Source organism: Mytilus trossulus, chromosome 4 (genome assembly GCF_036588685.1).
Source record: "Mytilus trossulus isolate FHL-02 chromosome 4, PNRI_Mtr1.1.1.hap1, whole genome shotgun sequence".
In the NCBI taxonomy this organism is placed as follows: Eukaryota; Metazoa; Mollusca; class Bivalvia; order Mytilida; family Mytilidae; genus Mytilus; species Mytilus trossulus.
In genome coordinates this window covers 95,166,654-95,238,742 of record NC_086376.1, presented here as the reverse complement: position 1 = coordinate 95,238,742, position 72,089 = coordinate 95,166,654, and the positions used below count along the sequence as shown (strand labels likewise).

The window sequence follows — 72,089 nt, the reverse complement described above, 5'->3', positions numbered from 1 at the left end:
GTTATGTTAGTTTTGAATGGATAACATCATCAATATTCATGGCATCAATTCACAGCTAATGATATGAAAACGTACGCACAAACGTACACGACGTATGACATAGTTTAAATGTATCATTTGACGATATTTTCTCTCAGTTTCATTACAATGGAGATCAAAATCAATTGAGAATGGAATGGAAAACATGTCAAAGAGACAACTATCCGACCAAAGAGCAGTTAGCAGTAGAAACGCGAGGCCAGTAAGCTTAAATGTTTATCATCAAATCATCATTAAATTTTGATGCCGTCAGAGCTTAAAATACAATACCGTTTTCTCCTAACCATAGATCAATAACACAATGGCTTGATGACTACGGAGCAAAGCAAAAAGAAAATGACAAAAAAACAAAGTAAAGGTTAATACTATACATCGCTCCGTGTTGAAGGCCGTCTTTTAACCTATAATGGTTTACTTTTTAAATTGTTATTTGGATGGAGAGTTGTCTCATTGGCACTCACACCACATCTTCCTATATCTATAGACAAATAATGGAACACCATAACACGTGACTACGATGATTAACAACGTCAGCACCTATTATTTATACTTCAAGACCATATTGTATTGTTTGCGAATTTGATACAGAATATTTATTAACAGGATCTTGGTATGTTCCTATGAACTACTTTAAAATAAAGAAGATACCTTTTATTTAAATCCGTCTGAATCATGAAGCATATTCAATAATATAAATTTTTTGAATATAGTTTTGTTTATATCAATTATCCTTAAACATTTACAATGTGTGTTGCAATACAAATTTAAACAAACAATACACAACAAAATAATAGACGGGAGGTAATCCAATGGACACACAACATAGGTGATAAACTTATAATATTACAATATAATATTCAATATCCATGTTACAATAAGACCTCTGTCCTCAGTTATAATAGCCTTTTGATAAAAGAGGGACGAAAGATACCAAAGGTACAGTTAAAGTCAAACTCATAAATCTAAATCAAACTGACAACGCCTGTGAACAGATCCTGCTCTACATGTGGCACCCTGTGGAACCCGTCGTTTTGCGTTTAATTAAAGCGAAGTCTACGTAATTGCACGTCCCTACCGGAATACGGGATTAATAAGGTTTAGCTAGCGATAACACTAGGTTTAATTAACCATTTTCTACATCAAAGAATGCCTGTACTATGTCAGGAATATGACAGTTGTTATCCATCTATACATATACCCATACCGCCCATAGAAAGCTCTTTAATTGTTCAGGTATATTTTTATTCTTGTCTCTCATTTTTGATTTGTTATGATTTTCCATGTTGATAGTTTTTCTAGAAACTATTAATAATTTTGTGTGATTGTTTAGGCGTGTATTTTCGTATGAATTTGTATTATTATTATAATGTTATTTAGTTTCAAATGTATTTTCAACATTATAAAAATTTGAACAAATGCATATCATATTTATAGTTTTATTTACAAAAGTAAAAAATCTACGGATGATTTATGTAATGTTCAGATGTTGTAATGTTCTTCTTTTATCCTCCTCTTTTCTCAATATCCTGTAAAATAAAAGTTCTTTTAGTTAATTCGAAGAGAAATTGGTTTTTTGATAATGTACGCATAAAATTAATGTAACTGCTGATTATATTCGATATGGTCTAAAGCTACTTCATATCTGAATTAAATTGAAATAAATTGTGAATGGCTACGTAAGACAAAATTGGATTATAACTGGGTTTTTTTCTCTCTCTCAAAATTGCAACCTTATTTTATATTTTATCAATTCGAACCAGTAATATTGACGTATCATCTGGTAGTTAGTTTCTTTTATTGTTAATTCGTAATCAAGTCAATGTAAACGAGTTTTATTTGTAAAATGCCTGTACTAAGTCAGGAAAAAGAGAGGATCAAAGTTATATATAAGATATTAAAACTCATAAGTCGAAAACAGAACGTAATATATAAATTAGAAAACTAAAATTTGGGGAAAACAATCCAAGCAAAAGTTTGTGGATATTTATCAGACATATCCTGCACAAAAGGAATGTGAGAGATGATTTCTTTTTTTACTTGTTCCGTTGTTGAACTACGTCACAAGTTTTCGGTTTTTATGTACTTCTTCTTTTTTTAATTTACCTAGGATTTCGGTCTTTAGATTATTTTTTTTACATTTCGGATAGGTTTTCTTATATTTCCCTGAGGTATATTATATTTAAATAAATGAACTGTGTATAACTTATAAAAAGTTAATGAAATGTGACAAAATCAAATTACTAGTATGGCAACGTTCCCTTATTATATTTTTATACTCAGTGTAACATCTATGGCAACGTTCCCTTATTATATGTATATACTCAATGTTACATCTATGTCTTAATATGTCATCAAGCAATCGTTGAATTTTGATCATTATTCAACAAAATGAGAGATATGAAATACGGGATACATTTGATAGGATAAAAATCAAAACCTACCTCGCTGACTCCATCTTGAACCAGATCTCCAACCTAAATTAGATCTCCTTCCTGAATTAATACCCCATGTGTTCAAACGTCCTAATCCACTGTTAAGATGACTGTTTCTGTATGGATCAACTGAACCGTATGCACCTGCGGCTCTTCTGTATCCTAGAAAATTAATAACTATTGGTATATTTGGTCTATTATTATTCTATATCTCCAGGATATATTTTATAGTATTTTGATGCTATGAAAAAAGACGTTAAAATGTACAATGTCTTTGATTCTAAAAGGCAGTGGAATCTTTACATTCTCAACGTTTAGAAAAAAACAAAATTCGACGAACAGTATATAGAAGTGAAAACTCGTTGCTTGATTGATTGATTGTAAAGTGCCTAACGTTCAAAAAGCTACTCTTTTTTTTAGTATGAGTGTAAGTAAACTCATCATAGATACCAGGACTAAATTTATTATACACCAGACGTAATATATACAATGAAACACCTCATTTGATAATAGTAACCAACATTGAACTGTGAATGTCCAACCCTAACAATAGTTATTCAAGGAAAACTTAACGATATTTTCATTTTTTGTCAAGTATATTTGGTAATTAGACATATCGTTTGTAAAATCTTACTTCTGTGTCCGCCAATTAATCCACCTCCTAGATGTCCACTATTCCAACCACCGATCAAACGTCCACTATTCCATCTATTAGTCAGACGTCCACTATTCCAGCCATTATTCAGACCATCCCATGATCCTTGACTGGAACTATAACTGCGAGCAGTGGCTAAAGTAACCAACATAGCAATCCCGATAACTATTGCTAATGTATTCATGGTTTCTGTAAACAAAAGAAAATACTTCAGCGTTATTACATCAAATAAACTATGATAAAGAAATCTTGTATGTTTAACGTAATTTGAATATTATAAAAGTGAGGCGTTCTCTTTGCTATCACTTTATTTCAAAAGAGAATTATATATCTGCTATAATATCTGAATATTTTTAAACGCGTTTTCTATTATAATAGATATAAGAAGATAGAAATGATAGCCAATGAGAAAAAGAAGTTCATTTATGAATCAAGTAAAAGACGTATATGCTTAGTATGAAAGGCTTTATGTATGTTTCCAAATTCAAAAACTGACAACAGTTGTTCCTATTGGCTTTGGTGCCTCCAATTGTTTTATATGCACAGTGTTATGACAACATTCTTGATCATCCTGGAGAGGTATTTGAAACACAAAAGAAAGTTTTCTTGTGATCAAGTACAATATATAATCAGATTTAAGAACTGAATACAAAAGAGTTATAGATAAATATGAAAGACACAAAACAATATACTACTTACATGGTAGTCTTTTAGTCTTTGATGTACTTGATTGGCTTGTAATACAAAAATGGATAGAGAGCTCTGATAGAATTCCTCTTTTATACTATATTGTTACAAGGAAATATAAATTGGGGAATAATAAAACCTAAAATTAGACAACTGAACTACGTAGGTTTTTTTATTACACCATCACAGGTTGTGAAGGTTATGACCATTATGTCAACGTCACTCGCTTCAGAAATTTTATGGTCACATATGTCATTTACAAATAATACTTTCATTATAACGCATTCACTTTACTAATTATACATCATAGTAAACCATTACCAGTAGATAAAATTTAATGTTAGAAATTAATAAAAAAAAATAAAAAAAAAAATATAAATAATTTGTAGAGTATGACAGTATCTGTAGGTAAATGAAGGATTTTTATAAAAGAAAATAGTTTCACATCAAGTTTAATATTTTTTGTTTTATTTTACGGGGGTAGACCTAGTATATGGGAGACAACTCTTACACATGTATTTAAAGTCATTTGTGCGTTTTACCATAGCAAAAAGATTTAAAAAGTGATAAAGCACTTTTGAACACATTTGGATGTGAGAATGATGCAAACAGATCTAGTAAACAGTACATGTTAGACACCACCAAGTATTACATTAAGGAACTTCTCATTTTATAAAGGATTAATAAGCAAGATACTAAAAATTACCATTTATACATAAAGTACTGTAAAAAGCATCAATGGTATAAGGCGTTTAAGAACGACTATACTTACTATTATGTCTTCTGGAATACCTAAGAAATAAATCTTAGAAGGTTTGGGAATTAAGCTTTGAACATATGAATCCGAGTCATGAAGTAATATAGTTTTATTGCTTAGCTATTGCTTCAGACTTTGTACTTATTAACTGTATATCTTTGAAATTTTCTAATATAAAAGACACTATTCTAGAAGATAGGATCTGAACATCCTAGTACAAGCTTAAGCTTATATTTAATTTACATTAACCCAAAAAGAGTACTTTGATAGTGACAGACTGTCAGAACAATGAATTCTGATAGCGTTTGCTATTATTTACAGGGGCTTTTGTAGTTTGAGGAGAGACACCAGTACATTTTTATTTGACTTAATTGTAATTTCGTACATAATAGCAGCATATGAAGGTAGATGACATGAGTGGTTATACAATAAATTAATAGTTATCATACTTTGACTTATCAGAAACGCAAAATAACGAGATTTTCCCTTTGACGTCACTGGATCTATTTTTAAAAATCAAAAGTTTGTTTAATATAGCTCAAGGATATATCTTTCTTATGTTTACAAAGTATATTGCTTAAAATAATCATATCAACTTTGTGTATTTGACAATTACATACAATCTTAGATTTTCTATGTTGGCATCAAAATATTCAAAAAGATTCATTTAAATTCATGATAGTGTTACGGCCAGAAATCGCCTTTAAATTGTAGCCAACAAAAGACACAAATCAATAGTAAAATTTAACAATATTTATTATACAAAAGTTTACAAGAAGTATTTTACACATATAAATGTTAACTTAACTGTCAAAATATGAGTCCACTCTTTTATCTGTATCCGGAAATCTTTCGGAATCCAATCTGAATATTATGTTCACTACTAAGGTCACAATCTAGTATGATGTTGTTTGTAGAATAAAAGTGTCAATCCAAATGCTGTGAATACTAATGTCTATCAATGTCTATGTCCAAGTTTAATTATGAGAGTTTAACTTTAGTGTCTGTATATATATAGTTGTGACGGATTATTCTAGAACACGCTAGAACGGAACATTGTGGAAAATCCTGGAAAGTTACAACGAAAGTTTCTGGAATAACGTAGAAGTTTAAATTACGCATCTTTTATAAGGATTATTCTAGAAAGTTCTAATCATTCTGTGATTGTTCCAGTGATTCCTAAACTGCACAGTTATAAGATTATTTGGTAAACAACTATCAGGCCATACAACACAAATTAGGCCAACATAAATAAACATAATAATTACCATATCATAACACCTCCCCCCTTAAAAGAAGTTTTAGTGTAACAAAAACTTATCATGAATAATATGAACAAAAATACATAATATATACAAAGTGATTTAATAAGCTCTAGATAAAGCATCAGCTATTACATTATCTTTACCCTTAATATGTTTTACAATTACATCATATTCCTGTAACAATAAACTCCACCTAGTCAACCTCTGATTCTTGTTTCTCATTCTATGCATGAAGGTGAGAGGATTATGATCAGTATAAACAAGAATAGGATATACAGTGGGATTCAAATATACATCAAAATGTTGAAGTGCTGACAACATTGCAAAACACTCTTTTTCAATAGTTGAATAATTTTTCTGATGTTTATCTAATTTCTTAGAAAAATATGATATAGGTTTTTCAACATTATCATCTGTCTCTTGATATAAAACAGCTCCTACTCCTACATCGCTTGCATCAACGGCAAGTTTAAATTGTTTTTCAAAGTCTGGAGTAAACAGAACTGGACTATTAATTAAAAGTGATTTGCTATTTTCAAAAGCTTTTTGACCATTTTCGCTCCAGATAAATTTAGAATCTTTCCGTAAAAGATGAGTCAATGGTTGAACAACAGTAGCAAAATTTGAACAAAATTTTCTGTAAAATCCAATCGTGCCTAAATATCTCATAAGTTGTTTTCTATTTGTAGGAGGTGGAAATTTGGAAATAGCTTCCACTTTTGCCATTATAGGTTTTACTTGACCTTGGCCAACTGCATGCCCTAAATAATCAACAGTGGCCTGACAAAATTCACTTTTACCAAGATTAACAGTCAAATTTGATTTTGACAATCTATCAAAAGTATCATACAAATGTGTTAAATGCTGTTCCCAGCTATCACTACATACAATTAGATCATCAATATAAGCATAACAACAGTCTAAATCTTTTATAACATTATTGATCATTCTTTGAAATGTAGCTGGAGCACTTTTCATGCCAAACGGCATTACAGTATATTGAAATAAGCCATCTGGTGTAACAAAAGCTGATATTTCACGAGCTCTCTGTGTCAATGGAACTTGCCAATAACCTTTCAATAAATCAAATTTGCTCACAAATTTTGCTTGACCAATATTGTCAATACAATCGTCTATCCTTGGAATCGGATAGGAATCAGATTTTGAGACTGAATTTACTTTTCTGAAATCAGTCACGAAACGAAAGGTTTTATCTGGTTTTGGCACAAGGAGACAAGGAGAGCTCCATTCACTGTTACTCGGCTCAATAATATTATTGTCAAGCATATATTTAATTTCTTTTCTCATAACTTCAAGTTTGAGTGGATTGAGTAAGGATGTTGCTTAATTGGAGAAGCATCTCCGACATCAACATCATGACAAACAGCAGTGGTTTTGTTTGGCACATCTGGAAAAAGATTTTTAAAAGAAAATACCAAAGTTTTTATTTCTTCTCTACGATCAAAAGACAGATGTGCAAGTTTTGAATCTAAATTTGACAAAATTTCTGAATTTTTCAATCTAACTGTCTCTTCCATAGATTTACAACTAAAAGTTGGTTCAATTACATCTGGTTTGTCATGATTGTTCTCAAATTTAACCATGCCTAAAGTGGCAACTGGTTTACTATCACATAGTACATTAGTACGCTCAAAATATTGTTTTAACATATTAATATGACACACTCTATTTTGTTTGGGCCGACCAGGAGTTTTTACAATATAATTCAAATCATTAATTTTACTCTCTATTGTATAAGGACCACAATATTTAGCCTGTAAAGGATGTCCAGGGACTGGCAAAAACACAAGTACCTTATCACCAGGCTCAAAAACTCTGTCCCTGGCATCTTTATCATACCATATTTTCATCTTGTTTTGTACATTTTTCAAGTTTTTCTGAGCAATTTGACAAGCAGTATACAGTTTTTCTTTAAATCTAGATACATAGTCTAAAAGATTCAAGTCAGTATGTTCAGTAAGCCACTTGTCCTTAATCAATTTTAACGGTCCTCTTACAGTATGACCAAATACCAATTCAAAGGGACTAAATCCAAGGGATTCTTGAACAGCCTCTCGGACCGCAAAAAGTAGAAAATGAACTCCATCATCCCAGTCTCTGTCAAATTGAAGACAAAAAGTTCTAATCATGTTCTTCAATGTTTGATGAAAACGTTCTAAGGCACCTTGAGATTCTGGATGGTAAGCACTTGATCTGTACTGAGCAATCCCTAACTGGTACACGACTTGCTGAAATAAACCTGACATGAAATTTGATCCCTGGTCGGACTGTATAGACTTAGGAAGTCCTACTAATGTGAAAAATTTGATCAAAGCTTTGACGATAGTAGGTGTCTTGATATTTCTGAGCGGAATAGCTTCAGGAAAGCGGGTAGATGTACACATGATTGTCAATAAATATGCATTTCCAGTCTTGGTCTTTGGTAAAGGTCCAACACAGTCTATTAGAACTCTGCTGAAAGGTTCGTCAAAGGCTGGAATAGGCAGAAGTGGTGCTGGTGGTATTTTCTGGTTAGGTTTACCAACAACCTGGCATATATGACATGATTTGCAGTATTCTGCAACATCATTTCTAAGTTTAGGCCAGTAAAAATGCTGCAAGATCTTAAGGCAAGTCTTCCTTATACCTAAGTGTCCAGCCAAGGGGGTGTCATGGGCAAGACCAATAATTTCTTGTCTATAAACTTTAGGCACCACCACTTGGTATAGCACTCTCCATTCCTCCTCTGGTGTAGCATCAGGAGGCCTCCACTTCCTCATTAAAATACTGTCCTGATGGTAATAGCATTCGGCCACTTTGTCTGCTTCCTCCTGTGGTTGAGCCCTCTGGCTGAGCTGAAGAACCTCAGGGTCTTTATGTTGTTCTTCGAGTAAATTCTTTCGGTCTAATGAATGGCTGTTTACATCTGGCCATGGCATAATAACATTTTTGTTAACACTAGGTGGTTTTATAATGGCCTTTTCTGAGTTACCCGGATCTTCAATATCAGCTATAAAAGTGTCAGAAAGGTCCATGTAATCAAATTTGTCTTCTTGCAAATTCTCATTTTGTTGTTTTCTAGACATCGCCCTAGTAACAACACAAGCTGGATACAATTCAGCATCATCTTCAGGTGATTTAACATCCACCACCGGTTCACTGGTAACAATTGGTTCAGCAACCACTTTGTTTCTAGCTAGATCATTTCCTAGCAATAAGGTAACACCCTCAACAGGGAGATTAGGACGAACACCTACAACAACTGGTCCAGTTATTAAATCTGACTTCAGATAAATACGATGGAGAGGAACATCTATACAACCTAACTCTACACCTTGTAACAAAACGGAGGCACCAACAGAAGTATTCTCGGACAAAGGCAACACACCTTCTAACAATAAAGTCTGAGAAGCTCCAGTGTCCCGTAAAATCTTAATAGGCTGAAGAGTGGTATCATCAACAATAGAAACAAACCCATCAGACATAAAGGGTTTGTATTCCTCCATGTAATCACAAAAACTGGACTTAAAAGCCTGACGCGCAGGGCATTCCAATGTACTGGTAATATAAGGTGTCGTACAAGCACTGGTCTTCGGCTTATTATCTCGTTCATTCTTCTTCTGGAGTCTAAAACAATCAGCCATCAGGTGACCAATCTTCTTACAATAAGCACAAGTCAGTGACTTCTTCTTAAAAGTATCAAATTTTGGACTAGACATATTATAACTGGACTGACTCTTATTCTGTGGAACAGGCTTACTATCAGTATGCTCAGTGCTTTGATTTTTGTAATTTCCACTGGAAGTATTAACATTTTGACCCTTGAAACTTCTTTTATGTGAAAGAGTATAATTATCTGAAATAACAGCTGCATCATGTATTGACTCAACAGTTTTGTCGTCTAAATGTGTTTTTAAGTCTAAATGAACACATTGTTTGAACTCTTCTAATAACATCAATTGTCTTAGGTTATCAAAATTGTTATCTGTTTTCTTTGACGTAAGCCATTTATCAAATAGATCTTCTTTTTCCCGAGCAAATTCCACATATGTTTGTGAATCAAACTTTTTATAAGATCTAAATTTCTGTCTATATGCTTCTGGTACTAGTTCATAAGCTTTCAAAACTTCCTGTTTTACCATATCATAATCAGAACTTTTTTCTGATGGAAGTGCGGAATAAATTTCAGCGGCCTTACCCTCAAAAACACTTTGTAGCATTGTAGTCCAATACGGCTTTGGCCATTTCAAATTGTTAGCAATTTTCTCAAACTGTGGAAAATATTTATCAACTGTTTTTTCACAAAATTTCGGAACCAAACGTATATTTTTTGCTGCATCAAAATAATCTGATTTCGAGTGAACTTTAGTGTTGCTTTCTTCTTTGACCATTTAAATTTTCAGTTTTTCCATCTCTAGCCTTTCTCTCATTTCAAGTTCTTTTAATTTAAATTCATCTTCTTTTTCTTTTTTCTCCATTTCTAACCTTTCCTTCATTTCCAATTCTGCTTGCAATTGTTTTAATTTAAATTCATGGTCTAATTCAAGCTGTTTTAATTTAAAGGCATCAACATGTTCGACCTTAAGATCAAAAGCCTCTTCACCTAAAATTTCTTCGTCAACTAATTTGTCTATAACCAAATTTTTTATAATTTGTTTTCTCATAGATACTTTAAAAACTAATTTCAGTTGTTTAGCAAGCAACACTAATTCCTCTTTCTTTAAATTATCAAAACTCTCCAGGTCTGGCGTTTTCAAAAATTTACCAGCATCAAATGCCATTTTGTAGAATTTTGTTGGCTAGTTTTAATAAAAATACTAAACAAATTTTGAATAAAATATTTTTAAGCTCCCGGACGAGCCCCCAATTTCTGTTACGGCCAGAAATCGCCTTTAAATTGTAGCCAACAAAAGACACAAATCAATAGTAAAATTTAACAATATTTATTATACAAAAGTTTACAAGAAGTATTTTACAAATATAAATGTTAACTTAACTGTCAAAATATGAGTCCACTCTTTTATCTGTATCCGGAAATCTTTCGGAATCCAATCTGAATATTATGTTCACTACTAAGGTCACAATCTAGTATGATGTTGTTTGTAGAATAAAAGTGTCAATCCAAATGCTGTGAATACTAATGTCTATCAATGTCTATGTCCAAGTTTAATTATGAGAGTTTAACTTTAGTGTCTGTATATATATAGTTGTGACGGATTATTCTAGAACACGCTAGAACGGAACATTGTGGAAAATCCTGGAAAGTTACAACGGAAGTTTCTGGAATAACGTAGAAGTTTAAATTACGCATCTTTTATAAGGATTATTCTAGAAAGTTCTAATCATTCTGTGATTGTTCCAGTGATTCCTAAACTGCACAGTTATAAGATTATTTGGTAAACAACTATCAGGCCATACAACACAAATTAGGCCAACATAAATAAACATAATAATTACCATATCATAACAATAGATACAAGGATTAGATCATGATTTAAGCCAGACGCGCGTTTCGTCTACAAATGACTCACAATTAACTCACCAGTGACGCTCGAAATTCATAAAATCGATTGAGAAAAAAACAAATCGGGATTACAAACTAAAACTGAAGGATACACATTACATACAAAAGTATGACACAACAGAAACACAACACTAAAATGTGCATTTGTAACACGCACAGCCGAGAACTATAATATAACTATGGCAATTTTACTGACTTGGTACATGATTTTTTTAAGCAAAAATAAACTGTGTGCCATATAAACACTCTAACGACTTAGCACATACGGAAACAATTGAAGACGAAAATAAAAGATAATTCTTATGCAACATTGTTAAATTTGTAACGATCATTTTGATGTCATAACATCACCAATACTCATGACATCAATTCACAAATGATGCTATGAAAACGTATCGGAAAACGGAGACGACGTTGGACAGATACAAAATGTTTGATCTGGCGATGTTTTCTGTCAGTTTCATTATATTGAGAAGATAAAATTGAAAATGAATTTCGGAAATATGCCAAAGAGACAACAACCAGACCAAAGAGCAGATAACAGCTGTTTTCTCCTTTCCATATACCAATAGCAGCATTGCTCGATGTATGAGTACCGAGCCATGTAAATAAAATTTACAAAAAATGGACCAATCAGTAAGGTTAATAATTTACATACACAAATATAAAAGAACACTATAACAAATTATTAGGATGATAAACAACAGCAGTGCCTAGTTCTATAACTCTAGACAATCACGTATCGTGAAGTTGATCAAGAATATATTTCTACAGAGTCTTGGTATCTTTCGATGAACTGTGTAAGCAGTATATTTAACTTTGCCATAAAGCGAGAGGATAGCCTAACCTCAAAACCAGGTTTAACTCACCATTTTCTCTTAAATTGTCCTGTACCAGATCAGGAATATGGCATGTATTAACTGATAGTGTGTTTCTGTGTAATTTGCATTGTCGTTTGTTGTTGTTGCAGTTCAGTGTTACTGTTGTGTCGTTGTTTTTCACTCATAACGTTGACACGTTTCCCTCGTTTTTAGTTTGTTACCCAAATTCGCTTTCTCTTAATCGATTTATGACTTTAGAATAGCGTTATACTATTGTTGCCTTTATAAGACTTCTTTCAGATAACCCTGAAACCTTAAAACATTTGTAACGTTTGATTAAATCTTAGTTACAGTTACGGGCTCTTCTGCTGAATGAGTTAAGAAACGTTAATCTCATTTGAAAGGGAAATTGGATTACTGCTGCTAAAGTAGGGAAAATTGATAATTTTTAAATTGAATTTCAGGTATAAGGCTTAAAATTATTTAATGAAAACAAGGTATGTTGGTTATTTCATTTCCTTTTGTTCATTTTAACAAAATATGCTGATTGGTATCCCATAATAATGAACTTTAAAGTGCATGCTTCAATTTTGTGCTTGAAAAGCATGTTGAACAATTAGGTGTAGCGAATTATGTATAAAATTGAGAATGGAAATTTGGAATGTGTCAAAGAGACAACAACCCGACCGTAGAAAACAATAGCACAAGGTCACCAACAGGTGTTAAATGAAGCGAGAAATTCCCGCACCCGGAGGCGTCCTTCAGCTGGCCCCTTAACGAATATATACTAGTTCAGTGATAATGAACGCCATACTAATTTCCAAATTGTACACAAAAAACTAAAATTAAAATAATACAAGAAAGTATGCATTCTTAATAAAAACAACACTATAAATATATCGTATGATTGCCAATAAAGTACATTTTCCGTTAAAAACCAAATAAAGTAAATTTAGCAACTGTAACTCATGGCCCTCAGTAATGAACAAAATAATAAACACAAACCAAATATGATATAATGCATCAAAACAACAATAACTGAAGTACAGGTTCTCATCTTTCGTTAGTCATCAATAGAATGTGGCTTGGTTTGAAAATTAACCCATTACCTAGGACTGTGTTCTACCTGAAGAACATAAACAAAAACAGTACGTATCACTTGAAAAATGCTCGATTGATCAGATCGAAACAAAGGAAATGAAACACAACTAAAACTGAAATTTCACAGCTAGTGTGCCGTTTATAGTAGAGTTATTCTTACGGTTTCGATTAACTTCATCAACGAGTTAAAGACACACATGCAACTTGCAAATTACCAGGTATCTTAAAAATACGGTTTTGAAATCACAAAGATTATGAAAATGCATATTTTTCTCAAATCGCAAGAATTGCAAGAAGTGTTTGATCAGATCGAAACAAAGGAAACGAAACACAAAAAAAAAAGAACTGAAGACGCTAAATAAAAATATTAGAGAACCAAAATTAAGTCAAATCTAAATCATGAAAGATAGAAACTGAAAAAAATGTTGTTTCCAAGACTAGAAAAGCTAGCAGTACAAATCCCGAATATTTCCGTTTTGATTTTCCATGGAGTTTATTAGTTTTTTCCTGATTTTACTTTTTCTCAGCGTCTTCAGAGCACTGGGCAAAAATTTGGTTACAGCCCTATCTTCCGGTTTTTTTTTTAGATTTTTTTTTTCGGATTTAAAAAGAGGAAATTAAATGTTTTTTACTCCAAAACTGTTTTGGCTTTAGAAAGTTAATTTTTTGGGGCCAACACATGTGTTGTTGCTTTACATCTGTTGTCAGATAATTACTTTATTAGATTTTCTTTGTAAAAAGTGTCACTCAGGTTTCATTTCTGAGAGGTTATGCTATATGTACGGTAGCCTTTTACCTTTAAATGGTGAATTACTGCAAAATTACTGTTTGCGCAAACATTTTATTTTCCTACAATTTTACAACTAGCGTTTTCCCATATATATCGGGTCAAAGATAGGTATATAAGAATTCCAAAACAGCTTTTAGAATTTGGATAGCTTTATATATAACGAAATAACGAGTGAATGAAGCTGACAACCTATTTTTCAACTTTTAACTTTTTGTCAAATTTCACTAATCAATTGAGCAGAAGCGGGGTTTAATATATAACATAATTTTTTATCATCAGGTAAATGAATAAAATGTTCATCATCTAACTGTGTATCATTTCATAAATTTTGTCTGATATTTTCGTTTACCTTGCAATGGAGACTAAAATGAAATTCATCTTCGATGACTTTGCAGGTTTTACATAGTCTTTGTTCTTGAGGAATAGTAAAGTAATAATGCGAACTAGAATTCTAGATATAGAGATATAAATATGTGTAATGATTGTCAATAAGACGACTTTCCATATAAAATAAAATAACGTCAACCTAGCACTTAAAGACCTTCAACAACGTCAACCTAGCACTTAATGACCTTCAACAATAAACAAATTTCATCAGGCGAATGAAGCTCTAATCAATTCAATCAATTCAAATGACAAAAATTGACATTCTTCTTAATGTGCAAAACAATAAACCCAAAGCAAATATGATTAACTGCATAAAACTATAATATCTTAAGAACAGGCTCCTATCTTGACTTCGGCACATATAGAATGTGGTTTAGTTTTAGAAATAATTGCGAGGGCCCCAACCTTTTCATGATTTCTGACTTTGTCTAACAGCACACCATACGAACAAACAATAAAAATCACTTGAATAATGCTCAATTTATCAGACCGAACCAAACGATTACACAAAACAACTTACAAAACATCTGAAGACACAAAGTATAGATATTTGAGAACTCAAATCTAATAAAATTTAAAGCAAATAGCAAATAATAAGATTTAGTTTACAAGAATATAATTGCTATCAGTATAAATCATTTAAATTCACTCGTATATACTTGAGAAATAACCATATGTGGATTTGGATAAGATTTAAAGAACTTTTAAGCAGCATGTACCAAGTCAGGAATTTGAAAGTTGGTATCCATTCGTTTGAGCTTTTGATTTTGAAATTTGATGAAGGACTCTCCGATTTGAATTTTTCTCAGAGTTTGGTATTTTTTTGTTATCTTACTTTTTAAAACTAAAAAAATCTAAGTCTGTTTCTGCAATTAATTTTCTCATAACTTTTTTAACCCTTTACACCACTATTCCAAATCTCTAATTTAGAAATTGTCTGAAAGAAAAAATCTAAAATGTTTTTAAATATAAAATTGCACAACGCTATAAATATACTAGTCAACAAAAGAAACGATACAAGACTTTAAATTAAAGATAAAGTTTACCGTTCATTGGACCAATATTGAAGGTAGTAATTCTAAAGGTAGTATGGGTGTCTTTCGCAATCTTGGATTGTAAAAAATAGAGAATCTAAGGTCCATATCTTCTATCAAGTTAGCAAAATTTGAAGGCGGAATGCAGAATTTAATGTGAAGTTTCATTTAAAAGAACCAATTTTTAGAATATAACTTAGAAATATAAATATTTTTACAAGTGTAGATTAATTTTGGTTGTTTTTGAATTTTTTTCAAATTGGCATTTTAAGGGGAGGTAACTCTATAACAGTGCATTTTCTGAAGGACTCTTCATGAAATTTTCCTATTTTGTCTTTTAGTCGGAAAAAACGTACGGTGACCCTCTCTTTTCTTTTGATATTCTCAAAGCATTGTCTGAAAGCAATCTTTTCCTAATTTATTTTACAATTCTATCATTTTGTTTAGTTTTTATTTACAAAAAGGTGTTTTTTCCTGTATAATCCATACAAAATTTGTCATTTTGTCACAACCTGTAGCTTGAGAAAATGCACGGTGACCTATCATTTTTATAATATTTTTGATCATGTATCAATGGATACTACATTTTGACAAATTATGAACAAATTCTATCATATTTATTTTAGACTCCCATACCACCTTAATCATTATTGAAATATGAATCCGTTAAAAACAAATTTATTTTTGCTTCCATGACGTTTTTTTTTTTTTTTTACAAAATTTACATTAAACGACAAATTTAAAAATAGAAGTTCCAACTAATGATGCCAACCTCTCATTTAACGGTAAAGACAGTGTTTGCCATCAATTTTTTTAGAAATCATACAGTTTCTTTGTTTATTTGTTAGGCAAAGTTAGGTCCCACGAAAAATCGTTAAAAAGTATACACTGTCAACTGATTTACCATAGACAGTATGTGTAAAGTGATATTCAAAAAGCGGTATCAATCTTAAAACTTATCCGAAACGTTCAAAATTTACTGTGTGTTGTTTTTACATCTAAAGCATTGATTTGAGAGAAAATACAAATTTTTTTTTGCATTTTTTGAGAAGGCAACAAATGGATCTTCAATGCAGCATCCTTCAGCTGACCCCTTAAAAATAAGTATATAAGTACAGTAATAATGGTCGTCAAACTAAACTCTGAATTATACACAAGAAACTAAAATTAAAAATCATACAAGACTAATAAAGGCCAGAGGCTCCTGACGTGGGACAGGCGTACAATTGAGGCGGGGTTAAACATGTTTGTGAGATCCCAACCCTACCCCTATACCTCTAGCCAATGTAGAACAGTAAACGCATAACACTACACACATTAGATTTCAGTTCAAGAGAAGTCTGAGTCCGATGTCAGAAGATGAAACAAAAGAAAATAAATAAAATGACAATTATGTCTACATCATATAAAAATCAGGCACAATCCCTCCATTTAGTGGTTTAGTATCAAACTTTCATACCCGTGTCATGCCAACAAATACGTTTTTTTTTTAAATAAATGTGTTTAGATCCGATACAAAGACCCCTTTAAAGTGAATCAATATTAAAGTTTATACTTAACCATTATATCAAAACTGAAAATATATTGTTTAGAGTAGATTTCTTATTGTATGTTGGATAAACTTCTTTAACTAATTAAATACACACATACAGGGAAAACTGTAAATACCAGGTATCATTAAATATATAAGATTCCAATCACTTACAAACTTATCATAAAAATGCGTATTATTTTAAAATCGCAAAACTAAGAGCTTTTGCACAAGCAAAACAAAATACAAGAAAATGTGTGTTCAGTTTTATTTTCACAAAATAAAAAGGAAACACAGTATAAATAGGAACATATTCTTTCGATTTTTTGTTGATAATTTATGGAAATATTAGACAGGGAAAAAGTAGTAGGCATTAAATAAAATATCTATATTTTTGATACTGATCTTTAAAATTTAACTGTTTGTACTTAACTATTATATTAAACTGAATGCTTAATGATTGATATGTAATTTGTATATGACAGATTTGCTCATAAACTTAACATAAAAGACATAAGATATACTAGCCAATGACATTGACATCTTGGTCAAAGTGGTAACCTTTATAACATATAACTGTTTGTAAACCTACGTAGTTTACTTGTGTGGTATGGGTTTTAAAAAATCCCCATATAGAAGTATTTCCTGATAAAAAATGATATAAAAGCAGATTGCTATCTCAGAGTTCTCTATCACATCTATCTCATTCGGCAAATACTTTCAAGAAAAAAAAACTGGTGAGTTATTTACTTTAAAAGTCTTCAATTTAAACTTTTTCATCATTTCAGCTTTTTCAATCATTTTAATTTTTTTTATATAGACAAAATAATCCTGGCTTACTAGTGTTTCAAATAAATAAATGTCATAACTTTGCAGATATATATTTAAAATTTTAAATGCATTATTAAAGCATTGTTTTGTTGTATCGTTTTTATTGTATTTTTCTCTCTCATAGATTTATCGTTATAACTTACGATCAATTTTAATCGTAATCTGTTTTGTGAAAAGAGTCACATACTAAATTTCGAGTATATTTTCGAATAATCAATGAATTAAACAAACGTGTTTTGTTGCATTATATCAATACATGTAGCAATGCAAAAAATTTCATTAATTGATTTAAATATTCCCTGTTGAAGCATAAATACATATGTTGTAGTTTAAATCAAAATACATTTGATATAATAATTTTGATACATTTTTCTTCTTCAGAATTCATGAATACCTTAACTTTTGTTGTTATATTTGCTGTGCTGGTTACTTTAGCCACTGCTAACAGTTATAATCGAGGATCATGGGATACACATGGATCCAGAGTTTTGGGAAGTAGATGGAATAGTAGACAGCTTAGTAATGGATGGAATAGTGGTTGGAATAGTAGACGTCTGTCAGGGGGATTGAATGGCGGATATCGAAGTAAGTTATATAAACTGTATAAATTGTTATTGATAAAGATTCACATACATATCCATTGTTATTCTTTATAAACTGCCATTAGGATTTCATAGTTACAATATAATCTACGGGGTTTTTTTTTGCAAATGACGTTTTATATTAAGTATTTCTTTCAAAAGGTGGTCATTTTTATAGAACTTTCGTTTACCCAAACTGCACCTTTTTGACAGATTTTTGCTTACGTTTATTTGTGATCCAGTTAAAACAAATATCAATGCTGTGTGTTTTTTAAGGATATATTTCTTTTTAACAATAAATGTTTACAAATTACATCTTGAACCATATTGAATCATAGAAAACCGAATTGAACCGATCTCCAAACGATAAATGTTTCTGTAAAAAGGACTACACAAATTGTATCCAAGTTTTAATTCTGCAAAACAAAAAAAGTTAAATAACTGATGTTTTGTTTCATTCACTGTATAGTTTGCATGTTAAAAACAAATTTGACAATATTCAATATTTACTATTTTTGTGTTATGATGATCAACGAAAAGTATTCTTAAGACACCAACATATCGTGTCATCTGAACTAAGACTAATACTAATGCTGAATAGATATAACAATAGTAATAAATTCTGTAGGACACAAAAGAGCAGCTACATATGATTCATACAGAAGCAGTCATCTTAACAGTGGAGTAGGACATTTGAACACATGGGGTATTAATTCAGGAAGGAGATCTAATCTAGGATGGGGATCTAACTCAGGATGGAGATCTAACTCAGGATTGAGATCTAACTTAGGCTTGAGTCATTTCGGTAAGGTTACATTAAATTAGATTAAATATTATCAGCAGCTCTCATATATCTCGTAATGGGAAAAAACAAAACTATGCCCTGAATCTTTTGGTTAAGAGTATGATCTAACTCTGAGTATATCTGTACGATACGGCATTTGTATCATTTGAGATTTCAAGCTCATTGGGATTTATTATTATGTTTTTTGAGATAAACATCTTATTTACTATAAAAATTATGAGGATCTATATAATTCAGTTCAACGATAAAAGTGGGTAATTTATATTTGCGACAAAATCAATTTGTTTAGCCATATGGTGACCTATAGTTGTTAACTACTGTGTCATTTTGGTAACTTGTCTTATTGGCAATCATACCACATCTTTTTTTTTTTTTATCTTATTGAGGTATTTTATACAGTTCGCCATCGACATTTTTTCCAATTCAAAAAATCAATTATCCATCGAAGAAAAGAAAACATTGATGCTGCAAATAGTTAAAAAAAAACGTATTGCCAGTTATATTCGGTGGTGCTTAACTTTTGGCGGACTGTATATTATAGTTGATACCGAAATAGTGACAATATTAAGAAACTAAATAGAAAAAGAAATAGTGGGTAAAATTGATAACATTTTATTTATTACAAAAGTTTCTTTTCTTTACAAATTTACAATTATTTCTTTTATTTTACAGGATATTAAGAAAAAAGAAGGACACAAGCAGTGTGTAACAGCATACAGTGATATCAACCATCCGTAGATTTTTTTACTTTTTCAAATAAAATTAATGTGCCTATGCAGCATCTTTTTTTCTTTCTTAGTACCATATATTCATTTGTAACTAAATACACGAGTTTCGATTAAATTACTTGACTAAGTTACAAATATGGAACATAATAGATTTAACCTGGTTATAAAAAAACTAAATATTTTTGTGTCTAGGATAGTTACATTAAAATACCAATCTATTAACAAATAAAACAAATATTAAAATTGAAAAATTCCAAAAGTTTGGACGAGCAGTCTATATAGCACATATCAAAATAGAAATACAAGAAAACAAAACTTGACCATAACATAATTACACAAAGGAGGTATGTATAAATACCATGCCTAACCAAACAAAAGTTCCCAACATATACTTCAAGATCATTAATGGCAATATGTATATTTTGTGAGGATGACATTTAATACTTATCAAAAATATAGTGTTTCTACACAGACACCGGTTTTTGATAAGTTTTGTGTTGGACTGTCTTTAGTTTTCTTACTTTTTTTTTTTAAACTGTTTTTCTCTTTGCTTTACCATGACATTGTCACTTCGCTTTCTATCGATTTGATAATCTCTTTTCTCGTCTTCATCATCTGCGCAAAGTTCATACTTGTTATCATATATATGTTTGAAAATATTCTAATCGCGGACTGATGTTAAAAGCGTTCACAAACAAAATAATATTTGATTTCAACATTTTAAAAAATATTCACTAATGAGATTAAATATTATCTTAAATCTTTCTTGGACAATTTTGAGTAAAACAAATGTGCATTTCGAAAATCGTTTTATGTTCTGTGTTGGTCTATTCCTATATAAAAATGGAATTAAGACACCGTTGAATTGCTAATAACACATAAAAACAAACAGTATAGTACAATGTAAAAAACGAATCAGTGAAAACAGAAAATTTCAATCAAACAGTAAAAAAGATCAATTAGAATTGCAGTCAAATATGTCACCTTTTGCATGTTATTTGTCAACAATATCAAAAGTACCGTTTTATCTTTATTTGACAACCAATTATAGTAATTTTATGAATACTAATACACTTTCAATATGTTGGTACACTTTAAAATGTTATATACAATGACACTTCAGAAACTGAATTGAATCATTCCTAAACGTAAGAAAGCAATTTGAGAAATTTACATTTCATATGTTGTTGTTTAGTTTTGTACCGTGCATACCTGAGTCGAAAGCCTAAATATTTTATTTTTTATTTTTTTCTATTAAATATGTTTTGATTTTTAGAAATTTCAATTGTCGTTTGAAGTTTTTAACATTGACGTCTTGTTTCTTATGTTACTCTTTAATTCCGTTTAATTCAAATGTGGTATAAATTTGTAGATAGAAATGTGTATTGATTTTTTTACACTTGTGCAAAGTGTAGTGTCTGCAATCACATAGCACATTTAACACTTTGTACGTAATAACGTACTAGTCACGCCAATATCAACCAATCGCTAAGTAGTTGTATTTGTGGCAAAATGTTCGTTTCAAGTCTCTCTCTCTCTCTCGATCGATATATCGATTCATCTTCTTTCCAAATCGTGACACCAAATCGCCTGCACTGCAGCCGTCCTGCTAGACCACACGCCCACCTGGGCTCTTTGTTACATTGTAATTATGAACTTTTGACGAGGTCCATACATTCCATATAAACCTGTTCAGATTGTATTGACGGGGGCGAAGTCCGAGTGGCACTATAATTTTTTCCTACCTATAATAATATCTTTATTGCACGTTTCTTTGCTATATTGACAAATTACTCGACCTACAGCAGTTGGCCGAGTATCCCTGTGAATTAGTCACTGGATAACAAGGGAGTTTATTCAGTGAATTCATATCTATAGGTCGTTTGTAAGTTTTACACATCATAGTTGTTACATACATCTGAGACATACATTTTGCAAAAATATATTGTTTCAAGATTACGGAAGGGTACAGTTTTGTTCGGTTTTTGGTTCTAAAGATTTAAACTTCGTGATCCTTGACCTTAACCTTTTTGTTGGTAGATCAGTTGTCCTGATTGATTTATGCGTTTTATTAATTCTCACGAACAACTTTTAAAAACTTTATTGAACACTATAATCTAACAGGTACATGAATAACGTATTGACTGAGTCAAAGTCATTACTTTATATTCTGCATATGTTAATAATTTTAGGAAAGGGGCGTTCAATATTCATTTCAGATTGAAATAATTTATGCTATGCATCCTTGGTAGTGTGCTAGGTTCAAATTCAGCTACATGTATATTTCTTTTGGCTTGGGTTATCTTTCTTGCATTTGTAGAGTCTGAATTTTCATAAAATTCTTGATAACTTCAATAAACTTAAAAAAACAAATATGGTTTCGGATGCATAAAATATCCTTTAAAACACGTGATCAGAATATTTCATGAAAAAAGGAGATCGCTATTTGAGTTTAGATCTGTAAACTTTTGACCTTGATAATTACATCTGTACTATTTTGATCGTATACCAAAGCACTTAAACGATCTTAACTGTTTCCGTATGTTATCTCACTTCAATCTTTAATGTATAATCGATAATTACAACTCCATCCCATGACTAAGCAGTAATCGTCCAGCATTACACGTTTGGAGCAAAAGTGAGTCTTTGTTTTATACAATTTAATTCATTTATATATTACTCATTCAATTTTGTTCAAAAAGTTGAAGACATAATGAATCAATTAAACTTCTTTAACTTATTGAACAAAAGTTACTTCGTAAACTACTGAGTAAAACAGGTAGAAATTTCCAAAAATTTAAAAACATTAATGCAATATCAATGACGCATCCCTCTGTTGCTGAAAATTGTTCCGGCTAGAAAGGATTATTTTTTCGATCAACGATGTTATAATTTCTACTGTAAATCGTTTAAAGAACTGTTTATTGGAGGATAAACTAAAATTTAGACTTCCTGGAATTTTAATTTAGAACAACACGTAAATTTATTATTATTATTATTTTGAATTTCTTTTATCTTCCGGCTTTTTTCTTTCGTCAAGTAAAGGCATTTCATATCTAAATATATCATATGGTATAAGATTAATCCATCAGCAAGACAATGGTCATATATTGTTGCTTTTATATACGCGTGCGTCTTTTGGTATATTATTAGCAATCATAACCTATCTATTATGTTTTCCCACTTGCCTTTAAAATAGTTGTTGCTGTTGAGAACTTCTATCGCATGTGTCTACATTAGTATACCATATTAACTGCTTCCAAAGCTTTTGATAACGACTTACAGCGGACATAAAACATCGCGAGTCAACAAGATAGATACAAGAATAAGAGCAAGCAGTAATTGACCGATGTTCAAATCTTTTAAATATATAACAAACTATATAACCAGACTAAAACATAAACTAAGTAAATAGCGTAGCCTTAGCAATGAGCAGGACCTGGAATAGTAAAAAAGTAACTGCTGTCGATAATTAATTCATTCTTTCATACCCATCCCTTCTTCAGTCAAAATATCACAGTTTGGTATATCCCATGTCAAATGACTTTTCTGGTATCTAAAAATCTAAAGATCATAGTGGTTGAATGTAGACAGGAATTCATCGTATTGGTCGGTTAGTTTAGGAAGGTAACCGTATAACTTTAGATGTGTCAATTTTGACAATTCGTCGTTTGTATTTGGAAGGAACAACCCTGATAACGAGACAAACAGCAGTATACAAAATACAACATAGAAAGCTTAAAAAATATACTTTTATAGTTTCGTAATGGTTGCTGATTTGACACTAACTGAATATGAATATATAAATGTAAAATGGAACAATTGTAAATCATTTTGTGTTTAAACTAATGATGAGATAGCCTGATTAAAATCTTCTCAAGTTGCCTTATTTATGAATAAAGAAGGGTTAAATATGTGCTTGTTTAATTGCTGTAAGCTCCAATTGGGTTATGAAAAAAATATTGCAGCACATAATACCAATAGAACTGAATTTTTTGTCTGCCGAACAAATGTATGATGTTCATCATCACTACCAGTGGTACTTTCATTGTGTATACCGTAATTTTTTTGTCAGTTTTACAATCATCCTTATTAGACATATAAATTCCACAACTTCAACAAGTATGTTTCGATATTTCTCCACTCGAGACAGTAAAATTTTAATATCTAAAGCGCGAGCCACCAGACATGGTTGCCTTTTTTCATGACGTCACAATAGAAAATTCAGAACAAAACAAGAAAATTTGACATCATAATTCGATTTCAACCAATCATTTGCTGAGAACGGATTTTTCACTAGAGATTAGAAATATTTTTCTCACACCGGTGAGAAGCATGAAAATTAGAAAAAAAATAATTAAAAGACTGACTGCTTGAATATAAATTAACCAGACGTGTTGTCATTCAAAACACAAAGCATCTTAACGTTTTCTCCTATGGTAAAGAAATTAAGTCAATACTTTTTTTTCAAAAAGAATAATTTTCATAGAGTAGGACCACTTTCTAGTTTGATGCATTTCCGTCAAAACTTTAGTTTAAGTCTACAGCGTTCGTGCGCGCATCATCACGTTTGGTCCATGATTAGATATATTTTATAATTGATCATTGGCAGTGTTATATTCAGCTCGAATTTCATTGTTCCAAAATAAATCAAGTATAAAAAAAAGTGCATGTATACTTGTAGATTTATATTTTTTAAGTTATTGCACATCGATTAAAGAAGACAACGTCGTGTTGGCTATATCATATATATATATATAAATTTTAAATTTTAGAAGGTTTCCGTCTTGAATGAAAGTGACCACATTCGTGTGTCATAATATTGAGATGTAAGTTGTATTTGATGATAATAAATAACATATTTTAATGTTGAGGATGAACACGGATGCGACCACTTTCTTTTTTGACAAAAACCAACTGAAAATTGACATTTGTTGGCATATTTGATATATTAGTCATATTTAAGCTTTAATCGGAGAATTTTTAACGACTTAATCAGTTAAAAATATGTCACATAAACTAATTGAATCAATTGAAATAGACACTGAAGTGATTAAAAGTGTCCAAAACCTTTCATTAGATAAACCTGAAATTTGAGGCCAAAATCGGCCCTTACCGGACCTACTCCATTTGGGAAAATATGTGCGGGGTACAAGAAATGATTTTACCAGAAACAATAACAACCCATATCACTTTTTTTCTCTTCGAATTTCTTATATGTGTGTTTATCATCAAAACGGAGAAAAATCTCAAATTTGACAGGAAAAAAGCATCGAAATAACATAAAACTTTCTTATATTAACATCTTTCTTAAGTTTTTCTTAGTTAGATTTATTAAGATTGATCCGATTGTGAAAAAAGTTTAATTCTTGAACTGTTATTTTTATTTTACGATACTAGCCCCAAAAAGAGTTTAAATTTATGTACAAAATGAGAAAATCTTCAAAATAGGTTATTTCAACAGCAAACAAAAAGAAATTCACCATCATCTGTTTTTTCTTCACCTAATAATTTTTACAGTCATATAAAGCAAAATATTAGATAAAGTTTAATGGTTGTAAAGTTTGGCTCCTCAGAGGTGTACATCCTTAACAAGTATAAGTTTAAATCACAAATAATCGTTCATGTGAATGAAATTTCATATTAACAAATAATCAATTTGGTCAATTCAACGAAATATGAGCAACATCCATATAAAAAGGAGGATTAGCTAGAAATATAACCAGGTTTGACCCACAATATTAATATATAACCAGGTTTGACCCACAATATTAATATATAACCAGGTTTGACCCACAATATTAATATATAACCAGGTTTGACCCACAATATTAATATATAACCAGGTTTGACCTACAATATGAATATATATTTTTCGGATATTACGATTGTTTTCAATTGTTCTGTTGATTGACAGTTTTTGATTTTGTCAGTTCCTATCGACTTAGTATGATTTTGTCAGTTCCTATCGACTTAATATGATTTTGTCAGTTCCTATCGACTTAGTATGATTTTGTCAGTTCCTATCGATTTAATATGATTTTGTCAGTTCCTATCGACTTAATCTGATGTTGTCAGTTCCTATCGACTTAATATGTTTTAATATCCTTGGATGTTTGTTTTTTTTTACACTTTTATGCATTTTCGTATCAAATTTTGTGATTTGACTGAAAATGTAGAACTTTCATTGTGACTATTGGTGTATGCTATTTTGCACTCCAAGTTGGCTAAAGACAAATTGATTATCATTGTATTCCTGAATGGATTTTAAATAAATAGGAAGTATATAGCAGATCTAGAATAATGTTATTAGTCTTGTAGCAGAATGATACTTTTATATTTATACTCGTCTTTTATAAAAATAAAAAAAAGTATATCATAAAAATACTTAACTTCGAGGAGTTTCAACCATGGCATTGTCATTTTTTTCGATTTGTTTTGAATGTCCCTTTGGTATCCTTCTTCTTTCCTATAACAAGTCAAACGGTGTTTTGAACAGCTTTTTCATTTTACTTTCGGGAAATGGTACCTGCTGTAGACTTGATTGATATTATATACCACAAAGCGGTTATTATTCAAGGATACTACAGGTTTATCTTTCCAACAATATAATGAAAAGAATATACACTTGTCGAATCTTCGGAGAATCGCGTTAAAAAAGAGGGACGAAAGATACCAGAGGGACATTCAATAAATTCATTATAGAAACCAGGACTAAATTTAGTATATACGCCAGACGCGCGTCTCGTCTACAAAAGACTCATCAGTGACGCTCGAATACAAAAAAAAAGTATTAAAAAGGCCAAATAAAGTACGAAGATGAAGAGCATTGAGGACCAAACTTCCTAAAAGTTTTGCCAAATACAGTTAAGGTAATCTATGCCTGAGGTAGAAAAGCCATAAAGGATCATTCATTTAGACTTTTGAATTTGTTTTGATGTAATATTGATGAAGACTTTCCCGGAACTCATGTGTTATTGTTCCTCCATCTTTGCACCTCAAGGATCAATACACTGTATTCAACGACATCTTTCAAATTTGAAATATCATGTGATATAATATGATCTTTGTGACGTACAATGAAATAAAATAATTAAACAAGAATGAAGGATACACATCAACAAATTTTGATAAGGATAGACTCGTCAGAACGAAAAGACTTCCCCTCCTTCCCAAGAAAAGAAAATTATTTACATTATTCAAACCAAGAAAATACCTATGCAAATATAAAATCTTACCGCTTAAGAAAAAGAGAAAAATTACTTCTTATAGTTGTATTCTGTCTATATAACCCGATCGTAAATTTCGCAGTATTTCTTTATGTTTGTTAATTTTAATTAATGGAAAAAAATTCAAACGGGTTTTATCTTCTCTCGGATTGCTTTTCCTATATTTTTTTTTTCATTACTTATTAATTATTTATCTTGACAATCTTGCTGTACACGTTGGCAATTTGTTGAAGGCATACTCATTCATATATAAAACAAATAATTATGACGTTTCTCGTTAAAGTTGGAGTATCATACAATAAGAATATCATGTTCATTAATACGTTAATTGTTTAAGGGGTAGGCATTGGTACCACCCAATTTTTTCTCATTTAAATCTTTTTACACTTACACCATTGAAAGGTAGGGGTCCATGAATCATGTGCGAAAGTCTTGAAGAAATTTACCGTTACCTTTTATGTCTATGGTATATTAAATATGACCAAAGTTGGGGTATCATACAAACCGATCGTAAACACTAGTAGGTATATATCAATATGTGTTTTTGCAAAAGTTTTGATAAACAAAATACCCATTACTGTTAAAATGCATAGAAGAAACATATTCTAAAGTAAATCTGAAATATCACATTGTATTACTCGTAGGCTAAATGTAAATAAATTGTTTTTAATAATTGATAAGACGAAAATTCGGACCAGCTCAGGTAGCAATTTTTTTTTCAAATTTCTAAGAAAAACAGTAATATTCAGTATTGACTAAAATCATATAAGTTCATTATTTAATCTATTTGCTCAGATCAAATTCCCAAGCCTAACATTTTTTTTTCTTAATGATGCCACAAGAAGCTTTAATCAGTATAGTCGTTCCAGTACTCATGTACATTGGTATTTTATAAGCATTTTATGTATGAATGGTAAGTTTCTACCTTTTTATCTCTTATTGATCCTTAGAAAAAGTAGTTCCTTAATTTAGTGCTTGGTTGTGTTTTACACGTACAGTTTATTGAATCTGTTTTCGTCATTCTCATTGCCAAATGTAAGCATTATGGTTCCTTGGTCACTGATTAAATTTGCTACTATATTAAAACGCACAAATGACTTTCAATACATGTTTAAGAGTGGTCTCCCATATACCACGTCTACTCCTCCTTAAACATTTAAAAGAAGTGATATCGTGGTAAACATAAGCAACGTGTAGGAGTCGAAAAAAGTTGAAAAAAAGATTCCAAGAATATTAAAATCACATACTGGAATTTTTGTCCGTATAAAATACTTCTTTCTAGCATGGTTTTCTAGCTTACAGCCTTTATTTTTACTGACAAAAGATCAGGTATAGTTGGCATGGTAGTATTTCCTGGCCCATAGAGATAAATGATTTTTTAGAATGTTCACCACTTTCTTATAACACTTCCAAAATTCTACATAAACAATTAACTGCATTACTTTCATTAAAATATTCAGAAATGAATATGTATCATGACCGTTTACCTTTTGCTATCTAAAAAGACTTAAGCTACTAATGAAAATAAATTATATAGGTATGCCAATAAAAGGAAGTAGTAAGTCATGTACACCTTTTACTTTCTGGTGTGTATGAAAGTCTTGTTAAATCTTAATAATATGAATTTTAATAAAAAGAAAAGACAATGATTTTGTTTCAGATTCAATTATTTTAAAGTTTTCAGGCTTAATTTTGATTTAGCAGTCTTAAGATTTCATTGTTCGAGAGATGATTATATATGAGATGCGGTGAAAGCGCTAACAGAAACAATGTTCGATTTATGATGTGATTTTTTGTGTTTTTTACTTTTAAACTATATTTTCTGTACCAAGGACTTTTTATTTATCAAAATATATATAGATATTTACGTAAATGCATACGTTTAAGCTTCGAGGGTATCAACATCCAATTGGTCCACACTTTGGTGTTGATATGAAAATCAATTAAACGATCAAGTTTTTTTTATCAAATTTCTGTAACAAAACTTTCCATTTTCTTAATAATTCATTGTTCGAGAGATGATTATATATGGGTGTCAACTAAAATGACGTAGAACTTATCGGTGCATTTGATTACCGGTTACTGAACTAAATGTTCCTTTTAAATGTTGATGTGTAGGAAATCATCCCAGATTTAATACCCAAATATGTCAAGAAAAAAAATTTTGTTTGTGCTTATTCTCGAATAACATCTATTTCAACAAAGTATGTGTATTCAACGAGCCGAAATTCTATGAGGTATATTCTTCCCTGTGTCGTCAGTCAATGTAATAGGCCGAATTATTGTCAGATAGTCATGTCAAGATATGTCATTTTATTTGAAATCTCTAGCTAGGGTTAAACTTGTTTACTTATTGCCTGGATATCTATAATGTTAATGAAAAATGTCCACTATTGTAGATATTGTACAACATGATAATCACTTTGCTGGATCTGTATTGGAAACTATTACTCATAAGTATTTTGACTACGTGCAGGATATGTAAGTTCAACTAATATGTGAATAAGAATCAATTTTAAAAATGAATCATATATATGCCACTAAAGGACGCATTTTGTCATTACTTGATAGTATTGCCGAAACTCGATGTGGTTTCAACATTATTCAATGACAAAACTATATCAAGTCAATATGAAACTATTTCTTGTAATATGGATATATCATTAAGTTATGACTATTCCATATACAGTTCTATCAAAACAGCATTACGTTATGTCGAAACCATATTATGTAAATACGCACTATCACCAAGTAATGATAAATCAACGTAACATAATAAATATTTAAGATTTCCACATAATACAGCGTTCCATACAAGCCCAAGAACTCTTTGAATAATATGTTATTTAAAACATACCAATTTCTAAGCGTTGTGAAATCAAATGTAAGCTCTTGGTAAACCGTGCATCAAGTTAAGAAATATAGATTATTACACTGCAACAAGTGTATTACGATATTTCTCCACTCGAGACAGTTAAATTTTACTATTTAAAGCGCGAGACTTGACGAGCTCTTTAAATAATAAAATTGAACTGTCGAGAAATATCATGATACACTGGTTATAGTGTGGAAATCTGTTTCTGTAATATTTTTTATCGTTCTTTTTCAACGATATTCAGAAACTTGTGTTCTTTATATGCGACGTCATCAGGCATTGTCGCCTTTTTTCATGACGTCACAATAGGACAATTCCGAAGAAAACACAACGTTTAGACGTCATAATCAAATTTTGACTTATCATTTGCCGAAAACAGATTTTTCACTGGTGAGGAGAAATATTTTTCTCACACCGATAAGGAAATGTATAAATAGTACAAAAATTAGAGAAAACAAAATATATCATCAATAACAATATCTCTTTTTTCTATGCAAGATGGTGTTTGTCCAGATCCAATGTGTAAAGGTGAACAAGGATTTCCAGGTAATCATGGCAATAGATATATGATCACGTGCTACGTCATTTAGTTTAGCAAATCAAAAAGAAAAATGAAAGAAAAGAAAATTACTTTATATCATAATTTTGCAATAAGGAAGATGACAAAAGATGAATCATTAAAACGGAGACTTTATGTTTAAATTGACAAATAATCATTTTTCACCTTTTTGTATGTCAATGTTAAGTTGTTAAATCAAAAGTATGCAAAATATTTTAAGATCGAAAACCGATAAAAGGGACACAATAGCCAAATGTTGGCTATAGAAGTTTGATATCGAATATACTTGTGATAATTATTTAGCAAAGTGTTCGGATTAACGAGGATTACAAATGGAAAATTTCCCAAAATACTACTAGTATCTTGATTTAATTTAAACGTGGTGAAAGTTTTTTTAGTATACAAAATCGTTCAAGGATTGTGCCTGATGTTCATATGATGAAATCATAATCTTTCAGTCAGTTTAATTGAAGTCTGGAGCTGGCATGTCAGTTAACTGCTAGTAGTCTGTTGTTATTTATGTATTATTGGAAATAGGAAGTTAAATTCGCTCCGTTAATAAAATTCCGTAAGATATATACAATTACCGCATGACGTTACTATAACGTAACGTCACAAGTCGTTACCATAACGTAACTTCACAAGTCGTTACTATTTACGATAACAATTCTGTCTGATGAACCGCTGGAGATGCGCTGAAAGCGCTAACAGAAACAATGTTCGATTTATGATGTGATTTTTTGTGTTTCTTACTTTTAAACTATATTTTCTGTACCAAGGACTTTTTATTTATCAAAATATATATAGATATATACGTAAATGCATACGTTTAAGCTTCGAGGGTATCAACATCCAATTGGTCCACACTTCGGTGTTGACATGAAATTCAATTAAACGATGAAGTTTTTTTTATCAAATTTCTGTAACAAAACTTTCCATTTTTTAAAGAACTAAGGATTTTTTGTATCCAAGGAATAGATTACCGTCGCCGTATTTTGAACAACCTTTTGAACATTTGGTCCCCACAGCTCTTCAGCTTTGTACTTGTTTGGCTTTATAAATTTTTATGATCTTAACATTACTGATGAGTCTTATGTAGACGAAACTCGTGTCTGACGTATTCAACTATAATCCTGATGCCTGTAATAACTATTTAGCACTTCGATGTTGACATGAATATCAATTATATGGTCATTTTCATGATCATCCTGATACAAAACTTTGAAATATTTTAAAACTTAGGATTTTCGTATCCCAGGAATAGATTACCTTAGCCGTATCTGGCACAACATTTTATAATTTTGGTTCCAAAATACTCTTCAACTCTGTACTTGTTTGGCTTTATCGCTATTTATGATCAGAGCGTCACTGATGAATCTAATGTAGACGAAACGCGCGTCTGGCGTATCAAATTATAGTCCTAATACCTTCAATTTGATAACTATATAGATGAAAAGATAAAATATGATTATTTGTTATAAATGTTTTCTTCTAATTTGCATGTGTAAAGGTACGAAAGGACGAGCAGGTAAGTACAGCATATATTTTTAAGAGATTATTTTCATTCAATGTAGCGAGAAATTCCCGCACTAGTAGTTATTCGTTTAGCCACAAGAATGTTAAAGATCTCTATGTTGTAGCCTTTTGTTTAAGCATGCGCAAATATTCAATATCAACAGCAGAGTCGTGTGATGCAGAAATTGACCCGGATGAGGTGTTTGATTGCAAACGTGCGTATGTAATGGACGTTTTGAGAATTATTGATCAAAATATATATCTTAGGTTTGAATGGTTTAGCTGGACTAAAAGGAGACCACGGTAATTACTACATTAGTTTACTATATAATCACGTTATCAATAGGACAATATCATATATTTTGACGGAAATAACTCCACGGTTTATACGGTATGTGATTACGTTTTTAAACATATAACAGCCAAATATTCTACTGAAAAATATGCTTTTTGTTATTATTGTTTTTTCATCTAAAGCATGCGCTAAGCCCAAACAGGATGTTGTGTACTTTTGATGATGGAATCGAGTAGATAAAATACCATTTCCACAGTTGTGTATGCCACAGATGCCAACGACATATACATGTAAAGATTGTAAAATGTAAGAGGTCATCTCTATAACAGTTATTTCCATTTTTGAATATTATAAGTAGTTTATGAACCAAAACTGGTTTCGTAATCAATACTCCCTATGTAATGATATTTTTCAGTTATTTATATAAGTTATGTATACATAATAATGCCCCGCAAAATGATTTCCAGGTCCATATTCAAAGAAAACATTTACTCATCATACTACTGAAATAAAAAAAAATTAAATATAAGATAACAACGTGTTCTAAATTTTATCCATCCGAGGCGTTTTTCTATATAAACCTTAAACAGGAAAACTCAAAACCGAATATTTGAGAGCTAAAAGTAAAGATATCTAAGAATCGAGTCGGTCGAAGAGGCATGTGATAAAAAAAAGGATCGCAAAGAACTATATTAAAATCATGATTGCTTCCATAAGCGATGCCTTTCAAGAGAATGAAAAACAGTCAAAGAATAAAAAAATTCAAATGATTACAAATGATATGGTGTATACGTATGATTAATCTATATATAATAAGAGTTTTCTTCCAAAGGTTTGGATGGTTTACCTGGAATTAAAGGAGAGCAAGGTAATTACTGCACTAGTTTACTATATAATCACGTTATCAATAGGACAATATCATATATTTTGACGGAAATAACTCCGAGATTTATACGGTATGTGATTACGTTTTTAAACATATAAAAGCCAAATATTCTTCTAAAAAATATGCTTTTTGTGATTAATGTTTTTTCATCTAAGGCATGCGCTAAGCCAAAACAGGTTGTTGTGTACTTTTGACGATGGAATCGAGTAGATAAAAAACCTTTTCCACAATTGTGTATGCCACAGATGCCAACGACATATACATGTAAAGATTGTAAAATGTAAGAGGTCATCTTTATAACAGTAATCATCATTTTTGAATATTATTAGTAGTTGAACAGTCAACACCTGTTTTTCTAAATATCTTATAATTAGAAGAATGATTACGGTGTTTAAAAATATAACAGCCAACTATTCAACTGACAAATACGTTTTTTTGTATTTATTTTTTCCGTTTAAAGCATCGGATTGTTGTTTATATTTGACGATGGAATTGAATGGTTAAAACACCATTTTCACAATTGTGTATTCCACAGTTGCCAACGACACATACATGTAAAGATTGTAAAATGTAAGAGGTCATCTTTATAACAGTAATTTTCATTTTTTAATAATATAAGTAGTTTAACAACCAAAACTGGTATCGTTATCAAGACTCCCTATATAATGATCTTTTTCAGTTATGTATATAAGTTTTCTATACGAAATAATGCCCCACAAAAATGATTTCCAGGTCCATATTCAAAGAAAACATTTAGTAGTTGAACAGTCAACACCTGTTTTTCTAAATATCTTATAATTAGAAGAATGATTACGGTGTTTAAAAATATAACAGCCAACTATTCAACTGACAAATACGTTTTTTGTATTTATTTTTTCCGTTTAAAGCATCGGATTGTTGTTTATATTTGACGATGGAATTGAATGGTTAAAACACCATTTTCACAATTGTGTATTCCACAGTTGCCAACGACACATACATGTAAAGATTGTAAAATGTAAGAGATCATCTTTATAACAGTAATTTTCATTTTTGAATAATATAAGTAGTTTAACAACCAAAACTGGTTTCGTTATCAAGACTCCCTATATAATGATCTTTTTCAGTTATGTATATAAGTTTTCTATACGAAATAATGCCCCACAAAAATGATTTCCAGGTCCATATTCAAAGAAAAGATTTACTAATCATACTACTGAAATAATTTCTTTTTGAAAAAAATATCAGATAACAACGTGTTCTAAATGTTATCCATCCGAGGATTTTTTCTATATAAACCTTAAACAGAACAACTCAAAACCGAATATTTGAGAGCTAATGATATATAAGAATCGAATCGGTCGAAGAGGCATGTGATAAAAAAAAGGATCGAAAAGAACTAATATTAATATCATGATTGCGTCCATTAGCGATGCCTTTCAAGAGAATGAAAAACAGTCAAAGAATAAAAAAGTTATAATGATTACATATGGTGTGGTGTATACGTATGATTAATTATATAATAAGAGTTTTCTTCCAAAGGTTTGAATGGTTTGCCTGGAATAAAAGGAGACCAAGGTAATTACTGCACTAGTTTACTATATAATCACGTTATCAATAGGACAATATCATATATTTTGACGGAATTAACTCCTCGGTTTTTACGGTATGTGATTACGTTTTTAAACATATAACAGCCAAATATCCGATTGAAAAATATGCTTTTTGTTATTATTGTTTTTTCATCTAAAGCACTCGCTAAGCCAAAACAGGGATGTTGTGTATTTTTGACGATGGAATCGAGTAGATAAAATATCATTTCCGAAATTGTGTATACCACAGATGCCAACGACATATACATGTAAAGATTGTAAAATGTAAGAGGTCATCTTTATAACAGTAATCATCATTTTTGAATATTATTAGTAGTTGAACAGCCAACACCTGTTTTTCTTAATATCTTATAATTAGAAGACTGATTATGATTGCAAATAAGACAGTGGTTGTAAGCAATTATAGGTACCTGTATATCATTTACAGTTACAAAAACGATGATGTTCTTACGAGGATATTCATCATTTGTTGATAAAAAAAATCATATTTATTTTGAACAAAGTTTGCATTTGCAGTAGGTCAACATCACATTCTTTAGGGGATTATTCCCGCAGGTATATGATTACGGTGTTTAAAAATATAACAGCCAACTATTCAACTGACAAATACGTTTTTTTGTATTTATTTTTTTCCGTTTAAAGCATCGGATTGTTGTTTATATTTGACGATGGAATTGAATTGATAAAACACCATTTTCACAGTTGTGTATTCCACAGTTGCCAACGACACATACATGTAAAGATTGTAAAATGTAAGAGATCATCTTTATAACAGTAATTTTCATTTTTGAATATTACAAGTAGTTTAACAACCAAAACTGGTATCGTAATCAATACTCCCTATGTAATGATCTTTTTCAGTTATGTATATCAGTTATGTATACGAAATAATGCCCCACAAAAATGATTTCCAGGTCCATATTCAAAGAAAACATTCACTCATCATACTTCTGAAATCATTCCTTTTTGAAAAAAAATATCAGATAACAACGTTTTCTAAATTTTATCCATCCGAGGCGTTTTCTATATAAACCTTAAACAGGAAAACTCAAAACCGAATATTTGAGAGCTAATGATATATAAGAATCGAAACGGTCGAAGAGGCATGTGATAAAAAAAAAGGATCGAAAAGAACTAATATTAAAATCATGATTGCTTCCATTAGCGATGCCTTTCAAGAGAATGAAAAACAGTCAAAGAATAAAAAAGTTCAAATGATTACAAATGATATGGTTTATACGTATGATTAATCTATATATAATAAGAGTTTTCTTCCAAAGGTTTGGATGGTTTACCTGGAATTAAAGGAGAGCAAGGTAATTACAGCACTTGTTTACTATATAATCACGTTATCAATAGGACAATATCATATATTTTGACGGAAATAACTCCACGGTTTATACGGTATGTGATTACGTTTTTAAACATATAACAGCCAAATATTCTACTGAAAAATATGCTTTTTGTTATTATTGTTTTTTCATCTAAAGCATGCGCTAAGCCCAAACAAGGATGTTTTAAGTATTTTTAAAAGTATTTAGTGATTAATCAAACAACAGTTTTCATCAATATCAAGGGCGTTATATAACAATCAATATCAAAGGTGTTATAGAACTATCAATATCAAGGGCGTTATATAACTATCAATATCAAGGGCGTTATATAACTATCAATATCAAGAGCGTTATATAACTATCAATATAAAGGGCGTTATATAACTATCAATATAAAGGGCGTTATATAACTATCAATATCAAGGGCGTTATATAACTATCAATATCAAGGGCGTTATATAACTATCGATATAAAGGGCGTTATATAACTACTATCAATATCATGAGTGGAGTATAACTATCATTATTATACTTTCTGTAAGAATGTCCTTCTATAGTTAGATTACTCTATTTTTGCATAATTTTTAAAAGAAATATATAGCGTTAACTGCACTATGCGAAAATAGTATGTCTTGCTGTTGCAATAGACTATTGATTTTAACGTCAATCATTGTTTGATTTCACGAGAGAAGGTGGAGCTTAGTCGCATTGATAGACAAGTGGGCTGGGCTTATTAGCCTGATCATATTTGCGCTTAAAATAACGATGTTATAAACCACTAATTAAAGTCGCTTAATGACTATACTGTCGTCTGCAAAAAACAAAACAAGCAAGATGTCGCGGTTTGGTCAAGACGACCCTACAACATTTAGAAAAGAGAACTTTAAGTCCAAGAAAACTGGTCAACAAACACATTTTGCTGTTAAAGTTTTGTGAGATTTCATTGTTGAAAGAGGTATGGAAATTGACATTTTGGAAGCCACAAAAGATGAAATCGCAAATTTATTGCAAGATTTGTATGCCAACATCCGAAATAAAAGTCAAGAATATTACAAGAAAAATACTCTTCTAGCCATACGACAGAGCGAAAATAGATATCTGAAGGAGAACGACAGGTTTTTTGACATCATAACCGACCCCGAATTTACCCGAGCAAACGACAACTTTACTTCCCTACTCAGGAAAACGAGAGAAGAGGGAAAAGGAACTGTCACCCACCATGAGGCTATCTCACTAGAGGATTTGAGAATGCTTTATGAACACCCACTAGTTTTTAACACGTCAACTCCTCAGGGCCTCCAAAATAAAACTATATTTGAGACAATCTTATATTTCTGCAGAAGGGGTCAAGAAAATCTCTCACAATTGAAGGTTGATGAATTTAAAGTTGACTCGGATCAAAAAGGGCAGATGTATGTCCGTAAACTTACAACAGAACTAACAAAAAATCACCAAGGTACTACAAATAAGCCAGAGGGTTCAGGGGGAATGATGTTTGCTACTGGCACAGATAGATGTCCTGTTAAATCTTTTGTTAAATATCTAAAGAAACACAATAATGCAAGCAATAGATTATTCTTGCATCCAAAGAATTCATTCAGTGAACAAGATGATATGTGGTTCAGAAAAGAACCAATTGGATAGAACACCATGAAAGTGTTTATGAAGAATTTGTCGAAGTCCTCAATATTATCTAGAGAATACACCAATCACTGTATCCGGTCAACATGCATAACCTTGCTGAACTATAGTGGCTTCCAATCCCGTCACATCAAGACTATCAGTGGACACAGAAATGAGGCATCTTTATCAAGCTATTGTTATGATACTTCAGGTAAATGCTATACACAAATATTTAATATTCATTGTGCAATTGCTAAAATTTTAATACAGTTATTTAAGGAATGACTGTAATATTTTTTCTTTCTATGAAGAAATAACATAAAAAATGTGGTATATTACAGTCATTTCTAATAATTTAATTCTAAATTTCATTTCAAACCGTAGAAAACCACGAAAAAAGGTTGATGACGTCACGGTGACATGACTATATTATGTCTATGGGCTGAAAACAAAATAACGTCAGCCATTCAGAAGACACGTTCCATCCAAAATTAAATTATATCTATATATCTTATGCAGTACATCATTTGTACATAAAATAACAAAAATATACATTGAATTACAGTAAGAATATTTCTGCTTTTAATATCATAATTGAGTTTATCCAAAATTTTTATGTAAAATCTCAAAAAGGTATTGGGTTTTATTTATGTGTGAAAGGACTGAGTACAATATTAATATATTCTTTATTCTAATGACTATACTTGTACATTTCTTTATTTTATTGTGCATGTTTATAAATTAATTTTACTGTCTGTCAATCAATTTCTGAACTCATATATAAAATGCTTTCATTGTTTTTTTATAAATACATTTCAGATAAACAGAAATGTCTGATGCATTAAGTAAATGTACCTATGGAACATTACAACAGACAGAAAGTAGGAGTGTAACTAGTCAGTATAATCATGTAAACTATAAAATTAAACAAAATAATCAAAGAAATGCAAAGAAAAAATAACTTAGGAGAAATGCATGTATTTATCGTCCTGTCGGTACCATGAAATATAGCACACTACATTGTTGCATTGACTCCCCTCAAATATTATAGCACAATAAAATCACATCGATAATTGTATTCTAATATTTGCCACTAAACTTGGGTTGTACTGTTTAAAGACACTGATAAGACAACTGTTCATATGGCTCCTAAGTCCTTTTGTACATATAGTCTATATAATATATAAATAGTTCTCCTTACATGCAAGATAGTGTAAAAACAAACTTAATTCTTTTTATTACAGATAGCTTGTCCCAGGAAAAGACTGTTTCTACCTTCACGTCGGATGAGAATGAACAGCCAATACCTCTACCAGTAATAGAGACTGTTTCTGCTGTTAGAAATAGTAAGAGACAAGGTATGTTTTTGTATTCAGGTACTATTGAAATAGTATAAACTATTCAACATATATTTTTGGTCAAAACATGAAATAAATGACAGTTTGTCACATAGTCTTCAACAATGAGATCTTCCTTAAAGTCACTCTCTTACATGTCCCGTTACATATAATGGAGTTCATGAAAAAAAATTGCATTCAGGTGAATTAATTGCATATTTAACACATGTAAATAAATTTATGCCTCAACATTCTTCAATACATTTTAAAAATGAATGTACGCTTTTACTTGTTTTTTATAGTACAAATGATATACCGCTATATGTGTAAATATGGCCAAGAACTATTTGTGCAACTTTGTTATGTTCAACTAGAATAATTTGTTACCTAATAGTATTGGTACTTTGTTCACACTCAAAAGCTGATTTTATTTAAACTATTTCAGTTGAAACTGCACCATATGATCCAGATATCATTGACTTTTTGGGACTACCTGATGATGTTTTGGTGGACTATTGCCAATCAGTCGAGAATTCTGACCACCAAATTAGTGCCCCAAAGCAAATGAAGATGATGCCATTGATGAATATTTCAAATTGTACTGTTAATATCAACTATTACAATAATTGAATTTGAACAATGATGGAAAATACATTGTAGTAGATATTATTTGAATTATAAGGACATTTAAGAGACTTAGTTTCTGTTAAAACTTTATTTTATATGTGTTAACATACCTTCACTGCTATTGAAATCAAAATAGTCATTTGTTACAGATAAATTGTAATAAATGACATTCACTGTTACTATTAATTGGTTTTTTTAAGTTATAGAGTACTGTGAAGAAGGTTAATAAATGATATGGAAGAGGTTTGGAGTACACCTTCTTGAGAAAATCCAAAATAATACAGAGACAAATCTAGGACATAATACTTTAATTGTACTTCTTCATCTTGAAGTGAACATGAATTTAAGCTTTCAACAATGAGCAAACCGCTGGAACCTTATAGCAAGTTTAACACAACTTCTAGCACCAGGCCAACCAGTATTCTATTGTATATCAGTAATGATTTATATTCAAATACAGAGTTAAAATCAATCATTTCACCTCAAAACATACTATTGAATCAATCCCTTTGATAATCTTTCTTGCAGCTATAAAGACAAAGTCAAAGTCTCTTTAAGATAGCAAATATGTTGATAAGATTACATAAAAGGCATTTTTTTACATTGAAATACACTATTGTCACTATTCAAAATAGTATTTTTTTGATGCGACTGTCATACAAGTGAGAGGTTTAGCTAGCTATAAAACCAGGTTCAATCCACCATTTTCTACATTAGAAAATGCCTGTACCAAGTCAGGAATATGACAGTTGTTATCCATTCGTTTGATGTGTTTGGACTTTTGATTTTGCCTTTTGATTTTGGATTTTCCTTTTTGAATTTTCCTCGGAGTTCGGTATTTTTGTGTTTTTACTTTTTATAGTACACAGTCAGTATAATAATGATATTAATGTTGTGTTTAACATTGACTATGGAAAATAGTAGCCAGGGTTTGAGACAATAGTGCACCCCCCTTCGGGTCGTGCACTATTGTCTCTCACCCTGGCTACTATTTTCGCATAGTCAATGTTAAAAACAACATTATTATATAAATATCAAAGGCTGTATATAACTGTATTCAATGCGTGCATTATGTGTTGTGAAGATCAGAGAGATACAAACCATTAAAGTGAAAGAACAAAATTTCCGAAAACTGAGTATTTGCAATAAGTCTACCAATGGTTAAATCGAATACTGAGTATGTACTTGATATTTTATTTTTATATAGAATTGAGAATAAAAATTGGGAATATTTCAAAGAGACAACTACCGGACCATAGATAAAAACAACAGCAGAAGGTCACCGACAGGTCTTCAATGCAGCTAGAAATTCCCGCACCCGGAGGCGTCCTTCAGCTGGCCCCTAAACAAATATATACTAGATCAGTGGTAATGAACGCCATACTAATTTCCAAATTGTACACAAGAAACTAAAAATAAAAAAGGCTAGAGTCTCCTGACTTGGACAGGCGTAAAAATGCGGCGGGGTTAAACATGGTTGTGAGATCTCAACCCTCCCCTATACCTCTAGCCAAGGTAGAAAAGTAAACGCATAACAATACGTTCATTAAAATTCAGTTCAAGAGAAGTCCGAGTCTGTCGTGAGAAGATGTAACCAAAGAAAATAAACAAAATGACAATAAAACAAAAATAGCAACAGACTACTAGCTGATAACTGACATGCCAGCTCCAGACTTAAACTGACTGAAAGATTATGATTTCATCATATGCACATCAGGCACAATCCTATCCGTTAGGGGTTTAGTATCATACCATCATAACTTATAGGAGAAGAACATAACCCGTGTCATGCCAACAACTTGTTTTTGAATAAATGTGTTTAGTTCCGATGCAAAGACCCTATAAGTGAATCAATGTTAACGCCAGAATATGCAATCTTTAATGACCTGACAACAGTATCGTAACTATATCCCTTCATAATAAGTCTATTCAAAGGTTTAGTTAGTTTATGAGGTGAATACTGACACATTTGTGCTTTATAAAGAATGTTTCCATAAAAAATTCGATGTGAACTACCTAAACGTATAAGAAGTGTGCATGTTGAGCTTTATTTACGAATGATGTCCTTATACCGATGATAAAATTTAGTAAATGTTTTGACTAGTTTGTGATATCGACAACCCTGGTGTAATAATTTTTCAGTAATATAAATTTATCTCGTTAAAATCTTAAACATTGCTACATACACGAGCGAATTGTACAAGTTGAGAAATATAAACACCGTTAGGTGGTGACAAGGGAACGTCACCTTCTAAAAATGGATAATCAACGATAGGAAATGAAAAATCATCTCTTTTATCATAAATTTTAGTATTCAGCTTTCCGTTAGTGATATAGTTATCAAGGTCGAGGAAAGGGCAGTGGTCATAGTACATACTGAAGTCGTCATTATTGATAGCCAACATATCATCCAAATATTTAAAAGTATTATTAAATTTGTCTATCAGATGTTGTTTATATCGGTCTTTGCTAATTTTTGTCATAAATTGTAACTCATAGCAATTCAAAAACAGGTCCGCAATAAGTGGTGCACAGTTAGTCCCCATTGAAATTCCGATAACCTGACGATATACGGAATCCCCAAAGCAAACAAAAATGATACCAAGTAAAAATTCAAGGCCATAGATAGTACCAAAGCATGTCCAATTGACCTAGTTTTTTCGTTTATTGGTACTAGAATATTACCTAAAAGAGTTTGAACATAAATAATCACATTCTGACTTTTTAAACGCCCATTTAATTAAGTGTGTGAATTTTTTTTTAATGAGAATGTGAGGCAATGTGGTATACAGGATAGAAAAATCAAAACTTTGAACAGATTTAAAATCCCCATTATAAGCATGCAATTTATCAAGTACTTCCAACGAGTTCTTGACACTCCAAAAGTAATAAATTACACTATTTTCGAAGGCCTTATTGGAACAATTTATTATCAGGTTTTTGATTGTACCTAGTGTGCTGCTAAGAAAAATAGACAATTTAGTAGTGGAGCATTGGCTTGAAGACGAAATAAATCTATATTTGTAAGGTGTTTTGTGTAGCTTTGGAAGCCAATACATAGTTGGGACTTTCATTGTATTTGAATCTGCTTGTAAATCGGTAGGGGTAAAAGTTTGTTTATTACAGATGTCGTTTTCTGAAAATGGAGTCAGTTAGAATGTTGGGGAATTGGTGATTTCTTTTTTCATACCCTCAATGTAAATTTTACGTCAAACAATAATAATATTATTAGCAGATTTACGGCCGGGACAAAAATAAATTCCTTGGCTAGTTTTTTTAGTTTATGTTTGATACGAGAAATAGGTTTATTGTGGTAATTTTTTATCGCTATTTTGTGCATTTTTTCTTTGATCTTTTTTGTGATAATTTTTATATCATGCTTCTCGCTTGAGATGGGAAAATTATCGCTAGAAACTAAGAAGACCACGTGGCGTTGCTGACGAAAATGACATTGAAATTGACAACGTTGTCATAGGTAAAATAGCGATAAACAGATTATCATTGATCATCTTAACGTATTGCTTTTCTCACTTTCGCTGTTCCAGCTCAAGCGAGAACATCAATCTCGTTGAGATGATCAACGATAATCTATAAATAGTCAAATGTTCTTTAAAACGTTGAATACGTATATCAACTATCTTCATTACTGAATTAAAAAAAGAGTCCAAAGATTTTTTGTCAGCTTTTCCCCGTTTTATCCATCTCATACAGTAAGTATGGAGTGAGTCGTGGATGGTGTTACGACACTCATTCCAATTAATAATTGACGGGGGACGATAATTAAGTCCTTTACTTAGGAATGATTTTAACTTTCGGTCTTGAACGATGTTAAGATCTCCTGTTATAACATGGGAAACGGATCCATAACTATATTCGGAATAACTACAATTACATTAAGTAGGTGTATTTTCACTGATATTAACATCTTTACACAATTGACTATAATTAAACACAAATTTCCGGGTAGACTTCTTGTAAATATAACAAATAAGAGGTAGCTCAGTATTGTCAAAATATCCAGTAATTTGTTCTTTAACATAATTATCGTTAAATTAACCTGCAATATTTACAAAATCAAAACTTTTATTAACATACTTTATTTTAATAAAATGTTTTATGATCTTCAGGGCGATCAATTTTGGGAAACAGTTTAGAATAAAAATATGCCATAATAATTTGAACAATTTCATACTTTGGACTGCTATATGAAATTGTGTTGCAATCCTCCAAAATTTTATTTAATTTATTAACCGGTAATGAACAGAGTTTTGTTAACAGATAATGTCTGCCGTTGTTTTTTGAAATATAAATTAGGTCCGAAATATTGGTATGCTTGGTCCGCAATTTTCTTTGATTGCGATTTTTCTATGACCGTGAGAACGGTTTTTACGAACAGTGTTAGAAACAATATCCAAAATGTTAACGGAATCGGTTTAAGATATATTACCAATTCCCATGATGAATACCAACCCTTAAATTTTGCTGTTAATTGAAGGTGTAACTTACTTTTGTCAAGGCTTCGTGAAAAGGTCTACTTGTTATGTTGAAAGCCGAGAACAAGGTTCCATATGTTGTGCTATTGCAACACATTTCAAGACTGTCACAATCTGTAGGTGCCTGTCCTTAATTTAAGGCCTGTAATATAGTGGATATTGTTTCCTAAATTGCAGCATCGCTTTTTCTGAATCTTTGTTATTTAAAAACGCAGTACAATCGCAAAAATTAAAAAAAAAACCCAAGAATAGCATACATACAAACTATAAAGATCAGTTGAAAAAGCCTTAATTCATTATATGGTTACAAATCGAAAAAAAACAGAGCGGACGTGGCCAGGTACTTTGTATATCCCAACAATAAAAGACGCTAATTACTGAGGCCACACTTAAAAATATTTTGGTTTGCCCAAACCCTACCCAAAGGTTGAGAGTGTAGCGTACCACAGGGAAGTTGCGTAGGTCGCTGGCTTTATTTATTCTACGCCGGAACTGTACTCGACATTATTCCACCATCTATTACTGTGTTCGGATTTGCCGACGACCATACTGCTAAAAAACGTTTCGTCCCAACATTAACGAATGAGATGGATGCACTTCGTGACTTACAGGACTGCACTGTTCATATAAACACCTGGATGAACAGTAACAAACTAAAAATGAACAATGCGAAAACGGAATTTATTCTCTTTGGCAGTCGACACCAACTCTCTAAATGTCAAACAAAAGAAATAATCATTTGTGAAGAAGTTATAAAATCAAAAACATGTATACGGTACTTAGGAGCTTTTCTGGATGAGACTCTAAACTTCAAAGACCATATTACTAAAACATGTAAGACAGCAATGATGAACTACTACAAAATAAAGTGCATAAGATCCTATCTATCGAAAGAAGCAACTGAAACTTTGGTCTTATCTTTGGTTATATCACATTTATTTTATTGCAATGTTATACTTTTTGGAATTTCACAAACTGATTTATATAAATTGCAACGTATACAGAATATGTGTGCTAAACTTGTGTTAAACCGTTCTAAGTATGATAGTGCCAAGCAGGAATTGTTTGACTTACACTGGCTCCCGATCAAAGCCAGAATTACATTCAAAATCTTAACATATATGTAAAACTGTCATGTAGGTAATGCACCGTCATATTTGATAAATTTGTTAAATCCTCAAGTGTCGAAACGTTCATTTAGGTCGTCAGAGTCATCTATTGGTGGGTATGCAGTCCCATATAACAAAAACAAAACTTTTTTCAGATAGAAGCTTAAGTACTATCGGGCCAAAATTTTGGAATGAACTAGGTACAAATGTAAGAAACTCTGAATCTTTTGATACTTTTAAATGTCAGTTAAAAACATTTTATTTCGAAAATTATTTTGAACTTTTCTGACTTTTTTCTTGTGTATCACAGTATATATTTTCAATTTTTGGTATAGTACATACATATTGTATTTTTGTATAGTATTTTTGTATTTTATTTGTCATTTATGTACAACGCCATTGAATACATATTGTATATGTAGAAATAGGCGTTTAATTAAGTTTTCATGTTTCATGTGTTTCATGTAGGTAGGAAGGCATTTTCTTTTCTTTTTTCAAAAGAAGAAATTGAAGTATCAGATGTTTATTAGTCTTTATGCCTATTTGATTAAAAAAAACTTCTTCAAATCAGGACAATAAAAGAATTAGAGTAGGCAGCTTTTTTTCTGGGTAGGTAGCGTTTGGGCAAACAAACCTATTATTTATTATGGCCTGATCTGAGAGTACTCGCAGTCACTGACAGCTAGTTCAAAGACACGAACAACTAATAAAATAATCATGCATCTTAAACTAAATCATCAATCAGTATACATCCAACATCTAATGAATTTAGTGTTAAGACGTCATAAACAGTCAGTGAAAACATTGTGTAATGCCAAAATACAGGAATCGACACACCATACGTGTGCTTAAGTTGTAATAAATTATCATTGTTTCTTGCCTTGACAGATTGTTGATTCGTGAATATCAATATGTATATGACAATGATTTAATTTTGGATGTATCACGTCTTCAGATTGGCTGACATTGTTTTGTTTAGCAGATCATAGACATAATTTTGTCATGTGACCGTGACGTCATCATCGTTTTTTCATGGTTTACTTTGGTTTATAATAGAGTTTAAATTAAATCATCAGAAATGACTGTATTAATTTTTCTGTCTATTCGAAATACCATTAAAGATGGGGTACACACTTTAAAATTACCCGGTACGCGGGTTTTTCATTTTTGCACCACACTTTTTATGTTATTTATTCATATACAGAAAAAATAAAACAGTCATTCAATAATATTTAGTTTTCTAAAGAAATAATTGATACAAGCTATAGTTTATGGTAGTTTTAACATGGGTAGGCATTATATTCGTGATTGTTTTTGCCCGAGCGATAGTGATGGCTATATTTAAGTATGGCTTGCATTAAATATTCCGGTTCTGATTAGGTCAATTAAGGTAATTTTTATGTCCGATGTGTATAAGGCTAAATCGATTTTGTAGGCTCTTCCATGACCCCCCCCCCCCCTTTTTTTTTGTTAGGAAGCAAACGGTTGAAACTGTGATTTTTCAGATGAAGTAGTTTTAACATCCAGCATGATGAACGATTGTCGTATCTATGTCAAATATGTCAAATCGGAATGCAACACATTACAGTAACAACATGTGTATCATTTAAGAGTTTTAAAGTGTTTTAAGTGAATAAAATATATTAAATGCATGCCAATTGTATATTGCTTATCTGTTAAATTCATTTTCTGCAGTAGTCGATATACGCATGTGCCAAAAACAATATTGGATTTAGAGCATGAGTTTATTCATAAAGCGAAAGAAGCACGTCATATTAATTTTTTTATTTAATGATCACATAATCAATATTAATACCAATTACAACAATATTAAATGATCTTAATTACTCTTTTGAATTGGCAACCTTTAAAAATAAATATATTTAAAGAATCGTTAAGCTAAGTTACAAGAATTGTTTCTACATTTCCGGGAACGGTCAATAGAATCTCCGTAAAAATGAGGATGTTTTATCCCGTTTGAAATAAGTTTATTTCTACCAAACTTCAAAACCAAATCCCTATATCTAAGGAAAAATTTTGTAAATGGTTTTAAGTAATTTATGTGAAAATCCCTGGTCTGAATGATTTACCAGAAATAAATAGATTACGTTCGTTTGAATAAATGAAACCGCCACAACATACACAGGCATAGAGAACTAAATGAGAAATTTAAACACTGAAGGATGGTACAAAAGAAACTAACAAAACCTTTGAATAGACTTATTAAGAAGGGAGAAAGTTACGATACTGTTGTCAGATCATTAAAGATTGCATATTTTAGCGTTAGTATTGATTCACTTATAGGGTCTTTGCATCGGACCTAAACACATTTATTCAAAATCCAGTTATTGGCATGACACGGTTTATGTTCTTCTCATATATGTTATGATGGTATGATACTGAACCCCTTACGTATAGGATTGTGCCTGGTGTTCATATGATGAAATCATAATCGTTCAGTCAGTTTAATTGAAGTCTGGAGCTGGCAAGTCAGTTATCAGCTAGTAGTCTGTTGTTATTTATGTATTATTGTCATTTTGTTTATTTTCTTTGGTTACATCTTCTGACACCAGACTCGGACTTCTCTTGAACTGAATTTAATGTGCGTATGGTTATGCGTTTACTTTTCTACATTGGTAAGAGGTATAGGGGAGGGTTGAGATCTCATAACCATGTTTAACCCCGCCGCGTTTTTGCGCCTGTCCCAAGTCAGGAACCTCTGGCCTTTGTTAGTCTTGTATTATTTTAACTTTAGTTTCTTGTGTACAATTTGGAAATTAGTATGGCGTTCATTGTCACTGAACTAGTATATATTTGTTTAGGGGCCAGCTGAAGGACGCCTCCGAGTGCGGGAATTTCTCGCTGCATTGAAGACCTGTTGGTGACCTTCTGCCTGTGTTTTTTTCTATGGTCGGGTTGTTGTCTTTTTGACACATTCCCCGTTTCCATTCTCAATTTTATCCCCATTCAAAAGGGGACAATTAAGAATATAAATTAATGCCAAAAAGACAATTGATATCAACAGGTTCGTATTAAAAGAAAATGTAATGTGTACAATCTTATTTGTATGAGAGACGTATAAAATGCCATTAAATTGACAACAATGTTGAAACAAAACAAATAGACAGCCAACAATGTGGTTGTGTTATGACGAACATTCTACACGGACGTTCTTAAAAATGAAATTTTAAATTCATCTACATTCAAGTCCATCCGCTTCACAGAGAGTCATATAGTAAACAAGCATATCACAACCACATCAAAGCTTAAGGCTTCTTCTGAACATTTGAAGGTCCCTACTATGTATTGGCTACCTAAACTACACAAAAACCATTCAAATATCGTTTCATCTCGGCCTCTAGTAAGTGTTCTACAACTAATCTGTAAATGCTCTTAACTAGTTCATTAACTACTATTAAAGATCTAGAGCTTATCATAAACTATTGTAATAAAATATATGAACATAGTGGTATAAACCATTTTTGGAGTGTAAAAAATTCTTTGGATGTTTTAGATAAATTAAGGGCTTTTGATGGTCCTTTTGATTCTGTTAATAGTTTTGATTTTTCTATTCTTTACACTACACTTCCACACTATCTTATTAAACAAAAGTTTTCCTATTTAATTAAAGGGTCGTTTGGTAAAGCTGAATGCCGATATATTTGCTGCAACTCATTTAAAGCCTTCTTCTCTAATGAGAACGGTAAATATACTAGATATACTTACTGGAGGTGTGATGAGATGATTGGAGCTGTTAATTTTCTCCTTTATGATATTTACGTATGTTTCGGCAACAAAGTTTATCGACAGGTTGTAGGTATCTCCATGGGCACTAATTGTGCCCCTTTAATAGCAGACTTGTTTTTGTACTGTTACGAATCACAGCTTATGACTAAACTCAGTAAAGACCCGTCGAAATTGCATTTATTTGATAAATTCAACAACTTTTACCGTTATCTTGATGATATTTTTTCGTTAAATAATCAAGAATTTTCTCAATATACCGCTGAAATTTACCCCAAGGAACTTACTTTAAATAAATCAAATGTATTCGGTAATAACTGTTCTTTCCTGGATTTAGATATTTCGGTTTAAAACGGGAAACTACACACTAAAAACGACAAAAGAGACGATTTTTCGTTCCCTATTGGTAATTTTCCATTTTTAGATGGTGATGTTCCTTTGGCACCATCTTACGGTGTTTATAACTCACAACTTGTTCGCTATGCCCGTGTCTGTTGTGCCGTTTTTGATTTTAACGAACGCAACCTATGTATTACTGGTAAATTATTCAACAGGGATATCGTTACCAAAATTACTTAAAACCTTTACTAAATTTTTCCATAGATATAAAGATTTGGTTTTGAAGTTTGGTTGTACCTAAAGAAAGCTAATTTCAAACGGGATAGCACATCCTTATTTTTACGGAAATATTGTGAACCGTGCCCGAAAATTTAGAAATGATCCATGTAAACTTGTTGCTCCTTTAAATAAACTTATTCTAAAAGGTTACCTATTCAATACTGTAATAAGATCATTGACTATTGTTTTATTGGTATAAATATTGATTTTGTTATCAGTAGATTAAAAGCTTACTTAATATTACTAGTATGTTATATACATATACATTTTCATGGATCTACAATCTGTCGATACCTGTAACTTGGCATTGCACAAGGTCATGTTTTTCTCTGGCTGTTTATGACGTCTTTACACTAAATCCATTGTATGTTGGATGTGTACGGATTGAGTGTTTAGTCTTAGAGGCATGATTTTTTTTATTAGTTGTTAGTGGCTATGAACTAGCTGTCAGATAACTGCGAGTACTCTCATATCTGTTCATTGTGTCTTTTTGTGTCGGGATGTATAAGTACCCGACCACGTCCACTTGTATTTTTTGTCTATCTGATGAGTTAAGCCATTTCCAACTGATTTTTATAGTTCGTTCTTATGTTGTACTGTTATACCACTGTCCCAGGTTAGGGGGAGGGTTGGGATCCCGCTAACATGTTTAACCCCGCCACATTATTTATGTATGTGCCTGTCCCAAGTCAGGAGCCTGTAATTCAGTGGTTGTCGTTTGTTTATGTGTTACATATTTGTTTTTCCTTAATTTTTTTACACAAATGAGGCCGTTAGTTTTCTCGTTTGAATTGTTTTACATTGTCTTATCTGGGCCTTTTATAGCTGACTGTGCGGTATGGGCTTTGCTCATTGTTGAAGGCCATACGGTGACCTATAGTTGTTAATGTTTGTGTCATTTTGGTCTTTTGTGGATAGTTGTCTCATTGGCAATCATACCACATCTTCTTTTTTATATAATAGGTAAAAAGCTCAAATAATGGACACAGCAGTCATTATGTTTGCAGTCGACTTATTTTAGAATTGGCCGCGGTTAAAGTTTTTCAGGATATTACACTTATATTAATCTATTTTTTTATTATATGTATACAAGTTTCGTTCGGGGTCAAACGCCAGTTAAGTCCATTTGTTCATGTTACTTTTATTTTCAAAGCCAAGAACGGCAGTTCCCTTTCCAATGATTATCGTTATCGAGTTAGAAATAACGCTATTAATATTAAGTGGATGATGAAATTACACTGTAAAAAAATCGAGTCATTACATATGTTAAGGTATATATAACAGACAAGATAGACCAAAGACATTTAATCCCAAGTCAATGTAACGTGTCAAACATAAATAGTTCATGGGAACCTTAAACATTTTAATACAATTTTCTCAAGATTGACGATAGTGGTGTTTTCCTAAAATAGGTGATTATATCACTGACTGACATAAGCCTGTGAAGATGATCATATGGAGCCAAGGCAATGAGACGGTATACTAGTATCATCATTCAAAACATGACTGAACATTGTATACATTGTGATGATTTTATTTGTATTGCAGAACCTTTTGAAATTTAGGGTCTCCAAGATCTCAATTTCGTAGTTTGTTTTTTTTTTAAACTTTTTTCATGCGTCATTTGTTAGTCGAAAAGATCGTTGGGTGTTCAAAATTTAAAGCCGGGTATTTGTTATGAGTATATTATCACAACACTAATTTGTTTTGTTTGTCTAGAACTACATCTGTGACATTATGAGCAGAAGAGGTAAATTTACTAAACTTTTTATACATATCTATATGGAAATTTTAAACGACCTTGACTGGCCATACAGCCCTTGTCCTGTGGTGTTATTAGGTATTGGCGTAAACAGTAACTTGACGCTTCTTCGTTTTGATTGCCAAAAAGCAAGAAGTTGCGTTTGAATAATCATGTATTTGTAATTTTTAAATTCGATAAAATATCTCAAAATGGTTGAAATTAGTTGAAAAGATACTTTACTGAAGTCTTGACATTTAATTTAAATAAATATATTTTACAGGATCACCAGGTATGCCAGGTTCATCTGCTTCAATACCGTCTGGTTGTAGGTGTGATGAGTTAACTACAATTACAACAGAAAATGAATCAGTTATCATGACAAAGAATGGTAAGCATATTTGAATTATATTATAAATAATTCCTTAATGTCATGTTCTAGGTTCGTTTTAGAATAGGAGGCATATATTTGTCGATATTATACAATGAGCGTTCTAATAAGACATACACAGTATTTGCATAGGTCGCAACGTACTAACATACCTCAAACTGTTTGGATGTTCTCGTTTCCTCTCCGTCGAGTCTATACATGACAGTTTTATATCTAATACTAGTAGGTTTCAACCTGAAAAACCGGGTAAATACATGTTGTTTTATAAACAATATATGATAAAAATCTATGTAAGCTGCTTAAAAGAGGGGCGAAAGATACAAGAGGAAAAGTCAATCTTATAAAACAAAACAATAACTGACAATGCCATGGCTAAAAATGAAAAAGACTAACGGACAAAAAATAGTACACAACGACACAACATAGAAACTATAAGTCTGATCAACAACCCCACAAAAACAGAGGGTGATCTCAGGTGATCCGGACTGGTAAGCAGGTCCTGCTCCACGTGTAGCAACCGTTGTGTTGCTCAAGTTTTTACAAATCGGTAAATAGTCTTATTCAGTAGGTCACATTCATGAAAAGGGAAGGGGACGAAAAAAACATATCCGATATCATCTGTGAAACGGTTATTTCATAATGGTTAACCAATTCGTGATGACGTCCGTAAAATTTACAAAGGAATGATTTCAACTTCACCATTTTGAACTCTTGGTTTAATATCTTCCTTGTGAGCAGTAACTGAACAGATATTTACTAAAATGATAATCGTAAAACTAAGGTTCTAATCCTCAGGAAAAGAAGAATGATGATGTATTATGTGTTAGGAGTGTTGCATTTCTTATCCTTGGCCTTAAAACACAATATGCATAGGAAAGACATGAGGTTTAATTCTAATTATATCTTTATTTCTATGATAAATCCTTGGCCTTAAAACACAATATGCATAGGAAAGACATGAGGTTATATTCTAATTATATCTTTATTTCTATGATAAAAAGTTTTGGTGCAGCATTTGACTCATATGAAAAAAAGAAGAAAAGGTCACCAAGATAATGTTATAAATTTGATAAGAGATTGTTTCTTTTGAAAAACACGTCCTCCAAACGTTATAGATAGATGCTCTCATTTCAAATAATCAAGCCTCTTCATAGTGTCTGTATAAGGGAGGTTTTGTCTTAGTATGTTCATCTGATCTATACCACCCCTTTCACACAAAGTTCGATCCTGAACAACTAAAGACATCGATTTTTGATTAAAATGATGTTAAAATTGAAAATAGAGGTTTTTTGAAGCATTTTGATGTTTATAAGAATACTTTTGTACGTTTGGTATCTTATATATTGAAACCAATCGAAGCATAAAATGTAGAATAATTATTTGGGATTTCGAAAACGATAAGTTTACTCGGATATATATTGATTTTCCAAATGAATTGTCAAAACTTTTATTTTGGTGTTTAGCAGTTAACGCGATGTTAAACTATGTTCATTGGTGCATAGACGTGTTTTTACCTTTTCGAAGAGCGGTTATCTGACTGAAATTTGGGTTAAATTTTCTGTCATTGTGTACACCAGAAAAAAAGAAGTCACAAAATTACTGAACTCCGAGGAAAAATTTAATCGTAAAGTCCTTATCAAATGGCAAATTCAAATGACAACACACATTAAACGAATGGACAACAAATGTCATATTCATAACTTGGTAGAGGCATTTTCAAATGTAGAGGTTGGTGGATTGAACGTGGCTTTATAGCGCTACACCTTTCACTTATATGAAAGTCGCAACAAATTCCGTTATATTTACAACGATGTGAACAGAACAGACATAAAAAAAAGTCAAAATATCGGTAAAGCAGTCATCACTGTTTTACAATCTTAAAACCAACAATCATTTATATGAGGCACTACAGCATCTATCAATTTAGAATAAAAACATGCATTGCTTCCCTTTTCTGACGTCACAAAATATAAACGTCACACAGGGAAAAATATATTGTCGTTCAATGTTTATTCCCATCAATTTAAATTTCACATTGAGAATGGTGGTATACAGGGTTTGAATATCAAAAGCTATGTTAGAATTGATTTCAGAGACAGACTGAGATTTAAAATTTAAGAATCCACATATTGTTAATACCATTATGCGAGTAAAATAATTTGTGTCGTTTGTTGTTCAAAGTATTTTCAAAATTATAATAGAACAAAAGCATTATGACATATACAACAATACATACTGAGGGGATCTTTTAAAGTACAGTCACGTTATAAAAACAAATGAAAAAGTATTTTCTACAAAACACACCAGCAAAGATGAAAGATAATACAAACACATTGACAGGATCAATAAGTACCGAGCCACGTCAAATGGATATCACAGAAAACAAACCAAACAGTAAAAGAAAAATTATATTAATATTTGAACATAGACAAATGAAAGAACAATATAAATGAACTAATATAAAATAATTTAACACGTTGTAAAGATGATAATTAACGTCAGTACGACGAACCTATACATCAAGGCTATCATTTATTATTTTTGAAGTTGACACGGAATATTTATCAACACGGTCTAGGTATCTTCCAATGAACTTTTTTAAAAATGAAATAAGTTCTTTAGTATAAAAACATGTTCTGTTATTGTTGTACGATAGAATAAATTCTTCTGTATGATAAAAATTTGCTATTCATGGTGTTAGATATAATTGATTATTCAGTATGATAAACGTGTTCCTAGCTCCGGTGTAAACAAAAATAGATTTTTCAATATGATGTACAACAGATGACAATATTCAGTGTGAGGAAACTGTTCCTATTCTGGATGTAGTCAGTATCAAAGTATTCCGTATGGTGTCCATTAGAATACAATATTCAGTATAAAATGGTGTTCCTAGCTTGGGTGTAAACAAGAATACATTATTCAGTATGGTGAACAATAGAATACAGTATTCAGTATGATACAAGTGTTCCTATTCTGGGTGTAAACAAAAGTACATTATTCAGTATGGTGAACAATTGAATATATTATTCAGTGTGCGTGCTTATAGTGTTTCTTTCCCAAGGGTAAACAAATATTTAGACAATATACGTATAGTGTCTTGAAATATGAAATTTATTTGTATGAGGCTTAGAAACGGGAAAATGCGAGGTTCTACCGAGCATTTTCCCGTTTCGTGCCGAATACAAATAAATTTCATATTTCAAGACACTATACGTTTATTGTTTTTATACTGAAATCGAAAAAAAAATGAAAAATGAAAAAAAATAAGTAACAAAAATTGTTAAAAAAAAAGTGTTTGGAATTTCCCTCTTGAGGTACCATTTTGGGGTATTTCCCTATGAGCGTAGTCCAGGTGGTAAGACATTAGCGTATTAAGGAATTAGAAAGGGAAAATGAACTTAATTAATAACATTTGATAAACATTATATATAAATAACCAATTTGAAGACATAAAAGTTTAAATTGAAAAAAGTTTGACCATTGTTACTTTACGTTGTCATGGTCGTGACGTGATGTTGTTGATGAAATACAATAAGGAGGCGGGGCTTATAGGTCAGTTGGGGTTATTGACGTATGAAGCTAACGTTTATACGTAAAGCTTTATCTGTACAGTAAACTAGCTGATTGCAGTATATAGATTATTTACCTTGACAAAAGTGTTCCTATCCTGACTGTTAACCAGAATAGACTACTAGTTCTGTAAACCAACTTATTTTTGCGAATACTTTATTTCGCGTTTAGTCCTTTTCGTGTCTATTTATTTTTGGCATTTTTTCAATTTTATTGATATAGTTTAACGATATAGTTTAACGAAAAAGTTTAACATATTAAATTCGCTTTATAATTGTATTGCAAAAATCACGAAAAAAAATTGCTTGCAAAATTTAGAACAGCATGCACGGTCTTATATCTGAATTGGTTCATCTATGTGTTACATTATACTATAGTTTAATTACTTTTTTGAAATAAACGTCAACAGTAGTATACTGCTGTTCGAAAATCACAAATCGACTGAAAGAGAACAATCCAGGTTACAAACTAAACATGAGGGAAACGCATCAAATATAAGAGAACTCCGACACAACAAAAACATAACATTAAAATGTAACACACACAGAAACTAACTGTATTATAGTAATGGCTATTTTCCTGACATGGGCATGACAATTTAAGACTGTTTTGAAGGCATACATCATAAAAGCTTAATATCTCATTGTGTGTTCAGACAGTTCATGTATTGTTCTTGACTGAACTTATTTTTGATATTCATACAAGCAATTGTGGTTTCAGATCAATCAATTGTGCCAACCATTATCATTGGGATTATACTGTTTATCACAGACTTGGTGGTGATTGGTTTGTTTATTCTTGTAAAAAAAGGTAATCTTTGAATATTGCTGTTTTTGTAAACTTTTAACAAATACAAATAATGAATAAACGGGCAAGTAAATTAACTGAAATAGGGAAAAGCTAATAATAAGTATGAATATTGCTGTAACTTTTAACACAGTGTACAAGCGGACAGTGACACAAAACGGAAGTTGCTGATCTGTCCGACGGCGATCGGCTCGTTGTTTTTCCAAAAAATATAGAATATCAACACAAAGTGTCCCATAATGGATTGTTCAGCAGCTCAAGGTAAGTGAATAACTACAATGATGTATTTTTGACCATTTAAAGCTTATTTTATGCTTTTAGCATCAACCGTCTTTTTAAAATAACTCCTGATCATGAAGAGGGGTCAAAATTTTGCGATTTTTCGAGTCATAAATCTTAACAAAACTCCGAAAATTCAAACATTTTCAAGATTTTTAATCGATACATAGTTGAATAATCATATTCCGCATACACACACAAAAGTTTGGTTCATTTTTTTTTATTATATTGTCACAATTGAATCTTTTCTATTCAAAGTGTACTGTCCGCCTCGTTGCCACCGTATGTTTTCATACTGTCCGATTCGTTGGTCATATTCATGATCGATATCTTAAGCAAAAGTAAGATTGAAACATGCAATTTATCCACATTCATGACCGATTTCCTAGGAAATATCAACATTTATAAAATGTTACTGATTATTACATATAAAAAGCATTGTTAATGCATGCACATGAAAATTTAATATACGTTTCTCTAGTTTGTTTTAGGAAAATGGGGCACGTAGGTGATTTTTATGGTATATTTATTCATACATTCATGTGGAACATTGTTATTTTTATCACTTAAAAACATAAATAGGGGTAATAACTTTTCATGAAAAATACAACCATGCAACAAGTTATTTCTAGGCCTTTTATAGCTGACTATGCGGTATGGGCTTTGCTCATTGTTGAAGGCCGTACGGTGACCTATAGTTGTTCATTTCTGTGTCATTTAATTTGTTCTCTTGTTTAGAGTTGTCTCATTGGCAATTACACCAAATCTTCTTTTTTATATTTATAAACGTTTGACACAGAAAATCAAAACAATAGTTTTTTACACCCAGTTTGCGTCTTATTTCACCAATAATCAAACAAATCTCATGGCTTGGAATTCAAGTCAAAAAGAATCAATTGAAAAGTTACGGTGTACTTGAATGGTCCATGAGTTTGTTTTCCTATTGCCTTAGTAGAGGTAAGAATACTTATATACACACATTTAACATGAAGTATGCGGTGAAGCCTTTCTTGTTAAATTTTTTATCATAACTTGCATTTATTCTGTATGAGTTATTATTCAATTCTTATATGTACAAATCATCGATTAAATAAATTAATATGCATACATTCACGTTACTTAATACATGTATTTGTAATCGCTTAGGCAGTTGCGGATCCAGGCGGTCGGGGGTCCGGGGTTGGGAACCCTAGTTACTTTTTTTTTAATCTTTCATCTGGGTATGAATTCTCTCTTAACAATTTCTGGATCCGCTCCTGAATTATATTTTTGTAAGTTTAAAAAACACGAATATCAGTGAAATTAACAAATATGGAAAATATGGGGCAAAAAATACCCGTCCCCATGTACCTACGATTACATCTATGTTATAGTATACATTATGATCGAAATGTTAAAGTCTGATCACGGATGCAAAGTAAGAGCGTATTTTCCTTTTGAAATGTCTGTGAAGAAAAGGACACGATATTTTAAATTATTACATGGCATTTTCCATATCGACCCTGGTATCAGCCCTAGACTTCCATATCAAGCCAGAGGGCTTTAGTGCACGGATGCCCCACTCGCACTATCGTTTTCTATGTTCATTAGGCCGTAAAATTGGATCAAAACTCTAATTTTGCATTAAATTAGAAAGATCATGTCATAGGGAACATGTGTACTGAATTCACCATGCATTTATTAGAATATTATATCGGTAGAGAATCTAACAACAAGGTCCGCAAACGATGAATACGAGCAGCAGACATGAGTAAAGGTTCTGGAAGAGTGACCAATGTCCCCCTTTAATTGACACGAGATCCAAGCTGAATATATAATCTATAAATATTTTCCATATATAATCATAGACAGTATCTGTGTTGAATAAAGTTTAAATGTGGATAAATTGCATGTTTCAATCTTACTTTTGCTTAAGATATCGATCATGAATATGACCAACGAATCGGACAGTATGAAAACATACGGTGGCAACGAGGCGGACAGTACACTTTGAATAGAAAAGATTCAATTGTGACAATATAATAAAAAAAAATGAACCAAACTTTTGTGTGTGTATGCGGAATATGATTATTCAACTATGTATCGATTAAAAATCTTGAAAATGTTTGAATTTTCGGAGTTTTGTTAAGATTTATGACTCGAAAAATCGCAAAATTTTGACCCCTCTTCATGATCAGGAGTTATTTTAAAAAGACGGTTGATGCTAAAAGCATAAAATAAGCTTTAAATGGTCAAAAATAGATCATTGTAGTTATACACTTACCTTGAGCTGCTGAACAATCCATTATGGGACACTTTGTGTTGATATTCTATATTTTTTTGAAAAACAACGAGCCGACCGCCGTCGGACAGATCAGCAACTTCCGTTTTGTGTCACTGTCCGCTTGTACACTGTGTTTAAAAAGAAAGAAAAACAGACATCAAATTTTAACGGACGATTCACAAACGAGACTCATTATATTTATATGATAATAAGTGAACAAGTAGCAATACTCACATTAAATACTCAGCAAGATCAAGCGGAGACCAATCAACTACAGATAGGAACATCCACTATGAATTTATTGCTCTGTCATGAGTCGGATAGTTATACATGCATATAGTCTTTAATAAACAGTTTCAAGATACATGCAATCACCAATGGTAAACCTGAATCGTCAGTGAGGAACACGATACGGGAGTTGGAAATATCAAAAAGACATTTTAAATGCATTAGTCGAAAAGAAACTGACAACGGAAAACAAAGGAAGAAAAAAACAAAAGTAATTAAAAGTAAATTAAATGATTAGCTATTTAGCACAGCTTTTTAGAATTTTGGGTCATCAATGCTCTTCAACTTTGTACTTCGGCTTTATTTACTATTTTGATCTGAGCGTCATTGATGAGTCTTATGTAGACAAAACACACGTACTGTTATAAGCCTGCTACCTTCGATAAAAGAGGGACGAAAGACACCAAAGGGACAGTCAAACTCGTAAATCTAAAACAAACTGACAACGCCATGGCTAAAAATGAAAAAGACAAACAGAAAAACAATAGTACACATGACACAACATAGAAAACTAAAGAATAAACAACACGAACTATTTGCATGTCGATATTTCCTATTATAATGTTTATTTGTGTATTTCTCTGTCCTGAATGTTCATGCATTTATTTGTTTTGTAGTCCTGTCATTTTTGGTGTTATATTTAACATTGCTTTTCAGCGCGAGTTTTGGGTATCCGCAGAACCAGGTTCAACCCACCATTTTTTCTTTTGTGTCTTGTACCAAGTCAGGAAAATGGCGGTTGTTTTCTTTTTTATGTTTATTTGTGTGTTACAGTGTCGTTTTGGTTTTTTTGTTGAACTTCACTGTTTCTGTTGTTTCGTTGTTTTCTTCTTATGGTTCATATGTTTACCTCAGTTTTAGTTTGTCAATCATGTTTGTATTCTCTTAACCGATGTTTGACTTTCAAACAGCAGTATATTGCTGTTGTCTTAATTTAGAAACATAAAACCCAAACAAAAACTATGGTAATTCATGTGCTCCGAACGGGTAATCAGATCCTGCTCAACTATGACAGTCGTTGTATGCCTTACGATAAGAATAAATAATGTGATGTCACATTTGAGAAAAACAGAAGTGTTTGTAATATATCAGTGACCATCTATGAAACTGTTGTCAAACAAACGGCAAACAATTTTTAAACTTGCATGATCGTTGTTCATTAAAACATACCCTGTGCGAAATACAAAATTTTAAGTAAGTCAGCAATTCGTGATCATAACGCCATCAACAGTATTAGACAAGAAAAACAGAGTAAAAACAAAGTTCAGGCAAATATCGAACAGTTAACAAATGAACTCATCGTAGAAAATAAAAAAATACAATTGTGTACGACAGAACCGTGTTTCGTCTACAGATGACTCCTCAGTGACGCTAGAATTAAAATACTACAAGAAGGGCGAAAAAGTACAAAGTAAAAAAGCATTGAGGACCAAAATTATGAAAGTTTGGTCAAATTCAGCTATTGTTATCTATTCATTTGGTTGGTAATCCTTAGAATGTTGATATTTTTTGTAAGTAGTTGATTCATATTATTATGATCATATCAATTAAAATGCATGTCAACACATAAATGCTGATTATTAGACTGGTGATATCCTCCGGGATTAAACGTCAACCAGCTGTGGCATCGACCATAACTTTTAGTATAATATCAGGGCAAACAATAAAATTATTTAAGGATGTACTTAGGTGATCTAAGGTGAAATCAAGAACTTATATTTAATACTATAACTTGGAAGAGTACAAGTTAAGGATAAAAATTTGCTTAAAATATTGATAGGTCATGAAGCTCCTTTGTGAGTTTTTTAAAATATGACGGGAATAGGCTGACTTGGACTTTTACCATATATTTTTATTGGTATTATTTGGGTCTCATATCAAAATGAAGAAAATCAAGAATCTGCTTTAATTTTGTTAAAAGATAAATGGGTGTTATATGGCAAAATATTTTACCTTGTTTTGTTTTGAAAAACACCAAGAAGTCCGCACATCTGGCACGAATTCCAAAACCTCACCGTTAAAACAACATAAGTTATAGTAATTGGCCTTTTGTAGGGGACAAATATGAAATCATACTCTAAGAATTAAACATTGTCGCAAGAAATCCTTCACTGCATATAAGGACAGAGGCAATTTGCAAAACACTACTCGCTCATTTGTGTTCATACAGTATTTCCTTATATACATTTTATTCTCGTTCCCCATCTATAAGCACAGTAAAAAGGGACTTCAACGAAATAACAGATATTTTATTCCTTAAAAAAAATACCTTTCTGATCAAAGAAATTGATGGTCATTCATGTATTATCTTCAAGGTGCCTTATTTTGATAATTGGTGTTGTTTTTGTAAATATATGTTTTGTATATTTTCAGACGCAAAGTCCATTACACCTGCGAGTTCAGAGGCTAGGTTAGTTTCTGAAAAAGATTTATAGGAATTCTATAATGGGCTTTCTCATAAACACTTTGTGTTTTCTTTATAACTAACTTAAGACATGCAAAGTATACACATGTGATCTGTTTATAATGATTTAGAGTTAATCAACGTCGTGTCAGCATACACTCAAACGGTGATTCCAATTCCACTCTATTTGAACTGCAAAAATTAGATTTTTGTAATTATTGGCATTTGCATTGTGTAATTATAATGAGTTTATCCGAATCAAAACAAATCATTTAGAATATGTATCAAAGGTACCATGATTATAATGTTGTATGCCACACGCGTGTTTCGTCTACATAAGACTCATCCGTGACGCTCATATCAAAATATTTATAAAGTCAAACAAGTAAAAAGATGAGAACATTGAGGATCCAAAATTCTAAAAAGCAGTGCTAAATACGGCTAAGGTAATCTATGCCTGGGATAAGAAAATCCTTAGTTTTCCGATTAATTCAAAGTTTTGTTAACAGGAAATTTAAGAAGAAGAAAAGTGACTACATTATTGATATTCATGTCAACACCGAAGTGTTGACTACTGGGCTGATAATACTCTCGGGGACGAAACATCCACTAGAAGTGGCATTGACCCAGTGGTGGAAATAGTTATCAATGGTACCAGGATTAAAATTTAGTACGCCAGACGCGCGTTTCGTCTACATAAGACTCATCAGTGACGCGCATATCATACTATTTATAAATTACCGGATCTACATCAATTATTTTTTCTTTGCTATTTTTTTCTATAAAGGAACTTTATCTTAAACCTTATAGAAATATATGATTTTTAAAGAATGGGGTCACCGTTCATATCCGCTCACAATCTGCCTTCGAAAGAATCATACATTTTTGTAAAGGTACTTTTTTCTGTTGAACGAATAGGAGATATAAAGGTAATGTCAAAATAAAAATTAACTTAATTACAAAAATCGCTAAAATTTTACAATAATTTAGTTTAAGAACAGGTTATTTGAAAATAATGTTAAAAATATAGGTCACCGATGAGTTGAGAAAGTTATTTCAATTTTAAAACTAAAAATTGCATTTTTGCATTAACTGGAGATAATTTGGAGCTTTTTCAATGATATGGACATTATAAAAGGCATCTTGGGCCAAAACGAATAGATTTTTTTTGAATGATTTTTGTACCATATGATAATTTACAATATATCCTCGAGTCTTCTTAGTTGATATTTGTAAAGCTTTGATTATCATTTGTCATACATTCATATATTACCAGAATAATTCATTATTTTAATTATCAAGTCATTCATGTGATCAATTGTCTAAATTTTCTTATAAATCTGTTGTCTTTTAATTGTAACCAATTTTTACACGGGCAATAAAGAGCATTTGTTTAACACAAGAACAGCTAAACAAGTTTTCTTCAGTATGAGCTTTTTGTGATCAAGTGTTCAAGGGGTCCTCGCTTATTCATTTAGCCCCCATATTTTACTAAATTATAGTTAGTATTAGGTGTTCTTTTACATTGATAAGACATGTTTTAAGACAAAGAATGTGATTCTGATTGCATTTTTGAAAGATTAGATAGTATTTATTTCCATACAAATGCCATAATTTTGATTCATTTTCTAAACCTGAATACAACAAATAAACATGTATTAGGTATGTGAACAATATGTATCTTAATACCTAATTTCCCTTTCTGAGAAATGATCACGGTGTAAACAAAAATATAATTTTGCCTACAGATGAACAGAAATCTTTTGAGATTTTTTTCAAATTTTGTATTCACTGCACGATAAAAGACCTAAACGCACAAGTGGCCTTCGATACAACATAAGCAGTAAACGGTTATTACAGATATAATTCATTTATTAATACTATATAGAAAGTACTTTTGTTTGTTTATAATACAGAATTCGAATGAACAATAACTCATCAAAAGGATCATTAAAATTGTATAATTAATTGCTTGAACTATTTTGATCTGAGCGTCACTGATGAGTCTTATGTAGACGAAACGCGCGTCTGGCGTATAAAATTATAATCCTGGTACTTTTGATAACTATTGAAAAGCTTTACCAAAGTCTCTTCGGTCAAAACAATTAATCTGAACTCATCAGTACTGAATTGTATATAATAACTTTAAGGAGGGTGTAGGGGTACAAATTAACGTATTTCGTACTAAGTTTTGTCGCTGATCTAAACTTCTTAATTGCTGTAATATACACTAAAAAGAAACACACAGGGTGTAATAAAACATTTCATGATTATTTTATAATCTATCTTTTAGTGCTACTGGGCTTGTTTATTTGCATTGTTACGTATGACGTGGCTGTTTACTTATACATCTCGTCAATGATTTATTGTTACATGTACATATTTTGTTTTATTGTCTTTCCTTCTTGCTAATTTGCTTGGTCAATGTTTTTGTTTTTTTTGTCTTTGTTACACATTTGTTTATTTCTATAGAGATTAAGATTAATAATCTTTACCCCTATTTTTTATATTTGTACCTATTTATGTCGGTTTGTTTTGATCACACATCAGTATCAATATAATAAAATTTTATCATCTGTCATACAAGTAAAAGGTTTAGCAAGCTATAAAATCAAAGGAGTAGGGGCTTTAATGGCCTAAAATGGCCCCAGATTTACAAGATAATAAAAATTCTAACAGAGCAGATTTTTCTCCATAAATTATTAGAATATGAGTAAATGATTTAAAAAAAATGTTTTTACTTAACTAAAAAAGGTTCAATGACGTCACAATGGTAGGTGCAAATGACGTCATTATTGGGAAAATAAGCAAAAATACCGAAAATTTGATGGTTTTTCTAAATTTTGACCACCGCACCATGCTTGCACCAATTAGAAATTTTAACATTTTGACAAGTTCATACATATCAAACTTCGGATAAAAAATCTTTTTGGTGCAAGGTTGGTGCGATAGTTTATTTTATATTTTTCATAGCCAAGCGGAGCAATAAAAAGCTGAAATTTGCCGTCCAAATTGGACCTTTTCATCTGACAAAGTTTAGTTTATACATTCTCATGCCTATAGAAACTTATTTTTTTTGGTTTATGAATGTCAAGTGTATTCCTAATTATATATTTTCTTAAGTATATCTAGTTAAGTTTCTTTAAAAAAAATCCGACAGCAATGACCTTCATGGCAGTCAATAACAACTTTGAGGACATTTTTGTTTATTATGAAATTTTAGTTAGACCTTCAATATAACAAAATCTGTACATTTCTGATGTTTTTGCTAATTGTAAATTCAAAATTTGTTGTTTGAATGGGGCAATCTTCTCTCTCTGGTATTAAGGTCAGATCCATGATTTATGTAACGAAAAGGGGGGGGGGGGGTATTTTACTTAAATTTCCGTAATTGGCGAGAAACACGAGATTTATTTTGAAAATGAAACTACCTATATTCCAATTGGATGTGTCTTTGTGGGGAATGTGCATAGAGAACAAGTTCTTTAAAATTTGATGGTAAAAAATGGAAACGGCATAAGGTAGACTATCCATATATCCGTATAAACATGTATATATAATTATATAAGTACGCCTGAGCCTGTGACAACTCTACAACATATTTATCCATTGTATCACCAGCAATGATGGTGATACATGGCTATGTACATTATGTATATACAACCTCGCCTAAACATCAACCCAACAATGTAAGATCTGTAAATTTGCAAATGTATATATATATGGATAATTGACCTTTCCATGCATAGAAACAAGAGCCTGAAGTCTGTAAGCATACTACATGTCTGTTACCTTTTTAAAGGTTATGTTTTGAATAGTTTTATAATCATGCGTAAAAATGAATTGTACATTTTAAAATGTGACCCGGCTTTGTTGTTAAGCCCCATTTGTGGGCATTATGTTTTCTGGTCTAATCGTCTGTTCGTCCGTGCGTATGTCAGTCTGTTCGTCTGATTGTCCTTGTGTCTCGCTTTAGGTTTAAGTGTTTGGTCAAGGTAGTTGAATCTGACATCAGACTCAGACTTTTTTTGAAGTAAAGTTTACTGAGTGTATTGTGTGTTTGATTTTTTTCTACTTTGCCTAGAGGTAAAGGGAGAGGGGGTTTTAGATAGCAAAAATAATATGTTTAAATCTGCGTATTTTTTGGGCCTGTCCTAACCTAGGATTTCCTGGCCATTGTTAGTCTTGCAATTTGGGCATCCATGTACTAAAGACACATTCTTGTTTTCAATAATTTTGACGAATATTGTCATGATGATCAAAGACCAAGTCATACGACACTAAGATTAGTGAAGGCGAAAAGTAAACTAGTCACATTGACAAAAACTACAAAAAAACAAATAATATATATATATATAATGAATATAGAAAAAATCTAAGAATACAGATTTATTCGATAAAGTAGCATGTTTCAGTTTTATAATTCTATAGAATGATACGGTTATAAGTCTGGACGACTGAAATAGATAATAGAAATACGATGAATTTCAAAAAGTCAACCCTAACGATCCTTTACATAAGTCTAGAGGGGGAGGGGGTGTACTTCAATACTTAATTGATAGGGGGTGCAGCTGTTTTGTCACCTTACCCAGTTTTACATTTTAAAAATATATACCTTTTCATAAATTGGAAAAAAAGTTATATCATATATATCTGATAGTTTTCTTAACTTTTCACTTATTCAAGCTTAAAAAGGTGTAAATAGAAGTGCCCCCCTTCAACCCTAATCCCTTCTGGAAACATAACTACTGCCATGGAAATACACTGACTTTTGAAAACACCCTTTAATGCATGTGTCTGTATCTATTTATTTAAGATAATCAATATTAAGATTTCTTAGCCCTAAATGTGTCTTGTCTTTATATTATTCTTCTTGTCGCTGATAAGTGACACCCAACCCAGCATCAGATGCACAATCTGTATATATCAGCAATACCCGGTGTTTTGTTTTGTTTGTTGGTGTTTCAATATTGCTTTCCCCCTTAATATTTACCTTGGAGTTCGTTTCTTTTTACAATTCACATCTTAAATTGTCTTTCTGTTTCAATATATTTAAAATTAAATCTTGTAAATAGAAAACAAATCGCGGTTGCCATGGGCACAGATATGTTGCTAGGGAGAAACAACAGTGAATTTGGCAAAAATGTGCAATTAATTATGTTATATTTAAATAGTGTACAAGTGTAAAGTTCACTACATGCTAAACAGGTTCAATTTCAAATATTGATATATTAAAGCTGTATAATAATCATATTTGATGAATTTAACCCCGCCATTTTAGTGGTTGCTAGGCAACAGAATAAACGAGCTAGACCCACAATTCGATTATTTTCAGAAGGTCTATGGTATAGACTTACAACATGACAAATTAAATGAAATTTGGGGGTGGGGCCAAAAATGGCCCATATAGCCCCTAGTCCTTTAATCCACCATTTCCTATATTAGAAAATGCCCGTAACAAGTAAAAAGTATGACAGTTATTATCCATTCGTTTCATATGTTTGATCTTTTAATTTTGCCATTTAATTACGTACTTTCCGTTTTGAATTTTACTTGTAGTTCTGTGTTTTGTTAAAAATTTGTTATTCCATTATGTTTTGATATTAAAGAATGTTTTCCAAGCTATATATTAAATGGCAACATACCTTGAAACTACTTACCTTTCGCGAGCACTCTATTTCAAATACATTATGGTAGAGTTTCGACTTTCTTCATATTAACGTTTTTTGTAATGTTTCTTTTGTTCCTTTTGTTCCTTCTTTGTCGTTGCTTTATTGTGATAATGATTTTTTATTGCTCCCTTTCTATTTTCACTCCTTTGAGGCTTTTGAATTAAACAATCAATGACAACATCCCAATATGAATTTTATTGTAGATATCAATCTGTCCAACCCAGAGATCAAGCTGAAAATGACGAACGCTACAGACAACTTGAACATGCTGCAGAATCTAGAGATCCGAATCATTATACGGAAGTTAATGATTGACACGATGTTGCCAATTGATATTATGTCTTTTGGCATGTTTTGTTTTTATGTGTTAATGTAGAAATTTGGTACATTAAATTGCAATATGCTTAGGCTAAATTCCATACTTATACTTAAAAAAGACTTAAAAAAGACTTGAGTTTATTTCTGGTATTTCATGAGATTGTCATTAATCTAATTTTATTTTTTATCTGTGAAAATTAACTCATCATTGATACCAGGACTAAATTGTATAGAAATGTAATTCACATTTTATCGCTTAGCATTTGCCATGTCGTTGCAGGTCTTTCTTTTTAATAATCTCAAATTTATAAACCATAAACCAGATGACTTATAATGTGAAAGAACTTTTATTTATGGGTATCATTTTGCATAGTTTCAGCAAAATTAACATGTTCGTAGGCTCGTAGGTTCGTTAATTCATAGTTTAAAATTTTCCGAAAAAAAGTCAAATGACGAATTTGAGGACTGTGAAAACGAATACTCGTGATATTAATCATATGTTGTTTTGTGATTATTTGAGGGACATTGCAAAAAGGTGTTTACGTCCACTTACTTGTTCATTCTTCATTTCTAGCAAAATTCTAAACAGAGTTGAAATCAAATAAATGTATTTGAAAGTAAGAGATTTAAAAAAAAAAAACATGTTAAACACCACCGCATTTTTGTGCTTGTCTCAAGACTATTTTTAAGCTTGTATGATTTTTAATTTTAATTTCGTTTATTCATTTCGCAGTTGAGTACGACGTCCATTATCACTGAACTTGTACACATGTTTGTCTATGGGTGACCTGAAGAACACCTCCGGTTGCGGGATTTTCTTGCTTTATTGAAGACCAATATGTGGCCCTAGGCTGTTTTTCGCATTTGATCGGGTTATTGTCTCTTTGACACTTTCCTCATTTCCATTTTTTATTAGATGATCTATGCTTACACATTGTGTCATTAGAAGGCAAAATGCAGATTGAAAATTTTAATTGTTGCACACGTGAAATCATAAGTTTTGAAACTATTAACTTTTGATCAAATATCAACAGATTTACAATCAATACGATATCAAAGGTATTAATAAGGTCATAAACATATGACTAAATGAAAACTGTAACATATGTGAAAATGTTCCAAATGTAATTGAATTGTAGAATTAGTTGTTATGAAATAAAACGCAAGCTAAAATGAAATCCATATGGTTTGTTTTTTCTTCAAATGAAAATTATGAAAACTATGAAAATAAACACTTTAGTATCGCATATATTAACTCGAGAATTATTTCTCATGAGAATCAAGAAATTAACAGTCGTATTTTTAAAGATCATATGGGTAAACTGCGGTCTGATTTTGCCCAATAATGTGTATTAAGAGCGTTAGATTAAATAACCGTATCCATGTTATCAAATCTGCATGGGAATCACGTCATATACAGAAGTGGACAACAGTTGTTATATTTAGAATTGCGTCGGAACTAAACACATTTATTCTAAAAACAGTTGTTGGCATGACACGGGTTATGTTCTTCTCATATATGTTATGATGGTATGATACTAAACCCCTAACGGGAAGGATTGTGCCTGATGTACATATGATGAAATCATAATCTTTCAGTCAGTTTAATTGAAGTCCGGAGCTGGCATGTCAGTTAACTGCTAGTGGTCTGTTGTTATTTATGTTTTATTGTCATTTTGTTTATTTTCTTTGGTTACATCTTCTGACACCAGACTCGGACTTCTCTTGCACTGCATTTTAATGTGCGTATTCTTATGCGTTTACTTTTCTACATTGGTTAGAGGTATAGGGGGAGGGTTGACATCTCACAAACATGTTTAACCCCGCCGCATTTTTGCGCCTGTCCCAAGTCAGGAGCCTCTGGCCTTTGTTAGTCTTGTATTATTTTAATTTTAGTTTCTTGTGTACAATTTGGAAATAAGTATGGCGTTCATTATCACTGAACTTGTATATATTTGTTTAGGGGCAAGCTGAAGGACGCCTCCGGGTGCGGGAATTTCTCGCTACATTGAAGACCTGTTGGTGACCTTCTGCTGTTGTGTTTTTTTATTTGGTCGGGTTGTTGTCTCTTTGACACATTCCCCATTTCCATTCTCAATTTTATTGTCTCGAAATATCATTGTACAAGGCTTGGAAATAGGTAGATAGTGAAGCTGTGCCAAGCATTTCTACCTGTTTCGAGCCGAGAACAAATAACATTGATATTCCGAGACAATGTATGGTTATTTTTTATATACTGCAACTGTTATAACTGTTCTACATGAAGTATTTAGGGTAAAAACCATCATTTCTTAATTTTGAGTAGAAGACGTAATAGTTTCCTCAAACCTGTATGTTGCATTGACGTCATAAATTAAACTCTACGGAAACACATTTTCAACGTCATAAACAAGGTGATATACGGATTGACTGTATATCACATATGAATATACGGTCAATGCAATTTGACTGCTCAAATAGCGCAGATGCATTATATATTTTGTACAACACTTATAATCGTGGATAAAATCATCCATGAAAACCATACAAATTGGTACCCCACGAATAAAACTACTTTCACAGTATGTTTGTAAATGCAGATTTATTTATATTGCTACCTAGGCTTATTAATCCTTCTCATAAATCCACACATTATTTGCCTGTTTACTAAACACTTGCCTTCATCCTTAATATCAAATTTGTGTCAGAAATCATTCATTCATCATATATAGAATTAAAAATAATAAACACGAGTTTTGTTTGTGTCTTAGATAAAAAGAATAACAGGATGCGTGCCCGGAAATATATTCAGGGAAGCATTTAATTTGACCTCATGTCACAGTTGATCCACAAATTGTAGTGTTCAAATGTAGATAACTTCCTTTCCCATTATCATACAGGGTTATTTTGTATTAAACAATCCAGCTAAAAGCCGAAAATGATTATTGCCACTACATGTATATCTTTTTCACTATAATTGATCATGCCTTCTGTTCATTTTACTCTATCGTGTAAAGCAGAGAGGGTCATATAACCTCCATGGTTTCATAAGCCTTGTAGTCAGTACTTTTTGTGATGACATGAATTATCATTGATATAGTTATATTTATAAATTAACAGTTAAGCCTCGGTCATATTTTACCGGATAGCACGAACGGACGCATAACGGGTGAAAATAAAAGTTGTCCGTTGACAAAAATGTTATTCGTTGGACGTCCGTTGATGTACTGGCCGAATAAAACAGCGTGTAACGGATGCATAAAGGACACACACCGGATATGCAATGTACGAGAAACGGACACGTACTGGACAGAACAGATGTCGGACGTACATCCAACGGACGAGTACCGCATTAAACGGGCACCTAACGGAAGCGTACCGGATAAAACGGATGAACAAGATATACGGAAAAATCAAAGGCAATAATAATAATACATTTAAATCGCATAAATATTCAAACTGTTTCTGTGTAAATGGTTTTGGTTTGTTCTTCAAAATTCCGACAAAGGGCAGTGTCTGGCCTGAATAAAAACTGCTTGATTATGAAGACGTGCCTATACTCTAAGATCGATTATGAATAATAAGAATTCATGAACATTTAGAAGTCTGACATACCAATAATTGGCATTTTTGACGCGAATTTTTTATTTGGTATCTATCCGTTTCAGATCCGTTCATCTTCCGTTTTATCCGTTATACGTCCGGTAGAAGTCCGTTCAACATCCGTTTTATCAATTAAACGTCCGGTAGTATTCCGTTGGTGAATTTATCTTCCAGACCTCCAACGAATGTATAACGGACACGTAACGGATACCAAACGGAAACGAAACGGACGAGTACGGTACAAAACGGACGCCTAACGAAAGTTCAATGGACATTTTATCCGTTGGACGTCCGTTCAAAGTTTTGAACATACTCAAAAGTTTCCACCGGACAGAATGGACGTCGACGGATAAAACGTACGCTTAACGGAAATGCAACGGATATGGATGGACGTCTAATGGATAGGAACGGACATGAACGGATGGAAAAAAGTTATCCGTTAGTCGTCCGTTCGAGCTATCCGGTAAGGTGTGACCGAGGCTTGAACAAAAGTTTGAATGTTTTGTAGTACAAACTGCTCAGAGTCTGAATTGACCAGTTTTTGTGCTCGACCAGTAAAATCGAGCACACATTTTACTCGACTAGTCTCGACATTGTCTCGACTGTACTTGACTGTACTTAAGTGTACTCGACTAGGTCTCGACTTTACTTAATTAGTCTGATTCAGTACTTGATGATCTTTGTGTAGTCTGAAATGGTCTTGACCAAGACTCGACCTGTCTTGATTAGTCTCGACCTGTCTCTACTAGTCTTGACCTTCAAATTTAGTTTTGACTGGTGTAAATCAGCCAATCTAACTAAATTAAATATTGATATTACAAAATTCAAGCTAGGTAGTTTGATTTATTGCTGTGAAATGAAAGAATTTTGTATTATATAAATTCAGATAGGCATCTTTTTTTTAGAACTTTTTCAAATCAACTTGGATTTTCATCAAACTATGCAGCTATCTTACATATATATATTA

General features: G+C 31.6%; 4 protein-coding genes across 13 annotated transcripts; 3 read left to right on the top strand and 1 right to left on the bottom strand.

Annotated features, from left to right (window-relative positions):
• Positions 1-1,473: 1,473 nt before the first annotated feature.
• On the bottom strand, positions 1,474-3,929 carry LOC134714314 (uncharacterized). The gene is made up of 4 exons (XM_063575549.1): positions 3,826-3,929; positions 3,106-3,315; positions 2,481-2,633; positions 1,474-1,565 (listed from the first exon to the last, which is right to left on the bottom strand). The coding sequence occupies exons 2-4, from the start codon at positions 3,308-3,310 to the stop codon at positions 1,558-1,560; spliced, it is 366 nt and encodes a 121-aa protein (XP_063431619.1). The 5' UTR covers positions 3,311-3,315; positions 3,826-3,929; the 3' UTR covers positions 1,474-1,557.
• Positions 3,930-17,666: 13,737 nt separating this feature from the next.
• Positions 17,667-20,013, top strand: LOC134714313 (uncharacterized). Its single transcript, XM_063575548.1, has 4 exons — positions 17,667-17,760; positions 18,236-18,439; positions 19,064-19,240; positions 19,913-20,013. The coding sequence occupies exons 2-4, from the start codon at positions 18,241-18,243 to the stop codon at positions 19,918-19,920; spliced, it is 384 nt and encodes a 127-aa protein (XP_063431618.1). The 5' UTR covers positions 17,667-17,760; positions 18,236-18,240; the 3' UTR covers positions 19,921-20,013.
• A 2,515-nt stretch (positions 20,014-22,528) lies between these two features.
• Positions 22,529-68,986, top strand: LOC134716402 (complement C1q subcomponent subunit C-like). 10 transcript variants are annotated; one of them, XR_010106873.1, is made up of 11 exons: positions 22,529-22,606; positions 29,597-29,678; positions 30,571-30,618; positions 32,142-32,159; positions 33,274-33,309; positions 34,849-35,183; positions 36,200-36,235; positions 51,829-51,936; positions 56,230-56,319; positions 61,520-61,556; positions 67,426-68,986. XR_010106873.1 is itself a non-coding variant. In XM_063579387.1 (7 exons), exons 2-7 carry the CDS (start codon positions 29,609-29,611, stop codon positions 37,620-37,622), a joined length of 237 nt encoding a protein of 78 aa, XP_063435457.1. In that variant the 5' UTR covers positions 22,529-22,606; positions 29,597-29,608; the 3' UTR covers positions 37,623-38,433. The 10 variants fall into 10 exon arrangements, 2 of the variants coding, with proteins under 2 accessions (XP_063435457.1, XP_063435456.1); XR_010106878.1 differs by lacking the exons at positions 51,829-51,936; positions 56,230-56,319; positions 61,520-61,556; positions 67,426-68,986 and adding an exon at positions 37,594-38,433; XR_010106874.1 differs by lacking the exons at positions 51,829-51,936; positions 56,230-56,319; positions 61,520-61,556; positions 67,426-68,986 and adding an exon at positions 37,594-38,433 and having other exon boundaries at positions 34,849-36,235.
• LOC134716401 (uncharacterized) lies at positions 39,033-40,019 on the top strand. The gene is made up of 2 exons (XM_063579385.1): positions 39,033-39,234; positions 39,659-40,019. The coding sequence occupies exons 1-2, from the start codon at positions 39,078-39,080 to the stop codon at positions 39,841-39,843; spliced, it is 342 nt and encodes a 113-aa protein (XP_063435455.1). The 5' UTR covers positions 39,033-39,077; the 3' UTR covers positions 39,844-40,019.
• Positions 68,987-72,089: the final 3,103 nt, after the last annotated feature.

Coding starts and splice junctions, on each gene's coding strand:
- LOC134714314 (XM_063575549.1), bottom strand. CDS start 3,310: ATGAATACATTAGCAATAGTTATCGGGATTGCTATGTTGGTTACTTTA. Junction 2,634..3,105: donor ATTAATTGGCGGACACAGAA/GTAAGATTTTAC, acceptor TTAATTTTCTAG/GATACAGAAGAGCCGCAGGT.
- LOC134714313 (XM_063575548.1), top strand. CDS start 18,241: ATGAATACCTTAACTTTTGTTGTTATATTTGCTGTGCTGGTTACTTTA. Junction 18,440..19,063: donor ATTGAATGGCGGATATCGAA/GTAAGTTATATA, acceptor TAAATTCTGTAG/GACACAAAAGAGCAGCTACA.
- LOC134716401 (XM_063579385.1), top strand. CDS start 39,078: ATGCAAGATAGTGTAAAAACAAACTTAATTCTTTTTATTACAGATAGC. Junction 39,235..39,658: donor TAGAAATAGTAAGAGACAAG/GTATGTTTTTGT, acceptor AAACTATTTCAG/TTGAAACTGCACCATATGAT.
- LOC134716402 (XM_063579386.1), top strand. CDS start 51,840: ATGCCAGGTTCATCTGCTTCAATACCGTCTGGTTGTAGGTGTGATGAG. Junction 56,320..61,519: donor GTTTATTCTTGTAAAAAAAG/GTAATCTTTGAA, acceptor GTATATTTTCAG/ACGCAAAGTCCATTACACCT. Junction 61,557..67,425: donor CCTGCGAGTTCAGAGGCTAG/GTTAGTTTCTGA, acceptor ATTTTATTGTAG/ATATCAATCTGTCCAACCCA.